The 71564-nt window shown below is 44.4% G+C and overlaps 2 protein-coding genes across 2 annotated transcripts; both read right to left on the reverse strand.

Moving 5' to 3' along the window:
* Nucleotides 1–27792: 27792 nt before the first annotated feature.
* LOC132326956 (homeobox protein HMX2-like) lies at nt 27793–30092 on the reverse strand. The gene is made up of 2 exons (XM_059845649.1): nt 29882–30092; nt 27793–29225 (listed from the first exon to the last, which is right to left on the reverse strand). The coding sequence occupies exons 1-2, from the start codon at nt 30090–30092 to the stop codon at nt 28642–28644; spliced, it is 795 nt and encodes a 264-aa protein (XP_059701632.1). The 3' UTR covers nt 27793–28641.
* Nucleotides 30093–38484: 8392 nt separating this feature from the next.
* HMX1 (H6 family homeobox 1) lies at nt 38485–41074 on the reverse strand. Its single transcript, XM_059845650.1, has 2 exons — nt 40798–41074; nt 38485–39190 (listed from the first exon to the last, which is right to left on the reverse strand). The coding sequence occupies exons 1-2, from the start codon at nt 41057–41059 to the stop codon at nt 38616–38618; spliced, it is 837 nt and encodes a 278-aa protein (XP_059701633.1). The 5' UTR covers nt 41060–41074; the 3' UTR covers nt 38485–38615.
* Nucleotides 41075–71564: the final 30490 nt, after the last annotated feature.

Here is a 71564-nt window from a genome sequence, read left to right on the forward strand (position 1 = left end):
TTTCTCTCACTGGCACAGTGCTCCTCTTTTTTAATAGCCTTCCTTAAGCTCCTAGAAAACAGCTCCTCAGCAAAATTTAAGAAACAAGCTCTGGCCTTGAGGCTCCTCCTTCAGCTTTGTCATTAGCCTGTGACAAGCAACTCATTAAGAAGTACCCTGCATTTTTTCTGTATGTTTCTGTCTTGGCACTTGTAAGATGACAGCATGTGACAGAGCAGATGGGCGTTAGCCTTTTCAGCCTGACAGCTACGAGCAGGGATTGCTGCTGGAGCCACAGGGCATCTTCCGAGAGAAATCACCCTCCCAGAGTGTGATGGACGGACAGAAACTTGAAACATCTGTGAAGGCTGTAAAAATCTTGTGATAGGAGCCCCTTCAGAGGGAGGAAATAATGCCTGTGAGACAGTGATCTATAGGGGCTGCCCTCTGCATGCTGCTCTGCCACAGTGACTGGGGTTCAGCTGTCCCTCTCCACACTGACTTGTTCCTTTTCATTAATGTGACTGAGACAAACTGGAAACTACAAGTGGGAGTTTATCCTGTCCTTTGCTGTAACCCAGGCAAATCCAAAATGCCAACTGATTTCAAGAGAGATTTTCCTTTTAGGGACTGGGCTTGCATATATTATATCTATTATTATTATTTTAAAAAAAATTGGTCACAGCTGTGGGTGCTTAATAGATGTCTGCCATGTAGATTTCTACTGCCCTTCCACATTTTTAGCGCTCTAAAATATGTTTGCCATCTGTTCCTGCCACAGCATTAAAAACAATCACAGTGACTCTTTACACAGAGGCCTTAGGATGGAAGTTGAATGGAGCCCACAAGATCACAAGTGACATGATGCCAAGTACAGTGAATATAATGAGTGTGTGGCCAGATTTTTAAAGAGCGCTGTTTGTAACCCCCTTCCCTCCAGTGCTAAGGGTCATTTATACACATGTGTCAGTACAAAAATGTGCCTCTGAGAACCAGTCTCAGAATCCAAATAGTTGAAGCAACTGGTGAAAAGGCCTGAAGTTCAATGCCATGTTTTATCCTGTTAGACACATCTCAATTTCTAACCAGTCAATAGGAGAAGCAATGGAAAACAGAGCAGAAAGAGAGGACTTGTATTATGGCAATGCAGAAATGAATTTGTATCCTGAGAGGAATGTCTCCTTTCCCCAGCTCCACAGAGGATAACAGCTGATAACTTGTTAAGTCTTTGCCAAAAGCACTACACTGAGCTAATATTGATGAAGTGGCTTTTTGTCTCCACCAAGCTAAATACCATACTCTGGGCCAAAATATTTCTTATTGTTCAAAGACAAGGTTCTCAATTTCCTTTGATTTTTAATATACAGGCAATCATCTGCTTCCATTTTTTAATTGCCCTCATTCCTCATTTTGTTGGAAAACTGGCTGTCAGCCAGATCCTTAAAAATCCCTCAATGATTACAAACAAGGAATAGTGAAGTGAAAGCAGATGATCTCTTTCCATGTCCTAAAAAGTACTAGATGACAGATGAATGCTATTTTCTTTGGTGGACTCTTTTGTTTTTCTAATGCTTGGCACAATTACATTTGCAGGTAGGTCAACAGCATGGAAGCAGCTTGTTTAATTCAGAGGGTACCTTTAGTCTGCACCCCTGTTTTTCTTCCCAGAGTTACAGGCTGTCATTTCCATCCATTTTATCTGCCTGTATTTTCAAATGTGCCACTCCCTCTCATAGTCTGGATGATGAAGCATGCAATCATGATGCTCAGTTCTGGTCACACCACAAAGAATTCCTCCCTAATTTGACATTAATGTCCATGTGGAGTGATTATAATCACAGCACTGAAGTTTTGTTTTGGGAACTCGACAAAGATGAATATAAGACTCAGAATCAAGGAATGTAAAGACAAAAACTACCCTCCCCCATTGTTTTTTCTGTTCCAAGAGGTGATAAACTTTTAAAAGTTCTGGGTCTGGGCTGCATTGTCCCTCACACTGCCCAGAAATGTTTTACACAAACATACAGGAACCCTGGGAAACAGACTCATTATTTTTATGGCACTTTTAACATCTGCTCACAGAAACCTCACACTGCAGAAAAACAGAAATAGCACATCTTACCATAACAATATAAGTACCATGATAAACGAGGCACTGGTGGCACAATTCTATCTCTGTTAAGACCAATGCAAAATCCAGTGTGAACAGGGCCATGAGGTTTTGCTACCAAGGGCCAGGAGACTCCAAGGACAGAACCCTCAGCTGATAGTGACAGAATTATGGAAATTATAGAATAGCTCTAGATTTTAACAGAGCTACATAATTTATGACACTTTTTTTCTTTTAGTCCTAATTCTTTTAGGTGCCTTTTTTAGACTGCACGTATTACAGCCACAAAATAGACAATATATCTACTCCAGCCATGATTTTTTGACATTTTATTACACTGTGGAAAGCATTCCCAAGGCCAGTTCCCTGTGCTTGAAGCCTTGCAAATGCCCATCCCATGTCATTAGATATCTTGATCTTGGCTCCACATTTCAAACATTTCAACTACAGTGACACTACACTGGAAGGCCTCTGGAAAGTTCCTTGATGGGAAATTCTCCATCTCAATCATCTCTTTTGATATGAGGTTTGAGGAATGCAAAAGTACTGAGCAAATCTGCTGCTTAAAGCTGCAGACCAAAGCATGCATTCGTCCTCCAAAATTCCCTGGCATGGAGTCAAATTTCATCACTCCTGACCAAAAACTCCACTTTGTTCTACCACAGCAGTGCATACAAAATCATTCCACAGGAAGCTTTCTCATGTAATGCCTGTATTTTTAAAATTTTTCAAGTTGTTCACAAGCTACTTCCTAATTTTCACCTTAATAGTTCCATCTTTAAAAAAAAAAAGTCTGGTGATGTTATCTTTCATGTTTTCCAACAGTCACAAAGTCCTTTAAAAGACAGCCTGGTGCTGTGGAAGTTGGCAGGTGAGCAGAGACCCTCTGTTTTCCTGTCTCACTTGCAGCACTGAGGTTTCATTTCTTTCTCTTGCCCCAGGACACTGCACAGATCTTGCTTCTCGTGGATGAGACAACCAGTGAACCCTTCTTAGGATAAAACTGAGTCATTCTGCTGCAATGTCACAGAATCACTAGGGGTTGGAAAAGACCTCCAAAATCAAGTCCATCCTTTGAGTGATTGCCCCCTTTTCAACTAGACCATAGCAGTAAGTGCCACCTCCAGTCATTTCTTGAACTCTTCCAGGGATGGTGATTCTGAGCCAAAGATGTTCAGCAAAGCAGCAATATTTGTGGGATGGTTTAGAGACTTCTTGCTTGAAGATAACTTTCTTAACATGTTCAGTGCCTCTCTTTCACTGAATGAACCTGCTCTAGAAGTGGGGCAGCCATTTGTTTTTAATGCTTTTTAGAGTAGTCTATTCCTGATGTTCAGCAGAGGGGAAGTGTGAGCAGTCCAAGTGATGAGCAATCATATCACTATTTAAGTACTGCCCTACATATGGGAACTGTGGTTGTGAAGGATTTTATTGGGGAAATGTGGACTCATTTATTCAGGAAGACACAGGGGGAAAAAAGTTTATGTTTCTGCAATGATTTACATTTTATTGAAATCGATTATATCAAAAGAGTTGCTTGATTTTCTTTAGACATTCCTTGATAAATTTTGTATGTTTGCAGGCAACAGTCTCTTCCAAATCTTTCCTATGCATTTTTCTTCTTTATGGAGTACACCTACGGAAACAATCAATCTTTTCATTGGCATTTGAAGATCTGTTTCCTGGGTTTGTCATTATTATATTAAAGGTTATTCAAATACATACTGGTAGCAAAGACTTATTGCTGCAAAGTTGCTCTTCTACCACCCAAAATCCTTTAAAGAATAGCAATGAAAACAACTCTGCTGTTATCCAGATGCAACTTTTACCCAAACAGCTCATCCAGCTGAGTGCTGCCTGCACTAAATTTCATTTTACAGGCCAGTGTCTGATAATTAATAAATCAAATCTTCACTAAATCTTTCAGCTGATTTTTCATCTTTTTCTGAAAATTAAGCTGTTTAACTTTGAAGCTCATTCAAGCCATTAAAAATAGAGATCTAGCCATTTCTGCTGCCTACTCCAGCAGGTTTTTAATCAGCCATGCATGGCAGCCAGGATCCAGGGATAGGAGCAGACTCTCTGCACAACATCCACATTCATTTTTGGATGGGGTCTTCTACAGATGCTCCAGAAGAGACTCCCCAGAGTCACATTAGAGGCAGCAGATTTACGGACATGGTTACTCTCTCACATCTGCCAAACACAGGGAGGGAAAAGGCACCTTCCATTTCTGCTCTCTCCCCAGGGATAGAGCACTGCAGCCTGCAAGGTGCATGCAGGCACTACAAGAGGATATGGCTTAAAATTAAAAGAGGAGAGCTTTAGATTACATGTCAGAAAGAAATTCTTTATTCAGAGCATGGTAAGGCACTCAGATATGTTGCCCAGAAAAGTTGTGGGTGCTCCATCCCTGAAAGTGTTCGAGGTTGGGTTGGATGGGGCCTTGAGCAAACTGCTCTAGAGGGTGGCATCCTGTCCATGGCAGGAGGGTTGGGGCTGGAAAATGCTCAGTGTCCCTTCTAACCCAAGTTTTCTATGGTTCTATATGATTCTATAAATAAAAAGCTGCTACACCAAAGTATTCCTTTCACTGGTTTGGAAGGACAGGGCTGTTCATATTCTGAAGCATTTTGAGGACATCCACTTGTTCCTGTTCCTCTGGGATATTGTTTCTGTTTTCCCCTGGTTTTGTACAGCAGCTCTCATAGTAGCACCTTCCAACTCTTTGCTGGCTCAGAAACTCACCCCCAGTGTCAGTGATAGGAATTCTGTCTATGATTACATGGATGCTGCCATTCCAAGCTTTCATGACAGATTTATCTAGATATTTTGTAACTTTAAACAGATATTAATGGATCAAACATGTTTTTTCTTGCTGTGGGTGATGGTCTGCTTTTCAGAAGATAAATGCATCTATCTGCAGGTCTTAACCTGATTTTGTGCTTAAATGCTTTGCTGAGCCACAATCTGATTAACCCTTGCAGAAGTTTCTTCTAAATGGCAGCAGGCAGAAACAATAATGTTAATTAATATCTTTTCAATGATATTACTTTTTTTTTCCTTTTGAACTGATTCTAACATAACCAGTTGGTTTCATCTTCTTAGGCTTAACCAGGAAAAATTTATATTTTCACCTGGTATATTGAAGTATATATGAAGTGCAAAATCCGTGCTTGCTGAAAATACCCCATGCTTCAGTAATTTTTCCTTTACCACTGACATGTATTTCCACGGCCAGGACTCATCTAATTACTTGTCAGGCTGGCTTCGAGCACCTACTCATACCAAGATGCAAGTAGACAGGTCAGTGACTGTGCTGCCAGCTCTGAAGCAGGAGCTGAACACAAGCAGAACAAAAATACAGAGGCAAACTAATAGGGATCTCCTCCATAACAACACTCTCCAGTGATGCAAAATGTACAGCTACTGCTAAAAATAGCAGGCGAGCACAAAGAGATGAGACATGAATAAAATCATAGATTTAAACAGATTTCTCCACTGGACATTGGGAAACTAACCAATATAACAACAGATGAAGCTATGAAAAGATAACTGCAATGTATACTTTGCAACAGTATTTCAACCATTTCAAAGGGAGGTGGTTCAAACAGAGTCTTTGAAAGCTTCTGTGTAAGGAGGAGGGTGGGAAAGAAAGCACCTGGAGATTGCAGATGGGAAATCTGATGCTCAACCTTAAAACTGAATAGTGTCTGTAAGAGCTACAAATGAAGGCAATCAATACTATGTACAAAATGCCACTGTAATGCTCTCTAGTCTTAGATATTGCTAAATGAATACAGATGGCATGAGGTACTTTGATCAGATGGAATATAACATAGATTTTTGTCCCTAACAAAGCTCGACTCAACACAAGATGCAAATTGGAATGGGCCAGAAGGTCGTGTTAACCTTGTGGTTTTATAGCAAAGTGCAGTGGGAGACAAAAATGGCCCAATGTTTGGAAGTTTTGCACATGGGTAGAGCCAGAAAGTCTGGCTGCTATCTGTTATCCTCACATTAGCAGGCAAGGGAAGAAGCGTTAATGGGGGTTCAAGGCAAAGATTGGTAACCTAATATTAGTGAACCAATGTGTCTGTCACTTTTGTGTTCATTAGTTTGATCAAGCTGTCAAAACTTTAGGAGACTGAATGATGGAAATAGATCTAGCTATTCCCATTTAATAGCCAGCACTGTTTCTGCCTGTATACAGTGTGCTTCAGCATTCTCCACCAGTGTGGGACCATGGCAGAGTCAGATGCTGCAACACTTCACATACAGGCCACGACAAGCTGTTGAATGCTTTGGAAACAGCAGAAAAAAGACTGATTGATAAGTTATATGTCATGTAGAGAAAATACTGAGAACTTATCTTCTGAAAATATCAGTCAGTTTCACAGAAGCATTTCTATTCAATGCAAACTGTAGCTGCTTCAGTTCAGTAATATCAGTTTACAAACACCACTGGATGCACTTTCCCAGCAGCCTTTTGAGATAAATTGGACATAAGCTCAGCTCTTTGGCAAGCAGAAGCAGAGGGATCCATTTTTCCAAAGACAGCAGTCTGCATTTGAGCTTATGGCCCACCCTGTTTTTATACAGTCAGAGACTCAAGTGCCTGGCAAAGCCATCTGTCAGCTTGTAGGCACAACCTGAGACTCTGGAGACTCCTCAGTTCCTAACATTCATTTCCAAATCAGGATAGCTACAAATGGAAATGATTCTTCAAAATGAGAGACCAGCCTTCACCAGAAGATATCTGTACCACTACCTATGGCCTTGATGCTCAGGACTACCATGTGTTTGAGACACTATTCCTATCCTTAAATGTCATAGAGTAAGGGATTTCTCTAGAAATACCATCATTACTCTCTTATAGAAATCAATCCCTTGCCCTTCATAACTTCATGACTTTTGAAAATACTTTTTCCCTGTTGTGTGTGGAAACCCATAGATTACAAAAAGCATTGCTGCTTCCACAGCATCATTATCTTCACTATAACAAACAGTCTTTATTGCCTCAAGCTAAATGCAATATTTCAGAGTTAAAGAGCCCAAATCAATATTTTCATTATCTGCACTATAAATTATCCGTTAATGGAAGCTCATTAGGAAAGGCACCATCTTTGTCTCCCTCTGAGCGTTGCTCTGGGCTCACAGCTGGCACTGCAGCCTGTGCAGCTTTGTGGAGAATGTTTCCCCTGGAAACCACAGGGAAGCCTGCTGGTTCAGGGCTTCAGAAAGGAAGAAGGTAAGAAAATAAGGCACAGCCAGAGCTCTTTTCCTCTTTCCTGTAGGCACAGCAGGAAGGTAAGAAACAGATCATGAATACTCACCTGCCTTGCAAGCTTTGAGCAGGAATGAAGCTGGTGGGAAGGATTCTCTTTTGAAAGGTGAGAGTGCATCAGGACCACATTCTCCACCCAGGTTCAGACAGTATGTATTTAAACCAGTTGCCTCCAAGAAGCAGAATATGCAGCTTGAATTCCACAGAGTGGTCACCACAGCTAGATTAAAATACCAAAGGATATTTAATTCTGCTGATTTCACTGAATCCTTTCTCAGATCTCTGAGGTGCCCACTAATTCCACCAGAAAAGTAAATAATAGCCAGAGTTGGCAGATTTGAGTATCAGATGACTTTTCATGCACATTTAGCTAATTAAGGTAAAAGGGGAAATAGATTGACTTAATCAGCTATTTTCCTAACATGAAGAACCCAAATATTCCATCCATGTGAAAAATGTATCTGAATTTTTGTTTTTTTTAAGTCTAGATTATATTTTATTGGATTTAAACTACTTTATTTAGAAAAGAAAGACAAATGCAGTATATAGGGATGTTAGTTCAAACCACAGTGTTGAAGGCAGCCATTGCTTCCTGAAGCTCTCTCTTGGGGCACCCACTGGCAGGGTAGTTTAAAAGTTCAAACCCTTCATAGCTCTGACACATTCAAGAAATCTGGAAACTGGTAATATCATGCAACCATATAACTGGATGTTTTGCATTGCCTTCTCCAGTGCTTGAATCCATCCAGCCTGACCATGTACCAGCTACACAGAAAAAAAAAACCACGTGTAAAAGAAAAAACAGCAGATAACACAGAGCTGGGGAAGTGATGGGAAACTTCATTTGTTTAACCAGGCAAATTATGTTGCCTGGTTAAGACATAGTGACAAAACATGGGAGCAAGTCCACATTTTTTGCCATTCATGTTCTGACCAGACCACTCAAAAAATGTGCAAGTTCATGTTCTGTAAAAATGTTCCTAACAGGCAGTTGTATTTCTTCTGGGGCTTTCTCCAAGTTGCTCTCCATGAATGCCTTTGAACATTCCTGCTGAAGGAGAAACCTGAGAAAGTAGCTGCAATACAGTATGAAAGACTTCTTTAATCCCAGAACATCCCAAAGGACAGGTTTCTAGGACTGCTGAAAGAAGCAGAGCAGCAATGGACATTCCTCTGGAGCAGAGGTCCAGGCCCTTCCAGTGCTGCTGCAGGCTCCAGGGACAGGGTGGTGTGAGCTTCCAGAAAGACACAAGATCCAAAGGACTCCTAGAAGCACATCAAAGATATTTAAAATTGCTCAACATTTGGGTGCAAGGCAGACACCCAACATGTTTGTTTCAGCTGCTCCTCCTGAGCAAAGGGTGTGAGAGGTGTTCCCATCACCACATCCCCTTGGAGAGCTGCCCCAAGGACAGGCAGAACTGCAGCTACACGAGTACTTGTATTCTTTTCTCCTTTATGCCAAAAATAATTGCTGAAGGATCAACTTCTTTATCGTTTTCTTATGATATTGACAAAAAGTTTTCCTTTCTTAAACTGATGCATCATCCAAGGTGACTCAACCTTCTAAAGAGCCTCTTAATTCTCATCAAACCCCTCAGCTCAGACTTGATGCCAAACGACCCGAGTGCACCTATAAGTAGATTTTATAACTATGACATGATAAATCCATAATTCATTTCATTTATATTGTCAAAGTGCTTACAGCTATGCCTTGTGTGCCAAGTAAAGGAAGAAACCCAGGTGCAACAGATTTTAATTTGGATGAGGAAAATACAGCTGAGTCACCTTCTGAGTTTCTAAGACAAACATTTCTTGGTTTATGTCAGTGGTGCACCAAACTTTTGGTCTCAATTATTTTGACTGAAACAATCCTCTGGGGGAAAAAAAGTGCTATTTTACTTTAATTTTATTTTGCAGATATCCAGACTGAATGGAAAAATACTTTTCTTGTTCTTATTTAACCCAAACTTCCTCATTTTACTTGGATCAAAAATAAAAAGGAGTTACAGATCTCTCTCCTCATATTTATAGTGCAGAAAATTCAATTTTTTGAGGAGAAAATACAAGGAATAACAGTTTCAAACTGTCTAATATTTCCACCTGGACAGCACCATGTCATTGAAAAGAATCTATTTCTTTCTTCTCCATTCAACACTGTGACCTCACTTGCTAATCTCCAGGTTGCCCATGTGCTCCTGCCTTTTCTTTCCCCCATGCAGCTCCATAGCTTCTCCCCACATCCTGAATCTGTTTGTGTGGGTGGCCATGGAGACACAGCTGAGCACTGGGGTTACCTCATCCTTCACTCAGGAACAAACACTCTGCTGCTGTTGCTGCAACCAACCAAAATATGTGACATTTGCTCCATCCCAGCTCTTCAAATCTGCCTTTTTGGTTCCTCTCTCTAATCTGTTTGCTGTAATGGACTCCAACTTAAGTTAGATTAAAGGCAATTTGAGGCAAGCATATTTCCTTTGTGATACATTTGTGCAATTGCACAATGCATATGAGGGGTATTTCACACCAGGCATTCAGGCTGAAGTGAGGAGGGTGGGATGAACAGAGGTCCAGGTTCTTTAGAAAGCTTCAGAGGATTGCTATGGGGAGCCTGCTCACCTGTGGACAGACAGGTGAGGATCCAAGCAATTCATCCTCTTTCCCCCAGCAAGCAGAGAGTCATGAGCAAAACCAGCTCTTGCCTCCAGCCTCCCATCTCCAGAGCTCTCTGACATCTGCCAAGTCATACCTTTCTAGGGGCACAGAAAATCTTCCAAATATTCAGTGTTTGTATTTAGCATGGATAAAAATAATCAGCTGGAAAGAAAACCCCTTACATCCAAACTTGCTATTAGTTCTGCTGTCTGTACCTCTGCTGCAGACCTGACAATGAGTTGAGCTTGGACATTGTGGGAATCTGAGGCAGTGAATCTGTAAATCCCCCTAGGACAGTTTGAATAAGTCAATAGCTAAGAGTGCTCAGCACCTTGGCAGGGGTCTTAGCAGGCTGCAAAATTTAATATTCTCATTTTTAATTTCCACCTTCAGATATTTCAAATTATTCTTAGCAGCACCCATGCTTCACACCACAGCTTTACAGTTATTTGCAGAATGTTTCATATTCTGGGTAAGAGTGTGCTGATTTGCTAGCTTCCTTGCTACTGAATTTTATATTTCCTTTCCTTGGTGGTGACATTTCAGCACTTTTCCTACTCTTGTTTCCTTGGGTTCTGAGCAAGCCTTAAGTCCAGAGTATGATCACAAGATTTTTGTCTAGTTATCATCTCTCCAGCAGCAGTGTTTCCCCTGCAGCTGACCATCCAAGGCAAACCTCCACTGTTGTTCTGTGACTCCAGCCACTGCACTGATTCACTTGTACTGCAGGAAACTCATACATGTTTATATCCAGATGTTTCAGAATTGATCTATGCCTTCAGGTTTCATAAGCACAGACACTGTGGAAAAAAACAAGTACTGAGACTCACCATGAGGGCTGGCAGGAGCCACGTTCCCTGTTTGCATTCATAAATCTTCACTGGCATACACAGCCAAGGGCTCAATAATACATTCTTTACCTGAGCAATTACCACTGATCAATAACTCCCATGGAGAATTCTTGAGTGGAGAACTCTTGTGTGTGTGTGGGCTGAACACTATGCATGAACTGAAAAGCTCCAAACACTGTTTATTTAGATGGGAATAGCTGATTTCTCACCATGAATATTGGGGCAATCACAGTCTGTTTCTAGACATTCTTATAGAGAAGATGGCAAACTCTCATGAGTAATTTGTGAATTGCTCTCTGCTACAACTGGAAGTACACAGAGAAGACATTGTGGTAAATGTACATTACAACTCCATCCCATAACTCAAACCTGCAGAAACAGTCAGATGGGAAAAAATTTCTATCATGCTCTGCTTAATAATATAGACTTGATAATAATCACAATAAAAGAGAATGCTATAGGAGGAAAGGCAACAATGGCAGCTACATCTTGCATCAACTCACAAGCCTTATCTATTTTATCACTTCCTTAGAATAACAGAATAAGGAGTATATATTTCAATCACTGCTGCTGTTGCCATTCCAGTCAGCATTACAGATGGGATGTCTGTCATTGAGAGAAGCTGGTGAAGGTTGTAAAACAACTGTTTTAGCTGGCAAACATGAGAAAAAACAGCACTAGGAAAAGCTTCTAGGAGTATAAGGAAATGATAGTATGGGACATAGATTGCACCTTTTGAGTAAGGGATAAATTGTTTTGTGTTTCCTCCTGCCCTTATCTGCTCCCTGACACGAAGGGTGACATAATGAGATGTCACAACAGCATCAGCTTGTCACATGGTTCATGGGCCCTCACAGCCTCTCAGCTTTCTGGTGAATAATAAATCACAGAAAAAGGGCAGTAAGTCCAGATGGGAATCCAAATTAAGAGCCTATTCCTGCAGTCATGAAAAGCAAAAAGTTACCTACAAGCGACAATCATGAGGATGAGGGTGGGCTGGGGATTAAGACACAACTTTTTATTCACTTGGCTTGTTTCAGCTCTTAGTTTTGATAGAAATTTGCTTTGTTTCCCATCCTTTTGCAGATTAGGGAAAACACACTCTTTTTCTCACTTGTTTAAATCAACAGTGATGAACAGTAAAATCTGTTTTAGACTGCCACCAAGCTATCACTTCATTGATATCGTCACAGATGACAAATTAGCCCAACAAAACACACTTGATTGTGGCAGGTTGAGTTTTGAATCAATTTTCCAGTTGAAACACTTGCATGGAAGCAACTACTGGCCTGTCTCAGAGCTCACAGTCCAGTTCACACAGAGGGAGAGTGAGCTCAAGACAGGGCTAACAAGGCTGCACTGAATAGTCTGAGAGCAAAATCAGGGAACCCTGCAAACTGCACTGCTCCCAGCACAGGAATACAATAGAACTGCTTCTAGAAAACTTGATTGATTGAGAGCATCCAATGGCTTTAAGACTTAAGAATGAGTAGAACAATACTAAACCAAAGACTTGGTGGATAAATGCATGAAGCAGATCGGATAGAAAGAAAAAGAAGGGGAAATAAACATTTAAGTCACAGAAAGATCTCTAGGGAGTCTGCACAACCTCTGGAGCATCATGGGTTTTCCAGACTGCATACAAACTGGGATTTTCAGGATTTGTCTAATTAACTACCACCAAGTTATGACCATTAAAATGAGGCCAGAAATTATTCCAAGACTGATTACGGAGGAGTGTGGCAAAACGGCACAAAAGGGTCTCGATGTCAGTCAAAGATAAAAATTATCTGAATGGAAGCTTTTTAGTATTTTGTCCCAACCTTTGCAGCTTAATATAGAAAGGAAAACTTTTGCATACAGTGTTTCTGATATCTGTTATGAGGCAACAGGGCTTTAAGTCCTGAATGGACAACACTGATGTGGCATCACGTTTCTCATTCAGCTTTAACCTAAGACACATGGAAGTTATTTTTATTTGTATTGGGCTGGCAGATGCATCCTTTTGAAAAAACCTGCAATGGGAAGCTTGCTAGACAGTGATGCAACACAATGTGCAGTGCCAAAGCAAACTTTGAGTCTGTTTCTTTTCACAATGACATTAAATGAATTGGAAATAAATCCACTGAAGTGACTGGAATTATGCTCATCTAGAAACCAAGCTCAAGTGAGACTCCCACATTGTTTCCTTGCATAAGCAAGGGAGCCAAGAGGTCCTTGTTCTGCAGATCTCCTTCTCCCCTGCTCCTTTAGGGTGTTTGGGCAGTGCTGTGACACTAAGAACAGTCAAAGCTTCAAATGAAGTTTCATCCCCTCTCCTGCCTTTAAGCACTCTGAATTTCATTGGAAGGAGAGGATAGGATTCATTATTGTCTCAGAGTGATTTTACTCAAAGCTATGTACAATAAAACAATATAGAACACAATCTGCAAATTTTCCAAGTTGTCTGCAAAAACCTAAGGAATTAAAGAACATTTAGACTCCTTGATTTCAAACTTTCTCTCACAAACTTTCTCTCTTTAGCTATTCCCATGTAACAACTACCAATATCAACCTCCAGCTGAAAGATGGGAAGACCTCATACTGTAAGTGACCCTAAGAAAGAATCTCCATCAGCAAACTCCCCATCATCCAGGACTTGGTGTGCTTACCTTCAAAAACAAGGAGGCTGAGCAGTCCTGTGCTTCCAACCCAGGAAGTTTCCCTACAGACATCCCCTTGCCAACACAGGCTGTTATATGTTCCTAAAAAGCACACAACAGCCTTTTCCTCTCTCTAAATCTTGTAACAGGTGGTTTTATCTGTGCCTGCTACAAAGGAAACTCAGTTCCTGTACAGGTACTTCATGTAGGTGGATAACCCAGCTGAGGAGCTTTGCCTTTCTAGCATTTAGCGACTATGGTTGGCATTTAGCCACTATGGTTCCTGCTCCTTTTGGGCAGCATGCTTACAAACCCATATGGAGCTTTATCTTGTGCAGTTTGAGCTTTTTTTGCTCAAAAAAATTTGTCAGTCAGAGCACTGATCCAGAGCTAGAGAGGCATGGTCAGAGCTGAGCTTTTTCATAGGGCAGTGGTTGGATCTATTCATGCACTCTATGAATCTCTTGGATGAATTTCGTTTATAAAATATGTAAAAATGTTCTTGTAGACTTTTCCAAGCCAATTTCAGGCTTTAAATCTAAACCCATTTATTCATATATTTAACTTGTTACACATGACCAGTTCTATTGATTTCTCTTTATATTGAGTTCAGTGGAGCTACTCACGTGTGTCAGGGTAAGCAAAAGCGTAAGTGTTTGTGGGACAGTGATTTAATTGCTCTCATCTCTGTTTTTTTTTTTAGCTATTCTCCATGAAGGATTGACTGTTAGAAACACCAAAGGGGACAGTAAAGGTTCAGTCTCTGGTATTTTCAACTTAAGTTTGCAAACATCTCCTGGAAATATGCATCACCAGTCCAAGGCAACTTAAATGAGAGTTCACTGGGTGAAATTTAACAGCCTGAAACAGGCAGAAAATCAGGATAAAGTTTACTTTTTCATCTTAAATGTAGTGATCCTCTGGAAAAAGTCTTCAACACTAAATATTTGACTCTAGCATCCTTTTTAATCTTTCTAATATTTTCATGTTTTTATACTTATATGTGTACACATATGCAGTATATAGTGAAACATAGGATGTGATCACACATATTTCTATATTTAAATTCTATTCATGTATACATCATATTTCTATGTTGCATACCTACTAAATACGTGGTTTTTGGACTCAAGGCAGTAGATAGAATATTATGCATACTATAGAATAATCTGGCAAATACTTATTCCTATCATTTTATTTCCTGTTTCAAAGCAATCACATATTTGTTGTCCCAAAATACTGATAATCCTGCGCAAAGTCCTACCTTGTTCTCATTCCTTTTCAAAGTTTAAGACCACTGTTGGCTTTTCCTGCCCAATCACTAGCTGGAAGATTAAGAGAAAAGACTGCACACTGAACCTATTTCTCAGTGTACACCAGCCTACCCTCGTGCTGACCATGTTCAAGAAACTGCACTAGGAATTTTCTTTTTCCTGCTGAGGAGAGGATGAAGGACGAAAGAATGACCAATTATAAACTCTGTTGTCTTTAGATGAAAGAACCTTTTTGTGGTGTTCTTCAATCTCTTGTTTGGGCTGTCAACAGCAATTTGATAAAGAATGTTCCTATGTCTGACCTGTTTTTTCAAGATAGTAACCTATATTGTGTATCATCTAAAGCCAGGGGATAAGCATCCATTATACTCTGTACCACTGTTCCTGCAAGCTGAGCACAGCCTTTAAAACCCAGATAAGTTGATTGATAGTTGTGTTGAGAAAGCTGCTACTAACGATATTTTAGTTAAAGGGGGAAAAATTAAAGTTTCTTTAATCTGATTCTCCCCCACCCCCAACACCACACTTCAGAGGCCAAAGCTCATGATAACTGTTTTGTGGTGAATGGTCAATTGTTACAAAATTCTAATTGGTTCTGGGTCAGTCCCTTTGAAATGGCTGCTGTGCTCTAGTAATTTTTTCAATTAATTCTTAACAACTGACAAAACTTTGGATCTTGTCAAAAATCGTTCAGATTTTTATAGTAGGCAAGAACACGGAACAAGATTAGCCTGGATTAAGAAAGATTCCTACATACATTATCACCAAGGTTATAATTATAGTTTAGCTCTCCCTTTTTCTTTGCTCTCAAAATAATGATTAACTAGCTCAGCAGGGTTTTCTTCCCTGCAAGTACCTACTGAATACTTTTATAAGGATAGATTGTAAAAACACATATGTGGATTCCTTGGTTGACTTATGAATAAATTGGGCAGATGCTATGTTCAGCCAGGAATCTTATTAGATATATTTTAACAGAAATAGATTTTTGGACATGTCCAGTAGAGAACAGAACCTGTGTTAGTCAATCTTATGTCCTCACTAAGTCAAGATGTGGCCAAGCACCAGTTCTCTAGCACTGTTGCTTAAAGAAACCTCAGGATTGTTTTTTCTATTGAGTTCAGACTTCAAACAGGTAGAGCACATTGAAGGGCAAAGCCAGACCATGTCTTCTTTCACCAGAAACTCTTCAGACAGACAGTGAAAGTACCTTTAATGTCTCTTCTCCATAGAAAAAAAAATCTGAGTATAGTGGCTGATTATATTAATTGTTTGTCTGTAAAATAAACACATAAGTATGAACAACAGTGTGAATTTTTATTGGTCCCTCCTTCAGCACAATTCTTATAAATACTCAGCCAGGCGTGTCAGATAACAAGAGATGTTAAATCAAGAGTTCATTAGTAAATCAGATTAGATTATAGACACTAAATTATCTATAACTAATGTCACAAATGTTCTAATCACTTAATTATTTACATAGGATCTAGTTCATAGCTCTGCCATTTGCTCATGAAGCCTGAAGAAATGAAGTTTGAATCCTCTGCAACTCCAGACTGTGGTATGAATCCTCCTGTCATAACTCAGGAACAGAAACATTGCTAAACTAAAGTTACCACAGCTTTAAATCCTGGCACCTGATCAGAAGTGGCCATCCACTACACTGAGATCAACTTTAATCCACATCACACGTTTTCAGTTTGACCTGCTCTACATTTTCTATACAAACATCTACTTTGATGGTGGTTTAATGAACTCAGTTTGATCACATTAATTTAAAACCAGACTATCACCACTGCTAATATCCAACATATAAGTTGTAATATAAATTAAACATGTTTTAATCTAGCAGGAAAGAAGTGTCACTAGTGCTTATACAGACTGATAACTTTCACTGAATCTTTCTCCAAATGTTGCAACAATGTTCTGTTCCTTTCCCCTCCATTAGAGCTCTCTTTCCATTCAAACAAAGCCAATTAAAACTGTGAATTTCTGACTTCTTTTTCAGGACTCGTTTATTTGGTTCCTGGCATAACAACTACTTTACTAATGGTAGTTGATTTCCATGCCATTGGTACTTATTTTGCTTTACAGGCAAGTGGGGTCCCAATTCTGGAATATTTTTCTCAGAATTACTCCAACAGGAGTTTTTTCCACCTGGGGAGCTTGCAGAATTGAGCCTTTAACTATTAAAGAAACATGATTTCCAATGACGTGTTTTCCTCTCAGGATCTACAATTTGAATTTTGATGACACTAAATCTGATATTTATAGATTTTTAAATATTTTGAAACAGGTTTCAGTCTCCTCCCCAGGAATGTGAAAACTTCTGTTTAGCTTCTGCATTCCAAGTTCTCTAGAGTTTACATTATTTCAGCTGTTCATAAAAAATGTGAGTGTGTGCTACTACTTCAGCAGGGTTGCTTGAGTCATGGAGAAAGAGCCTGACTCTCACTTCCTTCAGGGAACAATAACCAAAGAATGGTGAGACATCTACACTCCTAACAGATTTGTAGTCACACTTAAGACCTTTGTTTCATGCTCCAGAGAGTGGTGAAGAAGCTCTTTCAAAGTGCACAAAGCTGGGCAAGCAGAGCCATTTCTCACTGCTTGTGTCAGACTCCATTTCTTACACTTGTACATGTAATGTTGAACTCCTCCTCAATTTATTTCTTGTGAGCTAATCCATGGAGTACTTCCAAAGCATAATTAAAATCAACATAGATGTCACCATACTGCCATTGGAAATACTGCTTGAACAGTCTTCATGCCTTAACCTGTGCAGTAAAATGTGCCTGTGGGGTCTGGATTTTGTGGGTATCCAGACCCCTTGAGAACCCAAAGCTATGCTTTTGGGTTGGCCCCTAACATGACAAGAAGACAGCCTTAAATACCAGAACCAAACACAGTTTTGAATGGTGAAATTAGAGATAAATGCTCAGAAGGATCTGAATTTTGCTCCTCTTTAATCCATATTGATTTTTTTAAATCTGTTTATGAAATCCTTTTACATGTCCATCTTTTTTAAAATTTGTCTTCCAAATAAATCTGTCAGAAATGGAAAAATAATCACAAATATTTGAAAAGTCAAAACAAAATGTTGACCAATTAGAGAAACTAGTTTGAAATTTCATTCAGTTGACCTGTAATTCTCTTTCCTCTTTCAGAAAACAAGCATTGTTTCAAATCCCAAAGTTAACCCTTGTCATTTTGAAAACCTTGCATCTAAAAACTTTGATCATTTTGCCGTGTTTCCAGAATGACAAAAAGCCAATAATTTTAGCCAAATACTTCCTTTCCCATGACGGATTTAAGATGAATCAGCACTTACATTTAAAGAAATATTTTGGTGAAAGAATTCTCGCCAGATCTATAGCCAGTATTCCTTGTCTGAGGGGAAATAATAATAAAAAGGAAACATGAACTTTGATATTCTAGACGTTAAGATTGTCTTCCACCTGTCAGGATATGAAATTTCTGTAAGCCTGGGATCTCATCTTCACCCTGCCACAGATTTCCCACATAACCCTGAGCAGCTTGGTAAGTTATCCCTCTTTAATTCTCCCCCCCAGTTTTTTCATCCCTGATTAAATATTGCCCACTAAATGCATGGCAAGGCAATATGTATTACATAAGGCCAAATTAACCCCTGAAGTGCCCTGACATCCTGACAGAATGAGATCACCTGGTCAGAAGCAGTGGGAGGGCACCAGCACCAGCCCTGAGTGGTGAACAGGTTGTGCACTTCACATTTATCAGCCCTGTTCTCCCACATCAGGGATACAAGGAAATTGGCCCAAATCTGAGTCCACAGTGCCCCTCTCCTAGAGATCAGCCAGCCCTTCTGGTGTGTACCCTCCCCTGACACCTCTCTTCCACCTTCTGCCCTAAGGAATCATGCTGCTCTTCATACATTCTCATCTGTCCCCAGGTAACTACAGCAAATGGCTCAGGAGTGTTTTACAAGCAGATGTCATGGAGACTATTGCATGTATGCAACCATGGAAATCTTGGAAATCTCCAGGGATAGAAAGTTCTGGTTTGCATATCTGTGTGTGGTGACATGCAGACCTCCCTAACTGGGCTTTGTTCTCCAGCACACATGGTGAGAAATCTGCAGTAGATTCCAAGTTACTTCTTGCTTTCTCAGAAGAGGATCCCTAACCACACCATCAGCATCCTTGCTGATGTGTGATACATTTGTGTTTGTCAGCATTAAGATCATAGCCAAGATGGGTCCCATTTTGCTATGCTAAACTCATAATAAACCATATTTCTTCTTTAGCATTTTCCCTTGGACATAATATTTGGGGCAGTGGCGTCACTGGCAGATGCTCTTGAGAGAAGTGCTGCTTACTTGAAATTAAGGGTAGGAGCCATAGATCTGCTTCTGTGAGCAAAATCTGTGGTGATGTCGATACACTGTGGAGGGATTGCCCAGCAGGAGTGGGAGTGAGAGTGAGATAGATATATTGGAACCCAGACAAGAGGGGGTAGGTGTACAGGTAGCTGAATAGGTGGCTTGATAAAAATAAATCTCTACAAATAAATCTAACCAACATATTAAAACACAGACCTTGAACAAAAATAATGGAATTTTCATCATGTTGCAGCATATTGTGTCACTGAAACATGAAGAAAAGGGGATATAGGAAATTTTTTAAACTAGTACATCACCAGCTTAGGTACTACTTCCCTGCAGTATGAGCATTTCTGTCTGTGCATTTGGGAAGACAACAAGGCAGAACACAAACAGTAAATACTTCAGGAAAGGTAAGGAAAATCCACATCAATGGTAGAAGGATTGGATAGGATCCCAGCTCATAAGCTTGAGGATGGAAGAAACTACACAAGTCCTGATGACACTGTAAACCTTTTCAAAGTGGGGGTTCTAAGAATGTGAAAGCAATCAAACCAAGAAATAGAGCCTAAAACCACACATGACACAATGGGAGCCATTCAGTGTGGGGCAGGAGGGAATCATGTCAGACAGAGCGTCAAGCCTGGGGAGAGAGGTAATGGAGGTAATTGAGGCACCAGCACCAGAACTACTCAATAATAGATTAGATAAGTAGTAGAAATAATGCAGGGGAATATCCTTCATGGCACAGGGAGTTGAACTAAATCACCCAGGAGGAGAATAATTGCAATTATAGATCTGTTCCACCACCACTAGAAAAGAGTGGTACCAGGTGCAAGTATTAATTTTATTAAAAACTAAGCTGAAATGTACACACTCTCAAATATAGCCAAAACCCATATATAATCTATTTAGGAATGAAACTCAACCCTGTTTCACAGATCTGTATATTATTGTGTTAATTTTAATTTTTTGCAAAGCTGATGCCGTGTGACACTGGAAAAGGATTTGATCTGCAAAGTCTGTTGAAGATAAGCCTCTGCTCCTTCATTTCACTCATGTTGGAAGTGTGTTGTGTTTGATTTGTGAACGTGACATTTTGTTGTAGTTTTTTTATGTTCATAAAAGATGGTTTGGAATAGTTTGAATATATAAAACTGTCTGAAAATACAAACTGTGTATTCCTCTGATCCTTGCAGCAGAAAGCAGGAAAAACCCTGGAAAATTAGCACACACAACCTTTCACATGATGCAATAGCTTCTCCTTTAACCGTTTCTAAGAGCCTGGTGCATCACACATCCCAGGTCCTGCACCCAGCAAATTAAACCATGCATTTCTCAGCGTTTTTATAGAGAGAAGGGCTCATTTTATTTTTAGGGGGAAAAAATCAAAAGAAGCTCATTCCAAGCCACTTGACTTACTTTGGTATCAATACCCCAATGAGTTTGCTAGATGTGTTACTCAGCCTCCAAGCAGATCTGTGAGGATCAGAATAATCTAGCCTAGCCTGACAATAGCTCTTCTTCAAAATGCAGCTGTGGAGTGAAAAGCCACATGTTTACATATGCATTCCTTTCAGAAGCTGCCAGAGTCTCTCCCCAAATTGCTTTCACTTCCATGTTCCTGGGTTTGCTTACAGCAATCTCCAGCCAGATTTACTGTGCAAGATGCTTTCAGTTCAAGTGCTGTCCCCTGCCACTGCTGTCACCACCCTAAGTAACCCCTTCCACACTCAACTCAGAGAATTCAACAGAAAACATGAGGATTCATTGATCCTGGCTGCTGACCCAGGGCAAAAGATTTTTCAATAAAGGGACAAGTAGGCATATGAGGGGACATTTCCCCATTGATTTGGATCAGAGTCCAGTGACCTGACAAAGGGCACTGATGTCTTACCTGGATCAGTCATCTGCTATTTCTGATTGCAATGCTTATAGACTCTCTGTCTCCCTTGACACATACAAGTGACTGAGAGACTGAGTTTCATTAAAGGTGGCATTTGTCTTAATAAATGTGTTGCTAGTTTTAATACCTATTTTCAAAAGATTTTGCATTTCTAAATCATATTTTTTAAAAAATCATTATTTTATTATAATATTCTAACAAAATAACATCATGTAAATGCTAATAAACAGTCTGAAAACAGCCTGTTGCTTGCTATGTTTTTAATTCTGTGAGCTTCTTTATATGAAAATATAACTGAATTTTCCAGCTTTTTTTTCCACAGGTTTTATGATGCAATCTGTAAGATTACAATGCTAAGCATACTTATTTTTTCATACTTATGTTTTCACCTGTTTTGTCTGCATCCCAATTTTACAACTTTACCACATGGTTATTAAAAGCTTGTTAACACGAGGCTATATAAACCAGTGCCATTCTCCTTACCCACTTAAATGTCAGGTTTGGTAGTCTAGGGAAGCAAGCACACATGTGAAGTAATTATTTAATAATGGAAATTGAATACAGATATTTAGTTACAAATCCACAAATTGCAGCTTGTTTTAAAAACACATGCACATCCTACCACATAACATTTCCTACCAAGTAATTAGGGTTCTTTGCATCTGTAATTTCACATTGATGACTCTCTAAGCAAACACCGAAATTGCACAGTAATATACCATAACAGCTCCAGACTGCTTCCCTTGTGCTGCACAAAAAGGCAGAGTTGTGTCACTGTATGGGACACAGAAGTCATCAAACAAACCAACATGTACAAAACATGGGAGACAGCTAAAACCAAAACTTTTTCAACCATGCAGATTTTTTCAGTGCTTTATTATATGCTAAAGTATATATAAACATACCTGAAAATACAGGAGCACCAGGTATTTACTCAGCTGATAATTGGGAATCGGTGCAAAGATATTCTAAATCTGTTTTCATGACAGAACATGGGATGTTCAGATCTTTATTCACACAAAGGATTCACTCAAACTCAGTAAGACAGTGAAAGATTCTGTAGACACTGCTACCATTGCAAGGAAAGAGTGAAAGACATTTATCTATGGGTCCCAGATACTTATTTGCAAAACATATCTAAACTTGTCATTTATTTACAAAAAAAAAAAAAAAAAAAAAGGAGAAAAATGGAATAATTATATTGTCAGGAGTAACTTAAGGAAGTGTATATATCTCACAGTGAGTAGAGTCTATACATGTGTAGGCTGATCTGCATCTCCCAAAGGACTGGAATGCAGACAACATTCTGATTAACTGGCAGACAAATCTCCTTTCTGAATTGAACATTGGTGTCAATTTTAGAAAGGTATAATAACTGCATACAGGGATTATTTTTTAGTAAAATATTTTTGTTCATGATGTTTAGAAAGAGCTAGGGGTTCACACCAGTCTCACAGTCATGTTGGCTCTGTGTGTAACTTTGCTTTTCTCATTAGTGTCACAAATAAAACTTTGAGTGTTCCCAGATACAATCTACAGGCAGAACTGAGGTTCTTCCAGCTGCCCCATACCTGGTTGTTAAAAGAAATGAGGAGATGGATCTGGCAGATTTGGGGAGAACAGCCAGGATGAAAGCTAATCCAGATTCAATCAAGTTTTGATCTTCATCAATTATTAAATGACATCCCCACTTGATAAGAGCCATGTTGGTTCAATAATTTAATTCAAAATAGAAGACAGCCATGAAAAAGAACTTCCCCAGATGATTTCTCATATGATGCATCCTCTATAAAGGTTATAGTTCTGATCTCTAGATCTAAGTGTGAAAGTAATGAAAAAACAAAACTGTGGGAGAGGATGTGCTGTTTAATAAAGTGTCACTTCTTACTGTGTAACAATTCACAAACTGATGAAAAACCTTTGAGCAGGCTAGGCTGGCCTCTGCTCCAACCAGAACAGCTCAGAAATCACTGTCCCAAAGGACACATATGACTGCAGCAGACCGAGGAACCAAAATCCAAAGATGGGTCTGTACAATGAGGTTTAAAGAGTGTTCACAATGAGCTTTTACACAGTGATTTAAACAGGCATCACTGCCACTACACTTGTCCTCAGAGTCCCCCATCATTTCTGGTCAGGCACAATACCCAATTGTCCTGGTAGACCATGATTTGTAACTGGTTTATTGGGTTGCTGACTCCAGCTACACCTCCTGTTACTCTGACCACACAGCTGCTCTTAAAAGCTGCCTCCATTGCCCACCAGGGCCTAAACTTCTCACAGCTGAGCACAACAAATTTTTGCTTGAAAATCTCTTACCTGCTGCTGTGCTTCTGCCCTCCTTAGAGCCACCTTCAGGCATGTCCATGCCTTTCTCTCCTCCTTCTTCTAATTAACTGCAGATTTTCTGATCTTGCAGACTTTCTCTGCTTGCATATTCTCAACTGCTTGCTATGCTATATAACTTGATTTTGATGATACAGCTGGGAATGTTGTGCTGTGTTCACAGTGGACAATCCTTTAAGTTTTTTTTCTAGAATGTCTGGTAATGTTTTCTGGTATCCATTGCATTTTACATAAAGATCATCACCAATGTAAGTGATGTGTGGAGAGAAGAGGCAGATATGATTGTTCCCTCTGTGCACTGATTACATTGCAATCACCATTTCCCACTCCAGATCTCACTGTTTTCCTCTAGAGTTAAATTCTTCTCTGAAATAAAAGACTTTCTACTTTTAGGAACAGAGCACTTCCCAGGTACTGCAACACAGAATAGGACGAAAGATAAATATTCCTGAATTTATGCTCCTTGATGGACCCTATTTTTAGTAATAAACACTTCACAGATTTTTATTTTAAGTTATTCATATGATCTCTAAAGTGACAGATGAACTGGTTGACAGCCACATCTCAGGATGCAAGAGCATGTTCAACATCAGTGTTGAGACAAATGTAAATGCACATTTAGGTTCAGGCACTTCCAAGCTTCTCCAGGAAATCCATAAATTATTTTTTCAATATGGTTACTATTTTACCTTGTAGCTATGAGGATAATATAACTTCAGATTCTTCAAAAATGAAAAATCTTAAGGACTCAATCTGAAAAATTCTGCTCTGAGTCAGACATATTCTAGAGGTCTCATCCTTGCCTTCTCACCATGTGTCTGTAAGGGAAAGCAGAACCAGGCCAAGCCCAAGTTTAACCTGTAAAAAGAGCCCACTGCTTATATTCACAAGAATAGCAAAGGGAAATAAGGTCATTTTTACTGTGTGCCTCTCCAAAATGATTTCTTCCTGTTCATAATGATTTTGGATCAACCATGTTGTTCTTCCTCTGGGATTCTGCAATGAATTTTTATCTTCCTTAAGTTTTATTAATCTGCCTAGATTCAAGTTAATCTCTCCTGGGAGATAAAGCTATGACTCCTGTTTCTTTGTATAATTCCTCTGTTGTCAACCGTTGGTGGCTTTCTTGTAGAACATGAAATATTACTACTTTTGGGGGTAACACTGCAAGCCTTCCTCTAGGCAGATGAAACTCTTCTTTAGCATACAAACATATAAAATGTGTAGTAAGTTCAATTCTTTCCTTAAAAATGGAAGAAAAGACAACTTATGTCAAGTTAGCAAAACAAAACAAAACAAAAAAATACAAAAACAAACAAACAAACAAAAAGCCCCAAATCCATGAAAAGGGGAGAAGAAGCAGGAAAGTTTTCATATTCTAGATCAACACCTAGTGAAGCCACGGAGCTGTGCTGGGTAACTCTTCTCTCTCTGGTCTGTAGCACACCTTCCCTCACCTGGTACAGGTGAGCCCCAGCCTGGTCAGGAGCAGAAATCTGAGCAGCACGGGGAGGACAAGGCTGGCACAGTGTCCTTGTGCTGGCCCATCAAGGTGTTTGTGTATGTGATGATTAGAGCACAACAGAGCAAAACAAAACAAAATGATACCAAGTGTCTGGTCCAGCCTCCTGATCACAAGACTCCAGTGGGAAACCAGTCCTAGGGGAGCTTGCTAAAACCTTCCAACAGAGCAGAGAAGGGAGAAGGTTTGCTCTCCAGCAGAAAAAATTGAATTTTCTAATTCTCAGCATGCTTTCATACAAGAAAAGTAATGTGATTGATCATCCTAAGCTTTGGGAATTTTACAGCATAACAGGTTTCCAGAAAACTTAGAATGAGCCTTGTGAGACTTTTATGAATCGTCGGAGGAGAGGAGAGAGATTGAGCAGATTTTCTAAGCCCTTTTATTGCACTCTTTCAATGAGCAGTGCATTTGTGTATGTATCCAACACATTTGTGTATGTACCCAACTGATTTTTAAATATATTTTCCTGTTGATAAATGTCATATTTAATTACCATCTTTTCTTTTTTTTTTTTTTTTTTGGAAGATTCAGGTGCCTGGTCTTACCCATATCTCTCTTTCCTATTCAGTTTATAGAGAATTCCAAGTGAGCCTGCTGGTACATATGTGCCATGCCTAACACTGGGGATCTCCCAGCACAGGCAGGACTTCTCGTTATTCTAATAATCATTAAAAAAAAAAATCAGTTTAAATTAGCTTTTGATAGATTATATCAAAAAAACACACTTCTCAAGCACTTGCACCACCTCTCTTCATTGCATCAAACCTTTAAACCTCAGTTCCAGCAACTAATCAGCTCTGGCACTGTTTGGAGTTGGGAATGATGGTTTGGTTTGGTTTGGTTTGGTTTGGTTTGGTTTGGTTTGGTTTGGTTTGATTTGTTTTGTTGGTTGTAATTTTTCCTTTTTTTCTCAAACTCCTTGCTAGCTCTGTTAGAGTTTTTTGGGGATTTGAGGGTTTAGGGTTTTGTTTTGGGTTTTGTTTGTTTGTTTGTTTGTTCGGTTTTTAATGAGGTTTGGAGTTTTTTGGTTGATTAGCTGGTCTGGGGGTTGTTTGGGATTTCTTTGCCTGTTTTCTTGTTTAGTTCTGCTGTGGTCTGTTTCATTCCTTGAAGTCTCTCATCAACAGGTTAGCCGTACAGTGGCTTGTAGCAATCTCCTGTTGTAGTAAGGAGCAATTAGTAATTGCAAACACAATTGTTTCGAGCTGTAAAAGAAATGTCAGCAATATTCAGTGTGATCAGCATTGACTGCTTGGCTGGGAATCCCGATGTATCCGAAACTTGGTTTTCTTCAGAGAAAGCCCCTATGCCCCTGGCCGTGTTACCCTGAGTAGCAACAGTTTGGGTAATACTTCTGGCCAGTACTCTCAGAACCAGCACTTTTACCTTGATGGGAAACGAATATTTTGGGGGAGTTATTTACTTCGCCTGGCTCCACGGCTGTTTCGGGCGTTCGTTGCTCACTAACTCCTGACGAGCGGGTCCGAGAGCTACAAGCTGCGAAACCTGACCCGTGCTAACTCCTCTTGCCTGCAGAATTACCCTGCCCGTTGTTTCTGTTGAAAAAAAACCAAACCTCACCCCGTTTCCGTGGGTTCGTATTTTCCTTCATTTTGCTTCTGTAACTCCAGCAACAATTTGAAAGGGAAAATGGTAAAGCAGGGAGAAGACTGAAAATGGTTCGATAAATGTAGTGAAAAGTAGATTAATTACAGAATAACGATTTCTTATATGGTTATTTTTCACCACGGAGACGTGGGAGGCTGCAGTCATGTGGAAGGACAGTGTCTTTAAATAAAGTTTAGTTTCATGTTAAAGAACTAAAGGAAGGGACCCTAGTGTATAGCTGTTGCATCTGATTAAACTTCCATTGGTAGGGATTTAGAAAAAGGTGGATTTGCTTCATTTGGTGTTAATTAATCTGGTAACAGTAGTCAAGTAATGAGGTATAGACATGGAAAACATTAGAACAAACAACCAAAGGAAAGTTCCGGAACAGATCACAAGTTATGAAATACAGACAAACGGGAACCATAGATCATCATTCTGGGAAATGTGTTATTTAGCCACGGAGCAACTCGCAGACTCAGACGATTTCAATTTCTTTGACTATCACTATAAATTCAGACGAGAAGAGAAGCGTGAGTCCTGCGGTCCAGACCGTCAGTTCGTCGCCTGCACCTTCCCAGGAGCAGCAGTTTGGGGAAACCTGAGCTATGAAGTGCCCCCGGCAGGTCCCCTTAAGCCTCTCCACTTGCTGACACCACCTTCACCACAGCCTCGACCTTTTTATTCTTTTTTTTCTTCCCAGAGCAAGGGGACCCTGTGAGACACCTCTTGCTGCTTGACACTGATTCAAAACGGATTTTAAAGCGAGAGGAGAGGTCAAACAACACTTCTAGATCACCGCAGCGGCCAGAAAACTTCAGAGAGCCGAGGAAAGCGTTTCCCCGAGCTCGGCTGGAGCCAGGCTGGGCTCCGGCTGCGGCACCTCCCCGGCTGGGAGCGGACCCCGGCAGCCGCCCCGAGCCGGCGGGATCCGCCTGCGCCGGGGTCCCTCTCTGGGCTGGGGCATCCTTGTGCATCTGCATCAATTGCCCACGGAAAGACAAACGGAAGAGTGAGAAAATGAAAGAAAACCCCTTCTTATCTAGCTGAAACAACTATCGTGCTTTTTTCCCCACTGGGAAAAATCGATGAGTTGCCATTCGCCAAGCAAGGGTGAATTTCGTAATGTCACGATTGTGTTTTTATTTTTAAATTGTGCTCATTATTTGTAGAATAAAAACCATCGATGCACTCTAGGTAATATCTTTCATTTGATACTACCTAGTAGTGACTATTGAAAAGGCAGAAGTTTCAACTTTCTGAAAAGGTTTATTTCCAACCTTGGGATATAAAGCGTGTTAACTTAGAAACCAAAGGACGACAAAAAGCGTTTGCAAATTTATATGTAGATAGATATAAAAAAATTTAAAACCCCACTTCTTTACCCTAGGATAGCAGGTAAAACCGTCCCACGAGATTTTGGGGCGGGATTAGCACAAGAGACAGCTTGTCTTGCTCTGTAAAAACATCACACGACCCCCCGTCTGAGAACCAGTTAGCACAAAACATGTGAGAGAGATCTTGGGGTGTTGCTTCCGAAGGGGAAAAAAAGCAGGAAAGTCACAGTTTAAGAACCGGATCTGAGGAAAGGTGTCTACATTTTGATAATGTAAAAGATGGGGAGAAGCTACTCGGAGGGATATTAGAGGAGGAGAGTTTGAGAGATAGAGAAGCACAGAGCGGCCTTCGCCATTACCAATCTGAATGAAACGTGACTCGGTTCACGGTAAAGCGACCGCCACGGCGCTTAGGACAGACACGGGGACACGGTCCCCACGGACTGAGGCAGAGCACCGGCCCTCCTGCAATACCGGAACGGGATAATTTGGAAGGGAGGCAGGCAGAGCACGTCCCCGTTTCTTTGGTGGCTCCGTGTTATCTCCTCCGTCCTGACCACCGAAAAAGCGCTGCAGGAGGGAGAGCGGCTTGGCAGCGCCCTTCCGAGCTTTGGCAGCGTGTCGGACACGCGTGGGGTGAGCCCGGGCGGCCCCTCCGTGGGCCTGGTGGTGGCTGTGGCGAAGAAGGACTCTCCACCTGCACAGCGGGGTCATAAATAAAATCGGGGCAGCCTCCGGCAAGGGAAGGTCGGAGGCCAGGGCTATACATCCCCATCCACCAGGCTGAAGTGTTTGCCCGGCCCGGGGAGGCAGAGGTAGGGGATGGCGCTGCCCGGGCAGAGCAGGGGGAAAGGCAGCGGCAGCAGGCAGCGACTGAGCAGGGGGCTGTCCTTGTAGAGGGCCGGGAAGGAGAGAGCCGAGGCTGCAGTGGGGGGCTGCGGCTCCCCGAGGGGCTCGGCCGGCCCCGGCCCCTGGCCCTCGGGCTCGGATGACATTTGTCTCTTGAGCTTGTTGCGGCGGTTCTGGAACCAGATCTTCACCTGGGTCTCGGTGAGGTGCAGCGCGGCGGCCAGCCCGGCCCTCTCGGAGCTACTCAGATAGCGCTTCACATCGAAGGTGGACTCCAGCTGGAACACCTGGCTCTTGGAGAAGATGGTCCGTGTCTTCTTCCTGCCGCCCGCCGCCGGTGATCTGCCGTTCTCGGCGCCGGAGCCCGCGGGCTCTCGCGGCGGAGGCTGCCGGGGACCGCGTAGCCCCTCCGTGGGGAGCGGGGACCCCGCATCGCCGCCCTCGGGGCGGAGGCCGCGGCTCGTCCCTTCTGCCCGGAGCCGGGGGGGCTCGCTGCCTGCAAGGGCAAAGCACAGCATCAGTCCCGGCCGCAGCCCGCGCCCCCGCCCCGCATGCACGCACGGCCCGGCGGAGCGCAGGGAGAGGCTGGGGGACGGGATGGGGAGGGGGCTGCCGAGGGCTGGCCGCGGTCCCACACCCTCCAGAGGGGAGAAGAAGAGTGAGGCTCTTCCTAAGGATCCAAAGGAATCCCTCTGCCAACTGTATGACAGGAAAGTGAGGGGCTCCTGTGCACGGGACAGACAGCCGCAGGAGGCCGGGAGGGGGGCACAAGACCCTGGAAGCAGGTGGGTGCGTGTGCGGCATCTCCCCGCGTCTGCCCGCGGAGCCTCCCCTCCACCTGCGTGTGCGTGTGCGGCATCTCCCCGCGTCTGCCCGCGGAGCCTCCCCTCCTCCTGCGTGTGCGTGTCTGTCGGTGTCTGCGTGTGCATGTCCGCGTCTGTATCCGTGTGTGTGTCTGTCTGACTGTGGTTTTGCGTGTGTCGGTGTCTGTGTCTGTCTGCGTCTGTGTCGGTGTCGGTGTCTGTGTGTGCGTGTGCGCTGGCCCGGCCCGGCCGGGCCCGGCGGCACTGGGGGTGCCCAGGTACCGCCTGGGTGGGGGCAGGACTGCGACCCGACGTGCGGGTCAGCCTGAGGCGGCAGCTAGCTCCGTACCCGAGTCGCTGGAGCCTTTACTGGGGTCTTGCTCCTCAGGCCCCTCTCCCTCCTCTTCCTCCTCCTCCTCTTCCTCCGGCAGCGCGCAGCGGGCTCTGCCCTGCTCCCTGGCCGGGCGGCGGGGGCCGCGCTGCAGGATGCTGTCGATGCTGAAGGCCGGCGGCGCGGCCGGGGCCGGAGGAGCTCGGCGGTCGCCCCCGAGCTGCACCATGGCGCGGCGAGCCGGGCGGGTCCGGGCCGAGGGTGTCCGAACCGAGCGTGTTCGGGCCGAGGGTGTCCGGGCCGGGCGTGTCCGGGCCGAACCGCGCGGAGCCGAGCCGAGCCGCGGCACTGGCGGCGGCGGCGGGAGAGCGGCAGCGGCAGCCGGGGCGGAGGGAAGGATGGGTCCGCAGGAGGAGGGGTCGGGGTGACGGAGGGAGGGGATGGAGCTAGAGGGAGCCAAAGGACTGAGGACGGGGGGAGCGGTGCAGGGGAGGGAAGACTGCAGATAGGAGAGGGAGAAGGAAAAGGAGCAGGGATTAGAGGGAAGAGGGGAGGAAGGGAGGGGCGGGGAGCACGCCGAGGTGTCCCGAAAGATGGCCTGGGCAGCCGAGCTGGGCAGGGCCGCCTGCCCTCCTGCCTAGGCCCTTCACTGTAAGGGGGCGGAGGGAAGACAGAGCCAGAGCCCACGGCAAAGGCGAAGAGGAGATGGGATGGCAGAAGGGAGATCTCTGGACTGAAGCAGAAAAATGGAGGGAGAAAATTGGAAAGAGGGAAATGACGAGGAGTCCGGCAAAGAAAAGCAGTGATAGAAATCAGAGAGGGAAGGAAGGAGGGAGGGAGAGAAGGAGGGAAGGAGGGAAGGAAGGGAGGAAGGAAGGGAGGAAGGAAGCTGGGAGCTGCAAACCCCTTCCCTGTGATTGTACAGAACCTGACACGACCCCAGGCAGTCTGTGGAGGGCATTTGCTGCAGACTGTCCGTGCTGCTGCTGCTCTACAGTGGTGGAGACTGTGGGAGAGTAGTTCATACAGCCAGAGTCTCTTCCCTGAGGTCCCTTCACCTGCAGACTCTCAGACTGAATACACATGGTTACCCTGGGGGAAAAGGGACCCTTTTTATCTCCCAAGGAGCCTCGTGGAGTCAGGCCACCCCAAAATCCACACATAACTTCCACCCTCACCTCACCCTCCCCTCTACATCCCCAGCTCTCCCCGCGGGTCAGCAGAGCTCTTCTGTGGCTTTCAAATGAGAAAGTGCCGGCCGGCTGCGTGGGTGGGTGAGTTCCCCAAGGTGTGCCTTTGGGAGATGGAGAAGCGTTTACCTGAGCTGTGCAACTTGGAGAAGGATCGATGTGTTTCTGTACTATCTTGAGAACTTTTGCTTCTCACCCCTCCCTGCAGCACTGCAGCGCTTAAAACCCGTTTGCACTGCTCAAGGCCGGACGTACAGCGATTTTAGAGCCGCCATCCGTTGTGCATCCCAGGGAAACCTCTCCCTCTCTGCTTCCTCCTGTAAAGCCAGGAAAATGCTTCCAACGGCTTTTAGTGCGAGTCTCGAGGTTTCCACCACGAAAACTGCTAAGGGAAAGCGAGAAGTCCTTGAAAAAGAGTTGACAATAGAAGTGCTGACAGGCTTTTAGAAGTTGTGATGCTAGAGATTCCATGAGCTAAAATCAGGGGCATCTCAAGGCTTTAGACTGCGTTAATCTTTAACGCACTGGTACTTGAGAGAGCGGGTTTCAGCTCTTTTTCACGAACTTTTTTTTCACTTTATGAATGCACTCAAATTTTAATGCAGCCTTCTGCTGGAGACCTGCACATTTTCCACCAGCAGAAAAAGAAATGTGTCCATCTTCATCAATACCATTATTGGCCAAATACCCGAACTTGTTGCATTTGTCTTGCAGTCTCCTATACGAACTGGGCGTTTTATCAGAGCAAAATATGCATTTGAGAGAGAGAGAGGGAAGGGATTAGGGAATGACCCAGGAAAGAGAGTTACAAAATGCGAAGAAGCAGCTGAAAATATAATTTAAGAAATTGGTCTGAGATGGTAAAACTAGGAGCATGGGAGACTTGGATGCCAGGTCGGGTCGCTCTTTGAACTCCTGTCTCTGCCTCCCTTCGTGCTGTCTGTGGGTGAGGCACGTCCCAGGTGCTCACATCTGTTCTTGCTGCAAACCATTTCCCTTCTAGCACCAAAAAGAAAAAAAAAAAAAAAATCCGTCCTAAAAAAGCGAATGCCTTGACTCAGTGTATTTTCCTAGAAGACATTTTCTTGGAAGAAAAAAGGAAAGTTGAAAAAGACAGAAATAAGAAGGAAAGTGATGAAGGAGACATAAGTTTTACTACCCAATCTTTTTTTCACCTCAGCGCCCTCAACTCTCCGCGCAGTCCAAGCCCAGCCCTGGGGGATGCGGTCCGATAACACCCTGCTGGGAAAGGTCTGTCATCCATTCCCAGCTCCACTTTTCAAGCCCGGGGTTTTGTTTTTTGCATTTTTAGTTTCGTTTGGGTTCTTTTCGCGGTTTGTCTATTTTTCTGATTGTTTGTTGGTTTGTTTGGGGGATGTTTTGGTTTGGGTTGGGTTTGGATTTGGTTTTGTTTGTTTTTCCCCGAAAAACTTCGTGAAGAGGGAGAACGCTACAGAGCTGGATGTCTTCAGCCCCTGGGACAAGTTGGAATCAATTCACTGGACACAAGAGGATGCGCGGGGGGTCCAGGGTCCCCCGGCAGCGAGTTCTACAAGCGACGTCTATATCGGCCTCCTCATGTCCTCTGCTAGGTCCCTCTTACCCTCGGGGGAAACTAAACACCAGCAGGTAGAGCGTATCCTGCACAACCCAAACAACCACCTCCGGAGAGTCCTCCCACGGAGGGAGCGGGGATGGGAAGGCTGCAGAAACCCCCGGGCCCACTGCGGACCGGGAGTCCGACCCTCACCCCCGCACTTGACCCAGAGTTAATGCGGGGAACAGCGTCCGACCGGGCGGAGGGGAGAGAGTCTTTCCCAAAATTCAGGAGTTTTTTTCCAGTGAATGGTGCCCGGGACGCGTGGAGCAGCCGCGGGAAGAGATTCGTGTGGGCAGGAGCAACTTCGGCCGCACCTTCGCATTCTGCAGGGATCAGAGCGAGCAAGGAGGGTCTGGGCTCAGAGAGGCCAGAGAGAGGATCCCTCACCGCCATCCCCACCCAGCACCGCCGTTCCCTCCCGGGCTCCCAAGGGCTGTCGGTCACAAGCAGCAGCTTTTCCTGCAGTAGGTGGAGGTTTCCCGACGCTGGTACTCTTTCAGCCCACGTTTAATTTGCATTTTTGTTTGTGAAGAACCTCGTTGTCTGGGACGTGTGAGGACACGGAGGCCGGTACCGCACAGCGGCAGGGCAGGAAGAGCCAACCTTTTCCTTTTAGTAATACAATCCTGTAGTAGAAGCGAACATCGCATCGCACGGAGTGGAAACCTTTCACCTGGGAAAGCTTTTTACCAGAAATCACTTGTCATACATGTCTATATTTCCATTTTAGCTCAGAGCACAAAAAGTCTCTTGCTCTGAACCTGATGGAAATGAAATCTGATTAGACGGTACAGAAACGCCAAAGAGTCTGGTTTTGCTTGGTTTACAGATCGAGTTTGGTTTATCCCCCGAGGTACTCGAGGGTAAAAGTCCCTCCCTGGATTTCACATCCCCTTGCAAGTAAGACCCTGGCGATTGCGGACACAGCGGCACCTCGCAGCACTCTTTGAACCATCTCCGATGCTCTCCCGGGACACAGCCCGGGCGAGCGCGTCTTGAGCAGAAGCGCTGTCCGAAAAGCTCCTTAAAAGCACTAGGCGGGTTCGGGCACTTCGGCGCTGCTGGTCCCTGAATAAAACACTCTTTAGTGGCTCAGCAGTGGCTGGACATGAATTGCGGGTTGCTCTTGTGGTCTCCCATCACCCCTGGAGCAGGCAGAGGTTCGGGCAGCGGAACATCCCGTGCCTGCGCCGGGCATCCCGGGGAGGAAGCGGGGAAGGGAGGGCAGAAAACGGCATCAGTAAGGGTAAAGTAACTCTCCCAAGAGCTCCCCAGGAAGGCAGCTACAGGCGTCACACAGCCACAGGCTTTTCTGGGGAGCTGGGCACGCTCAGAGGATGCTACGGCCCAGGAGGTGTCGGGCACGGGCAGATCGGGCCATGCTGTGCCCCGGGACGGAGCAACCCTTTTGAAAATTCTGTTTCACTTTGAAGTCAATTCAGAGTCCTCTGCTAAATCGCCTCCCTCCAAAAACCGTTCTTGATACCTGCTGAAAAATCAGGAGGGGGATTCCGAATAAAACCACTAATATCCAACTGTTTAGGAGGCTGGAATTGCTAAAGGGGAAAGGGAAAGGGAAAGGGAAAGGGAAAGGGAAAGGGAAAGGGAAAGGGAAAGGGAAAGGGAAAGGGAAAGGGAAAGGGAAAGGGAAAGGGAAAGGGAAAGGGAAGAAAGGAGGAGAAAGGAGGAGAAAGGAGGAGAAAGGAGGAGAAAGGAGGAGAAAAGAAAAGAGAAGAAAAGAAAAGAGGAGAAAAGAGAAGAGAAGAGAAGAGAAGAGAAGAGAAGAGAAGAGAAGAGAAGAGAAGAGAAGAGAAGAGAAGAGAAGAGAAGAGAAGAGAAGAGAAGAGAAGAGAAAAGAAAAGAAAGAAAAGAAAAGAAAAGAAAAGAAAAGAAAAGAAAAGAAAAGAAAAGAAAAGAAAAGAAAAGAAAAGAAAAGAAAAGAAAAGAAAAGAAAAGAAAAGAAAACTTTAAATTTTAGGTGGACATCTAAATTTTCATTTCTATCTTTTTTGAATATGCCTTCGTGTATCTCACTACATAGAAAGTAAATCGTAAGCAGAGTTGAGAAACTCAGGATAGTTAAAGGAAGCATTAAGACATCCACCATACAGTTACATTAATCTGGAATGGGAAGGGAAATGTAGGAATAGTGCCTGGATCTAATTTAAGGCTGACAGCACTGGACACTGTGGGTCTGCCGGAGTCTGGAGCGAGTCTCCCTCCGATCGATGCTGAGCGCGGGGCACATTGGCAGGGGGCACACAGACTATTCCAAGATAATGCAGTGGAAAAGGAAAAAAAAAAAAAAAATCGATCCAAATATATTGTTGAACAGTGGAGCCAGCACGCACCTATGAGATTTATCACGTATTGATTTGCATGAATATTTTAGACTCGTGCCTACGAGAAAAGTTATGGGCCATCTTAAACCGGTGAGCAATGTACCATTTGCAAAGTAGCCATTTAACAAGGTGCTTTCCAGCATATCGATCATTTTCATTTAAAGTGTAATTAATAATAACGTCTTACTGAGCTACGCTAGGAATTTATTTCAAAAGGGCAGTTCAGACTCTATTTTGATTGTCGTTTGCTTCGCTCAAAAAATAAAAATCTTCTCACTGATTATTTTTATTAGTGTCCAATAAACACAAGTTGTCTTTGTGAGTAATCTGGCAAGGTTCTCCTTTGCCTCGCCTCTGGAGTGCCATCTAGCTAAGCTGTTGTAGCAACATTCATTAAATAAATGTCAACAGACAAGGATTTATGCTGCATAATAATATTACAGCTGTATTATAACTGGATTTATTTTAAAGCTATTCTGAGGTTGCTTTGATCTATAAAGCAGCAACGTATGTCTCTATATGTCATAAAAAGCCTTTGCAAAAGTACTTCGAGCTTTACAGTGCATCAACATTTTTCTTAGGGCTTTCTGTTTGCAGGAACAGCACAAAGCGTGTGACTCTTACCTTTTTATTTGTTTAATAAAAAAATACACACAAGGAAGAAAATTGTGAGGAATTTGCTGTCCTGATTTAAGGGATGGGCTTGGGTGTTCAGGTGTGGGGGTTTTACCTATTTTGAAATAGTCAATGCACATACCTCAGAGACTGCATCTGGTGCGAGGTGTTTCTCTGCATCCAGCAGGAATTTCTTGCCATTAGATACAGGGAAAAGTATCGTTACAAAAGCTACGAGGTAAAGAAACCTGAGGTGTAGATGTTCCTACTTTCAGCACATACTTTTAATAAGCCACTATAAGTCATTTTCTGCATGTACAGAATAAGGCATAAGTAAGCACTTTTCCTTAGATGACTTCACGTCTTGCACCTTTTAATATTTTACCATGATCATAAGTTACAAATACAGTGTATGAAAAAAATCTGTTTATTGATATAATCAGCACATCTTTAAAAAACAAACATACTAATGTCAAAACACATTTTAAAAATCCGATTGATCATTTAGCCCTGCCAGTTCCTTAACTTCAAGGAAAGAATATTTAGCAGAATCAGAAGTATAATAATCTCATATGTTACTCCAAAGAAAAGGCATGTGGAGAGCGGCAGGCATGTTAAATTTCTCATTGGATTACAATCTACTCTGATATGACTGTAGTGAGTCAGGATTTTACTCCAGTAGGTAACACTGGGAGATCCGGGGAGCTGGATATGACGGGAAAAAAGTTTAGCCGCTCTCTTCCAGGGGCAGCCAGGCTTTGAACGGCAACAAAATCAAGTGCTTGCGCCCTGAGGAAGAAACATCGCCCCAAGTCACCTCCTCTGGCACGAAAAGGCTGAAGTCCAGCCCAGCGTCTTCCCCGCGGCCGGGGCACCGATGTCCCCAACTTCGCCTTTTCCCGGTCCTTCTTACACCGCTCGGGGACCAGGCTTTAGAAGTTTTCATCTCAAATTCGGGTGTTTGACGGATATGCCAAGAAAACGGCTGGCGAACATGTCCGGAGATTTCTGGGTGAGATCAGCATCATTTGAAAAAAAAAAAAAAAAAAAAAAGATAAAAAATTAAAAAAAAAATAAAGAGAGAAGAAAAGAAAACTGGGAAAAAAAAAAAAAAAAAAAAACACTTCAAAAGAAAAGAGCTTCCAGAAACGGGGCTTATGTCGAAACCAGTATCCCAGCAATTTAGTACTTTTCGCAGGAACCTATAAATATATATATATGGATACACGTATATGCAATTCTCGAGTGGTTTTGAGGCAACATCCTGACTTCAACTGCGCAGGCTGGTGCTCAGAGCCATATTTCAGGCCAAAGCAGAGGGAAGAAAAAAAAAAAAAAAAAAAAAAAAAGGAAAAGAAAAGAATAAAAAAGAAAGGGAAAAGAAAAAAAGAAAAAAAAAAGGGGGGGGAAGTCCAAAATTGTATCGAGGTTATAATCCACCCCTGACCCTTCTTCTAGGTTATTGTATCAAAGCTGAAGCTCCACCACATCTTTTTGATCGATTTCATAACCAGAAAAAGATTGCTCCAATTATAATGAAAAGCGTAGGAAAGAGTAAGAATTAAATCGCCCTTCCTCACAGGAGACAGGTCCGCATGCACATTCCCCAGCAGATCCAGGACCTGGCCTTGCCTGCAGGGACAGCGAGTGCTCCGAGCTGGTTGGTTCAATTGCAGCTGATTATGCCCTGGAACTTACGATCAAAGCTTGACTTTCCACCAAGGCCGAGTTTCATAAGGTCATTTCCCCCTCAATATTTAAAAAAAGAAATTCAAACTTTTAGAAATAATGATAGTCCAGAAATTCATTTTAGGCGTGGGTAGGAGAGGGGAAACAAAACAGTTATTAAAGAAAAACAATAACTTGGCATGCATAATACTTCATATAATATCACGTTACAGGTTCGCTTGCATAATCAGACATACAGCTCCCCAGTCTGTTCCCATCTGATTATTTTTTTCCTTCCTTTTTAATTGCCAGTGAATTATTAATCGATTACACAAACCGATCCTGTAAGAGACAGACAAGTCGAGGTGCGCTTTCCTCAACTTCTTTAGGAGACTAAAAAAAGTGGCAAATCCACTTGTAAAATACAGTATGCAGAATTACATATATATGTATACATAAAACCTTGTATTTTAGCCGATAATTTGCCAGGGAAATAAAACGAAAACAAAGAAACCAAATCCTCACAGCTCGGATTTCAGCAGGGCGAATTCTTTCCAACACTTTGTCTTCAAGTTGTTTCAAATCAAAACTTCTGCATCGAGAAGGACCGGGGCCACCAACACACGCTTGGGTGTCGGCAGTATGGAAATGAGAGTAACGACGGGTGGGGATATGTACGGATTAAGTGGATAAAACAAAGGGCCCTGGAGAAGCTGCTGGAGGCCGGGATCAGCAGGGTCCCCCGCTCTGCACGGAAAGCTGCTGGGGCAGCGGGAAGGCTTAAAGGCTTCCCCGGTAGGAGCGCTGCCCCGGGCCCCCGAGTTCCCGGGGAGGGTCTCTTGGCCGCGGCGGGGCCCCGAGGCTGGGCCGCCCGTGGGGCGGGGGCGGCGCGGCCGGAGAGCGCCGGCTGTTCCGTACATTCGTGTCACGCTCGGCAGCTCTGCGGGTTGCAGGAGGAAGGGTCGGGGGAGTCTGTTCCCCCCCGGAAAACGCCGGTCTGCGCCAGCCCAGGGCCGGGGCGGCCGTGAGGGTTTTGCCGCTGCCGCAGGGCTGGGTTTTCTTTGGATGCGCGGCGGTGAGAGCCCCGCCGACCTGATCCCTGTGCATGGCTGGGGTCTTTCAAGTCCTTTTGGCTCCCTCCGGGCTGCCGCACGACGCTCCGAGTAAACCCCAAGAGTAAGTTTATTGCACGTTAAAAAAAAAAAAAAAAAAAAAGTCAAAAAGCAGAAAATCAAGAAACGTGTAAATTGAAAATAAAAAGTCCGTGGAGGAAGGGGGGTGGAGCTGGAAGCCGAGGGAGGGGGCGAGGGGGCCGCTGTCCCGGCAGAGGTGGGCGCTCAGACGAGTCCTGTCATCTGCGACCGTAGGAAAGGGAGGGAGGCGGCGGGGAAGGTGCCCAGGGGGTAGCTGACGCCGCTGGAGAAGCCCACCAAGGGGGGCGACATGTGCGGCAGGGTGAAGCCCAAGGCGCTCGCCGGCGAGTTCTCGTGGTACAAAATGGGGACCCGCACTATCCTTTGGGCGGCGTGGGAGAGGTTGGCCGCTTCCAGGTCTGCGGCCAGCTGCCGCTTCCACTTGTTGCGGCGGTTCTGGAACCAGATCTTCACCTGGGTCTCGGTGAGGTGCAGCGAGGCGGCCAGCCCGGCCCGCTCGGAGCTGCTCAGGTAGCGCTTCACGTCGAAGGTGGACTCCAGCTGGAACACCTGGCTGCGGCTGAACACCGTGCGCGTCTTCTTCTTGCGGCCGGCGGCGCGCTGCTCCGGTTCTCCCGGCTCCTCGCCGCGCTCCTCCTCCTCCTCGCGGCCGCCCGGCCCCGGCCTCCCGCCCGCCGGGGCTCTCGCCGCCGCCCGCCCGCCGCCGCCCGCCCGCTCCGCCGGCTCCTCGGGCAGCTCGGGCGAGTCCCGGTCGCTGGCTGCAAAGAGAGGCAGAGGGCTGCTGCAGGGACCGAGGGGCATCGCACAGCCCGCCCGCCCCGCTCACAGGGAGGGGAAACCAGCGCGGCTGGGGGGAGAGCAAGGCCGGGCAGCTAGGGGCCCGGGCAAAGGCTCCTGCCGCTTTTCTGCCTCCTCCGATAAACTCCCAAATATTTCCGAGTGCATACGTACACATGCACGCATGCTTGTATGGAAACATAAGCCCTGTATTTTATGTATATAAATATACTGATCTACGGACATGCTCCTGGTTGTGCATATGCATACACACACATAAACGCACTCCTGTGTATGCACATAACACGCACATGGGCTGTTTTCGAATCATAAAACGCATTCGTGTGTGTAAACACACACGTGGATATGCACAGAAGTACGTTGTAATTTCTATATACGTATGTACACACAAAAATACGCGTGACCTCTTATTTATATGCACACGTCTGTATTTACACACGCATGCACGTATACACACTTAAAAGTACATTTGTGAGTAAGCATATTGTGTCAGAGGGGTAAGCATAATAGTGCGTCCGTGTGTATATAGAGAGGGGCAAAAAGAAATAATTCACATTATTCTGGACTTCAAAAAGCTAATGGAGGGGGGCAACTATTCTAGTATCGGGACATACCTCCATGGAGTCTCCAACAATGTGCATTTCAATTACAATTTTAAAGGGGAAAAACATTCCCTACTCTTTATAAAACAGAGGGAACACAGAATTTAAAAAAAAAAAAGGAAAAAAAGCGCAATTGTTTCTGGTGTACTTTGCTGTCTCTATATGTACTCCTGAGAGAAATTTAAAATATTAATAAGTCCATTAATCTAAAAAGAAACTATTTGGATTTACAAATCACGCCTCTTTTCCTTATTGAGCAATCATGAGATTTCTGAAGGCTTGTATACGGTCACAGAGATGCTCCGAGGCGCAATGCTTTTTCTATCAGAAGATAGAAAATAACCACTAATGGCAGCCCATTCACTCTGTCGTATGCTAATTTCTGCCCCGAACCCCAGCTTCTGCTCCAACACCCTCTCCATTGGGATGTCTGCAGCGAGAGGCCGCGCTGCGGGCGGAGGGCAGCGGGGCTGGCTCTGCAGGAAGGGGCGGCCGGGGCAGCCGGGACTGATCCCTGCTGCTCCGCCGGCTTCTCAAAGTCTCCACTGCGCTGCTGGGGGACGATGCTAGTTTTCCGGTTTGATGGCGACTCAAAAAAAAAAAAAAAAAAAAGTAAAAAAAAAAAAAAAAACAGACATGCCTCTTAAAAAAATTTTAAAAAGAGATGGGGGAGGGAAAGGGAAAGAACAAAAAAAATCCCCAAGCAAGCCAAGAATCCCTGTTTACACTTTGGGCTGCGGGGCGGAGGCTCCAGGTGCCTGACACATAGGGAGCATTTCCGGAGATTTGCCCCGAGCGGACGAAAACGGGGAAGCAGGGCGGGGGCTGCGGGGGCGCTCCGTGCATCCCTCTCCGGCCTGCTCCGGGACCCGGACCCCCCCACCCCGGGGGGAGCAGGAACACCCCCAGCCCCATCCCCAGCCCCGGCCGGGCCCGACGGTGAAGGGTGGGGAAAGGCGACTTACTGTCGGGGCTGGCGCAGCCCAGGAAGGCGGCGTGCGCCCGGCGGTACCAGCCCACGGCGGCGTCGCGGAGCGGGCAGCCCGGGGCTCCGATGCGCAGCGGGGAGTGCGGCCCGCAGCGCGGCCCCCCGCGCCCGCCGCCCGCCGCCGCCGCCCGCCGCGCCCCGCCGCCCGCCGTGCCCTCGGTGCCCAGCAGGTCCTCGATGAAGAAGGACGAGACGCGGGCGGAGGTGGAGCCGGCGTTTTCCGTGGCTTCGTCCGGCATCGTCGGAGAGAACTGCGGGAAGGGGTCCCGGCTCCGCCGGCGGCTGGCTCCTCGGCTCCCCGCTGCCCCGCGGCCGCCTCTCGCCTCTGCCTAGCCCCGTGGATGCTCTCCTGGTATAAAAGCGTTTTTTTCCGGAGTAATCATTTCAGATCGCGGTTTGCCATCATTTCCTGCAAGCTAGGAGGGGAGGGGGGAGGGGGAGGAGGGGAAGGGAACGGGGAAGGAAAAAAAAAAAAAGGCAGCCCGACAACCCATCGGAGGCGCCAGATTCTGCGCGAAAACGCTAATAACGAAATAAAAATGTCATGCGAGTTAAACGGCGGGCAGGAGCTGGGGATCCTGCGGTGGGCGGAGCGCCGCGCCGAATGGGATCTGCGCGGGGAAAGCGGCGGGCGCCGGGCGCTGCCGGGCGTGTGCGTGTGTCCGTGTGTGTGTCTGTGTGTCCGTCTGTGTGTCCCTGTGTGTGCGCGCCGCCCCGGGGCCGCCGTTCACGAGCTCCTTATTTAGGTCAATTAGGGAGCAAATCCCGGTGCGGGGGGGCGGCGGCGGCGGCCTCGGCACACGGGCCGCAGCCGGGGGGGCTTGGCGGCTCCACATCCCGGGCCTTCCATTGGCTGCAGCGGGCTCAGCGGGCAGCCCCGGCAGCCAATCGGCTCCGCGGACATCGCGCTTATATTAATATCATTAATATCATTAATAATAATAACCCTCCGCCCACCCCCCGCCGAGCGCTTTCATGTGGCGGCGGCGGCGATGGACGGAGGAGATGCGCCCTCCGCCGCCCGGAGAGCCGGCTCCGGCCCCGCGGGCCCGGCCGCCGCCGCCGCGGGCTGTCGGCGGAGCGGTGAGGTTTTCCTCAGCCCGGAGCCCCCTGGATGAGGCGTTTGAGTCGGTTTTGGGAGAGTGGCGGAGGGGCGACTGCTCCCGTGAGCAGGCAGTGAGTGTCCTGCCGGTGGAGGGGACGGTGCGTGCTAGGGAGGGGAGAGGACCCTCCTCTAAGGGGTCTCCCGAGGTCCGTTTTGTTTACCTTATATATGTATATATACCTACACAGACCTATTTTACGGATGTCCATACGGTGTCTGTGTAGTTTATTTAGAAAGACACCCAGCCCCGCTCATGGGAGAAGAGGCCGTCCGGGACTTCCTGGCTGGGAGGCAGAGGCGATGCGCTGCCCCCTCCAGGACTCGGCGCGGGGTTCCTGGCGTTACCCCTCTTCAGCCCGACTTTTTTATCATTATCTTACTGTAATACCATTTCGTGGGAAGCTCTAAAGTCGTCCTCCCCCCGCCCCTTTTTCCCAGCTTCTGGAGACAGCCTTGGGACATGGACCCCGGCGACCCCACCAAAGTCCCCCTGGCTGCGGGGCGCCGCAGCAGGAGGGTTACCCTCTGCCTTTTCCCTTGGGACCGGGCGAGCCAGATTAGTGGAGAGGCAGCTCGGTCCAGAGCGCACGTCGGAGACCCGTGGAGGTTTGGGTGAGTACAGAGATGCCCCTGCGATGCGCATCTGCTGGTCAAGCCTCTCCTCCTCCGCCGGAGGATCCCTCCTTGTTCCCCTTTGCGGTACTCCTGAACGAGTTCCCCTTCCCCAGGCCCCGCCTCTCCCTCCCGCTGCGGAACGGGGGCACCGGTCGCTGCCCAGCGGGAGTGTCCGGCGGGGCAGGGGCGCAGCCGGGAGCCGAGCGGGCCTCCCCGCCACGGAGCGGTCTCGCTCCCTTTCCCGGAGAGACAGTGGGCACCTTTGAGATTAGGGCTTATTTTTGAAAATACACGTAAAAAAAAAAAAAAAAAAACAAACCAAAATTAAGATAAGGGAATAATTCCCTTTCCAACGGCTCCAGAAAGATGCAAACAGTCCGAGCTCTAAAATGGACTCTGGAAAAGTGGGAATGCTCTCTTACTTGGGCAGAGACCGAGGGCAGTCTAGTGAATTGTAAGCCGGGCGACAGAGCATTTGTCACTTGTTGCACAGAAGTGACGTTAATAAATATTATGACTTTGATGCTTTGCACATTTTGCTTGTTCCTGCATAGGAAATACAGGTTTGGCCCATCGTTCCTATGCATTCATAAACCGTGAACTCTATTTGACTGCCAGACTCAGAAAATGAGTTCTTTCCGGAATAAAGAAAAAAATGTGGCCCGTGATTGCTTCTGCACATTACATATGCAATCTGCATATCTATAAAAGGTATGCTTGTGTCCCATACCCATATTTTATGAAGTGTCTCTACAGTGTGATCATGCAACTTATGTAATATTTTCTGCTTTCTACTTATAAATAGTTTAATAAAATCACCACGATCAAATTTGCTCTTGCTTTCCCCACCCCTCATCCATATTTCTTTAGTATAATGTATAACTCTTTGGTGTGCAATAATGCTGAACTGTGCTTGTGAAAATCGTGTATACTGAGATGTATTCCTGAAACACCAAATCAGGATGAGTATAATTCTATACCTGCAAATGCAACACTTGTACATGCATGTCCGTGTTTATTTGGGATTTTTTTAAGCTTGTAATTATGTTTACACACTTTTTAAATTGCTATAGTGACATCACTAACATTTCAGGCTTCCTATCCTTACTGCTTAATATGATGATGAGAATAAAAAGGGCGTGTGTCTCCTGCAGCCATTCATCAGGGTAGGAAGCAAAAGAAGCATGCAACGACGGCGTTTTCTTAATTTAACGCTAGAAAGGCATCCTCGGCCGCTGCCCTTACGTCTTTCGGAGTCACCTACCCGGAGGCAGCGGTGGCGGAGGGGTCCCCTTGTGCCGAGGGCTTTGCCATCACCCCGGGCTGTCCCCGCTCCGGGCAGGGGCCGTGCCGCAGCTCCCGGGCCGTCCCCGCCGGGGTTCAGCGTGGCCACGGCGAAGCGAAACCTCTCCTTCTCCCGCTGCCTCCTCTTCCTCTGCCATCTCTTTGCGGCACATTAAATCTTTATTTTTTGCAGGCGGGAAAATGGAGAGACTTTGCCTGGGCAGGTCCTGATACCTCCCGTGAGTCAGGAGGGAGTAAAAACCACGTGTTTTCTACAGAGTTGGCTTTGAGACCGGGTTTAGACTAGAGCTGTTGGGGGCTCTTATTTTTTCCCATCCTTGGCTCTGTTTCTTTCCCAGGTACGTGTTTTTCTCCGAGGCGTCGGAGACTTCCAGGTCCAGAGCAGCTCCGCGCCGTGCGGGGCGGCCGCGGGCTGTGTCCCCCACCCCGCTGCCAGTGGGGTCTCTTCGGCTGAACAATTCTGGATTCCAGTTCGTGCCCACCACTGGCCGGGGATGGCCCGATGGCGTGGGGTGCCCGTGGGGTGTCCCCGTCACCATCTCCGACGGCTCCTGAGCTCGACAGCGGCTGCCGCGCAGAGGGCGGACAGAAATGGGGATTTAGGGCCGGGTTCCATGGGGAATTAGCAGACGGAGGGCTGGCTATATTTGGGGCCGAAAACGCGTATGTGAGTGTGACAAGAGCCTCCAGTGAGTCACGGTGCTGGCGGGCCGGCCGCTGCCGCCGCTGCCCGGCCGCCTCCCGCACGGAGCGGAGCGGCTTCCTGCAATGTGAATGCAATTACCCTGCCGGTGTTTGATGTCTCCCCTCGCTCTCCCTTCGCTGCCTCGATGTGTCGTAAAATAGAAGCGAAATGAAAGGCAGGCTTTATCGCTCGCACCCCTAACCTCTGCTCCTCTTTGCTTTTAAGGGCGGCGGTTTTTGGAGCCCGGATCTGTGCGGGACACTGTTGACCTCCAGCGCTGCGGGCAGAGATAGCTTTGGGCAGGAGCATCGGGCTCCTTTATTCGAGTCAAAAAAAGCCGTGCTGAACAGATCGCTCAACTCTTGACACCTTCCTGAGAGATCAGACGGCATCGCTGGGGGTAAGGGAATTCTTGGCCAATATCTGCCTCTGGTTTATATATATAATATCATACATATTTATAAGTTATAACTATATACATAAACCCGCGTATACATATATACATATATATATACATATATGTGTGTGTGTGTGTACTTAAAAATAGTGTTTCAGCCATATTCTGTTCAGGTATTTACGTATAAAAGTAAAACAAATCAAGGCTATATTAGCATCCTCAGTAACTAGTCGTGAGCCACCAAAAAGCAGAAACAGTTCCTAGAAAGCAGTGTTGCTTTTTTGTGTCCAAAACTCCTTCAGGGGGAGGGATGGTTGGAGCTACTTAGAAGCAATAATAAAACAAGAAAACAACAAAATAACAAACAAACAAACAACCCCCATAAAATAAAGGGAAGATGATTGGGCCCCCCTAAACCTCTGAGTATCGCCTTCCTCTTCCTGCTCCTTTTTGGGAGAGGTGGGGGCTCTCTCACCTTCCTGGGAGCCACCCAAAGTCTCCCTCTCAGATATCTCTCGTCCCTCTAGAGTTTGCCGGGTCTCTGCACAGGCTCTGCCTCCCCCAAAAAGTGGCAGGTGCGCAGCAGGATCCAGGAGTGGTGGGTTGTGTGCCGCTGAGGCTCGCAAGGACAAGCAGAGGGGACTTTTCAGAGTGGGGTCCCTGCCAGCCCCCACGCCTGGGTGGAGGTCCCATGAACATCTCACGGGGACAACCCTTTTATGGGCGGCCTCTGCGGCAAGGAAAGGAAAAAAAAGGAAAAGGACAAGGAAACGGCAGTGAGAAAGTTTTCCTTGCAGGTAGAAAACCCTAAAGCCCCTCAAATGTGAGTTAAATAGCACTTGAGTGCAGCAACACTTTGTGGATTTCTTCCTGAACCTGTTGTAAATTTTAACGGGTCCCTGAAGATGGGGAAACAGAGCAAATTATTTTTCTATCCAGCGTATTATCTTTATAAACCCAGTCCATCTGAATTCTTCACCATCAGTGAGACTGGAAGAGAACTTTTCCCCTCTCAAGAGCGCTGTATAAGCCATGCTGCATCCCATGAATGTGTTCATTATTCACAGATAGTCACTAAGTGCTTTGGATGGAAACTTCCAGCCCGTGGCATGTCCTGACTGCCCGTGATGTCTGTTTATTGCTCGTTAGAGATGCCATACAACTCGCAGCATGAATAGCATTGCTTAAGAGCTGGCTTCTTGCTAAGTGAGGGCTATTTTAACCCATGCTAAATTATCGAACTGGAGAATGTCCTTGGGTATCTGAATATATTAACTAAGAAAACAGTTCGAGAATGATTTTGGGGAATATCTATTCCCTTGTGTTAAAATCCCAGGGTCCTTTCAGAAATATTTAATTGTTTGACTGTAGATGCAGAGAGAGGGAGAAAATAAACCACCATCAAATTATATGAGATCTTAAAATAAAAGAGACTAGTCCCTGCAGAAAATTAGATAGCAATTATAAAACAATCCAGTTTTAAAGTGACTTTTCTAGAAAGGTCTTTGGCATTGATTTCCTTATACAACTTTTTTTTTTTTTTTTTTTTTTTTTTTTTTTTTAATGTACAGTGAGAAAATGCATGGTTTTATTGGTACTGGTTAGGGTCAGCCACAGGAGAATTATGGAGGTCATGTGAAATAGGTGCCAATAAAGCTTTTATTATTGTTATACAGACAAAAGAGCATTATGGAAAGAGATCCTTACCAGACCTAACCATGGATATTTTGTTCTGTTAACAATCACGCTGAAAATACAGAGACACTGTAAAAAAGAAAAAGCCCTGACTTTTCAAAGCTTTTCAGAACATTAACCTATTATCATGTAAGATTGTTGGAACCATTTTCCCCCAGAAAATTAAAGCGTCCTGAAATGAAGCACTGCACACAACTCATTATTTTATCTAAATCAAAAGAGCTAAGGAGCTAAAAACAAAAATCTTGCACTGTCACAAGAGAATATGACTCTCAGTTTTGAAATAACATTTAACACTTGATTTTTGTGTAATGCAACACTAAAAAACCCCCTAATTATTATTTGAATAACAAGGTACTCTTTAGTTTGTTTGTATGTATCCACTGTTTGAATCTGAAGATTTTCTTCCAAAACTTGAAGTTGAGGATTCTGAAGTAAAAATTAAAATGCTGTTCCCCTTCCTTTACCCAGTCTTGAATTATTTTAGCAGAGCACTAAACTTTGCCAAGGACTGTAGTGAATGTCCACATGTGTTGATAGATTGGATTCTCAGATCAAACTTCAAAAACTGTTGGAGCTTAGTGAATTTCGTAAAAACTCATACCTTCTTAAATCTGATTGACTCAGGAGTTTTAGATTAATTCCAGGACAGAGCCAATTTCAATCAAAGAAAGTATTAAGAAGAACAGTACAAAACATTCTTTGTACTTTTACAGTTGTGTAAAAGGAAAATGGATTCATGGATCAAAGTTAGTCCCCAAATATTGTTAACACTGGACTAAAAATCATACTAGCTTTTACTTTGACAGGAAAATATTTCAAAACATGTATATACTATGGGGATAGTCTAATGTTCAAGAAAACTTCTGAAAATTACATTAAACTCATGATATTAAAAATCACATATAAATATGATTTATATTAATAAGAAGCAAGTGTGCACTGCATAGATAGAAAACAGAAAGCATCTCCTTTCCACTGACTTTTGAGTCGTTCATCATAAAGGAGGACAACTATTCAACCCTTAAAACTGTCATTAGATCAAGGGAAATGTTTTCCCTTGTCATGTGAAAATTATGCTTCTCTAAATCATATTTGAGTAAAGCATACATATTCCACCCCCAAACAAAAACTCTTCCACCAGTGATATGTATGCAAATGTAAAGCCATAAGTTTTTGAGTAAGTCCAGAAATAATCTTTATAGAAATCCATCGTAGTTAGAGTTTATGTGAGTCATTAAATCTGGGGATGAATGTAGTTTTCAAATGGTTCTGCAATAGATTATAAATGGTTTTGCAATGCTCCAGCATGTGTGGAGATACATATCTGGAGATATATACAGTTACACACATATGAATATGTTTATTATGGTATACAAAAAATTACATTTTCATGCAGCATGAAAATAGTGTTGAAATGCTTTTAGAAAGGCTTGAACCAAGTCAAAATTAATATTGCAATGAAGTCAAATCCTAATGTAAATCCACGGAAACCCCAAATGCATTCACTTTCTTGTTCTGAATTATTTTGTTATCAATTCTGATTAGTCCTAGAAAACCCTGAAGCAGTAGGAAGGCTGGGTCAAGCACTGAGTGAACTCGGTGCTAAAGCTCTGTTTGCTTTCTCTCCTGGAGCAGCACTGGGAAGTGCTATCTTCCCCAGGATCTCAGTGGGGCTCAGCAGGAAACTCAACCATATCTGCTCCTTCTCATAAGATTCCCCTTTGACTTCCCAAGCTCTTTGAGTTGTGGTAGGATGGCCGAGCCAGTTCCCACAGCAATTCATTATGAAACCTGAGCACCTCAGCTCACATTCTGCCCTTGCCAGGACATGAGAAGTCAACCCAGAAATTTACACAAGCCTCTGGCTATGAATAATAAAATCTACACTGCAGTTAACTGAAATTGGAGCAATAAGTGGCCTTGCTGCAGGAAAATTTCCATATTAGGCTTTGTAAATGCATGTCTTGCCCAGAGGAAGCTGAAGTTCTATTTAAATGAAGACAGTACTGGAGAAGTGAGTGAGGAGAGCTGAAGGTGCAGCTTAGCTGTCTGCCACACTAAGTGGGAAGAGGTGCCACTGCTCTTTTTATGTCCTTCTCTGGTGCAAAATTCTCTCCCCACATCTGCTGGAGGGGACTAATCAAACTAAGTGGAGACTTCTATGTTTAAACTTTTTATCCTGTGCTCCTCTTAAATATAGAGCATATCTAGCCAACATTTTCCACATGATTAGGGGGCAAACATCATGCAGAAAAAGTCAGGTGAGTTGCTTTGTGGCCCCTTCCAGCTGTCTGTCTTGGGGAAGATTTCTTGGTGCTCCATGGCAATACATACCACAGTGCTGAGGAGTGAAGGCAGCTCTGCGAGAAGATGCAGTCAACTGCATTTAGTGAGGGGAAGAACTCAGCTGGAGGTGGCACTGCTCTCTATAGCCATCAGTGTGTGATGGTGTGGCCTCTCCACTCCAGGGCACAGATAACTTGGTTTTTGCCCTGCTCCAATGCTCCATATGGCTCGGCTTTCTTGTCTGAGTGTGCATAGGCAAGTTAAAAAGGATCATGGCACAGGTTTGGGCATATGTTCACAGTCTTGACTGCAAGCCTATTCCCTGGAGGTTTTTGGCCCTTTCAGTCTGTGTCAGGGCATTTAGAGGAGGATAACGCCCATAGACTGCTCCTGGTGGATATCAGACCCCCCTGTTTTGGTGGGAAGAATCAAGCCATGTCACACCATTTGCACTTAGGACCAGAGGATGGAACCAGCAAGGGTCCAACCTGAAGCCCCCAACCTCTGTGGTGCATGTGGCAAGGGAGCCCAGTTTCCTTAGTGGGAAGAAGTGCCCTTCTGTCATGGTGTGCAGTTGTGGCAGGTGATAAGTTTGTGCAGGTGGTAAGTACTTTGCAAAGGAGAGTACTCCCTGCCTACACTTCCTCATCTCCCCTGCCAGCTCCCTTGAAAAAGTCTGGCAAACACCAGCCCTTTAGCAGTATTTATAGCTATATCTCTATCTGATGAGCCACTCTAAAAGTAGGTTAACTCAAAACATACTGCTTTGCTGCCTGGAAATACAGATGTGAAGGGATATCTGGTTCTAATATACAGATCACCTTATGGTGTGGCAGGTTTCAGTTTCCACAATAGAGAGTGCATTTGTGCTAGGAGTGATTTAAGCCATTTGGGACCTTCAAAAGCAGAAACCCTTCATGAACCTTATTGGAAATGACTACACTTGGTGAAAAAAAAAGGAAGAGAAACTAGAGGGGTGATCCAAGATCACACACATCTAAAGAGTGGAAAGGAAACCTTTTCAAATGTTGCTTTCTCACTGAAAATGCCTAAGATAAGTGTTTGAGAAGCATGTCCATTCCTCTGTAGAGCTATGAATTCCTGTTAATGCTAATGGAACTATAATTTCATTGCACAAAGCCACCAGATTTAGTAAAGACTAGTCAGTTTATTAAATATTAGCACTCTCAATCATTATACTTTCTACTACATTTTCCATTTTGCATTTCCCCTTTTGCCAAGGGAAGCAATGAGGAGGACAACTAAGCAGGTTTTTCCTTTCAGATACACCTGGTGGATTTCAGCTCTGATATTTCTCTTTCCCTCAATATACGGAAATCCCCTAGGAAGAGCAAAATATCAGCATAAAGATCATCTGTACAGATTGGAAAGAAGGATTTTGCCCTTGGGTCCACAAGCTGGAATGTTTTCTGCAGATCATAGACTCCATAAAACATATGTACTTAATAAATAAGCAAACAAGCTTGTGGTAAAGTGAGGCTTCCATGAAGTAAAGGAGAACAACATTTGACAAGTTGGGGTTGAAGGGTTGACATTTACACCCCTTGTATCCCAGAGCCACTTTTTTCAAATATCCAGTTTTCAGGTTCACAGCAACTGTGCTTAGGAGGTGCACAAGAGGAACTTTTCAGAAGCTTCTACCAGGTGATCTGAAATGCTGCTTCTTCATAGGTCTGAGTGACCCCATGCAGAAAGCGTGTGGACTACCTCGCCAAATAGGGAATCTGCCTTGCCAAAGGGGGAACCAAATGAGCTGAGAAGCCCTTCCCTCATCCCATCTACCTCCTCACTGCCTGCACAGGTCAGCAGGGAAAAGAGCTGAGAGGAAGCAGCTGGAACAATGCCAGCACTTGGGGCTTTTGGCAGCACTTTGCAGCGGGAGCTTGGGGTCTTTTTGCATCTGTCTTCTGCAGAGCTGTCAGCAGGTAAAGCACTCTGCTGTGTCTCCAGAGCTGCTGAAACATGATGTGCTCTGTCTCCACCTTTGGCAGAGCTTGCCTGACCCTGCCTTGCTCCTTGCTTAGGGTGAGGCAGATTCAACCCCCGTGGCAGCCCTGACAGGTCACCCAGGCTTGGTCAGGCCCGAGGAGCTGTCCTCTTACATTTAGCAAGAGGGAAAAAAGACACCAGCTGCTTGCAATTGCTGAGACACTAAGCACAGATTTTGCTTTCACAACTGAACGCTTGACAGTCATGATAGCCAGATTTAGCAAGATCTTATCAGTACCTTTGGCTGTCAGGCCAAAGGCCTGAGCACCTCCAGGACTCCACACCAAGTCTCCACAGGGCTGGCTGGGATGGAGGATGTGTATGTTAAAAAAGGTGGCTCTCCTCAGCAGCAAGGACGCCATTCCAGAGTCTTGTGGTCCCCACTTGGGGCAGGAGCTAGACAGAAGTCAGGTGTCAAGCCTGATAGATTATCTTGACTTTTACTGTGCAGAGAGGCAAGAGGGACACCTGTAGAGGGTCATCAATTTCCCCTCTCTGTGCACCCCTACTTGGCAGGAATGATGGCTCCTGCAAGTGCTGCCAAAATCACTGTACAGGGCATTGACATTAAACCAAACACCTAACTTGATGTAGGTAGAAAAAAAGCCCACCTTCATGTCTTTATTTTCTAGATGTTTTTATCTTGTTTGGCCAGAATAACCCTTTCCCCTTCCTTCATTTGTGCCTCTTGGTAAAGAACAGCAGAAGCAGACCAAGAACCTGACTCATTATTCCATCTTTAGCTTATGTATGCACATAGCCTCAAAACTGTGTCAGTACAAAGCTGAGTGGCAGCCATTCCCTTTCATAAAAGGCAAGTTCTGTGAAATTTTGACCAAATTATTACATGACACTGTGAAGTCAAAGTAAAGTTCAGTTGAGGATAAGAAACACAGTAGATTATATTTGCTTAGGTTTGTTGTTCTTTTAGTCCACAGAGATAAAAAACAATGATTCATCTGGAACTCTTCATTTCCACCATAATTTAAATTGTTTTATTAAGTGCAGCAAACATACTATTCCAAGTTAACTACATTTGGCTATGTGTTCAATTCAGAAAAAAATAATGGTGTGACAATGAAATATTTCCTTGGACATTTTTTTGTGTTAATCCAGGAAGTCTTGTGGGCACCCATCTCTGAGATCAACAGAGAATTAAAAAGAGACTATGACTCAGAGTCAGAAAGAGCAAGCATCTTTTTGCCTGATGCTGGGTTTTCCTTCTATTTTGTGCTGAAATTTCCAGTGTTTTTACACACAGGCTTTCCCTTTTCATATACCTACTAATGCCAGTTTAAAAACAAAACAAAACCCCCAAATCCACTGTGATATGACTCAAAGAAGAGATACCTTAGCCTTATGAGATATAAATTCAAGTGCAGGTTATCCTTGAGAAATATGAGTCTGAGGAATCTGAACTACTTTTTTCCACAAGGACCAAATTTAATGATGGGTGGGAACGATTAATGAGGATTTTAGCAGTACTTGCATCTTGCTGATTCTAAGTAATACTCAGTATTTAGAGAGCTTTTGGAACCTTTCTGACACCTAACAAGGACTTGTAGATCCCTTAGTTTAAATTTAAATTCAGATTAATATTCTAGATTAGTCTGCTACTACCAATTTTGCAAACAAATTCCAGTTATTGTATCTGTACCTAATCAGATATTAATCAGGATGCAGATTATTTAAAATTCTACTACAATCAGCATTATTAAGAAAAGAATCATAAAAATCTCAAGGCTCTCTTTCACAGAGTCTGAATCTGCAGAAATTTTTGACTGGTATGTAAGTTTATATGGCTTCCATTTAACAAGAGTAGTTTGGATCTGAATGAAATCTGAGGAAATAAATTATAAAACTCTGTCTTTCCTTGAGCTGAAATCTTCTACATCTGACCTATTTCAAGGTAGTGATTTTGACCATAGGCCACATGTTCTCTGTTTTGAACTTATATCTGTTCTGCAGTCTTATCTGATGTTTCTCCCATGTGCACATTTAGCCAGCCTTCCTTGGTATGAAACACTACACTTGCAAGGCAATTCATAGGAAAGAACTTTTGCTAGCAGGAATCAGCATTTTGCATCTTTTCCTTGTGTAAATTAAGTCAGTAAGAAAAGTGTCTGGTCATTCTGCACTAATTTTAAAAGCATATAAAATACTTCCCTCCCCACTGCTTTAGTTTCCTCTTCTAATCTTCTTTCAAAATGTGTGCCTGTATTTACTTGAAGCTGCAATTAATGTAAGCAAAATGTAGGTGAAAATAAGATGATATAGAGGAACTTCTTTGCTAATCCTTGACTGGGGACATGATGTGCAGATACCTTTTAATTGCTTAAACACCAGGGCAGGGTTTGGTCGAACTGAAGACCAAATGGACCTTTTCACAGTGCACCTCAAGGCTACATCCCTCCCCTGACCAAGCACCAGACCTCTGCAAAGTGCTCCCAGCCTGACAGGTGCGTTTTCCTCATTTCTCACTAAAAATTTATTCAAAGCGAAACACAGGTGAGATCTGTGGTGTAAAACAACTCCAAAAGGGTTCTGGTGCTGCAGAACCCCTTGGGATGCTCCAGGTGTTGTGAGAGCACAATGCAGGTAACTCATCTCAGACAAAAGGCACTGCTGAGGTCCAGGTGGATTAAGAATTCCTTCTAGCAGTTCTGTATTGCACAATCCAAATGTACACTAAACTTAGGTCTGTACTTCTGCCAAGTAGCAATTTATAAATAAAAGGCTTCAGAGCAAGCCAATTTTCCTACTTAGTTTTAATAGCTGATACTCTGAAAACCTCAAGGCTAATTAAACTGTTCATTGTCCTGCTGCATTTAATTATTCAGATATTGATCTGACATCTTAATACACAAGACAAAATAGTGACACATTTTATATTTGGAAATGGAAAAAATAGGAAGCAGACCTGCTTTGAAAATCATTTAGCAGTTAAGAACTGAGCTCAGAAGTATTTCCAAGTGTTGATTTTTTTTCATGAACCACATAGACTTTTTGTCTACATTAAAAAAAAAAAAGGAAAAAAGAAGAAAAATAAGTTAAAAAAGATAGAAAGATCCCTAACAAGAGTCCCAAACAAACAAGCAAAACCCTACAGAACTGCCCATAAAGCAATTTCACACCTCAAATTTTACATCTAGCTGAAAAAATACCCTGCACAGTAAATTACCAAATCCACGTGTCTCTACAAAGATGGAGACAAGTCATTTGTAAAACCAGAACAGCAGAGAGTAATCCTGTGTTCAATTCTGACCCTACCTAAGACAGCCTCTGACCTTGGACTAATAAATATTTAGCTTGCCTTGTTCCTCCACAGCCTGATAACTGAGCCTCATATGTTTCCTTCTTTTACTCTTGTCTTAATTTAGGTCCCCATCTTTCTGATATGGGACTTGGTCTTGCTGGGTACTTAGCCTTGGGACTGAAATAGAACCCCACACAATACAGAAAAAGCTCCTCTATAAAGACAAACTTGTCAAGGTTCTTTTTTAGAAAGAATGAGTTTGTGCTCCTCCTTTTTTTTTTTTTTGTTTTTTTGTCTTTTGTTTTGTTGGCCTTTTCTTTTTTTTTTTTTTTTTTTTTTTTTGTCCCCCATTTTAATATCTTGGAAATATCATCTTGTTCCTAGGAAGCTTTCTCATGACTTTTTTGGAAAAGCTATTTTCTCCTTCCCAACCACAATACGTGAAGCTTTTGGAGAATGAGAAACACAGATGTTCTGTGTCCACCAGCGTCACTTCGACTTTTATAGTAACATAAACCAGAAAAAAGAATCTGGGTAATTCATAGTGGAAATAATCTATAATTTAGCCATTTACAGCTGACCTGGACACCCTAATGCGTACACAAACTCATGAATGTAGCACACAGTCTCATCCACAGGGCTCTCTTAGCAGAGGCACCGTGCCCTAATAGTGCCTAATAAGCTGCACTGACTGTGAGGACAGTTCATGCTGATGTGTCCCAAATATTGTTAGTTTGTAAAAAGGGAGTTTCTTAGTGTGTTTTGACAGTCTCAAAGATCCTAAATATTTACATAGGACCTCAATTATGACCCAGGACTTCTGAGAGACTCTCATGATGCTGGAGCAGGACCATTTAATGCTACATGGCTTGAGTGATACCAAACACATCACTGATTCCCACCTGCAAAGACCATGAGACAAATGGCACTATTAATGTCAAGGTTTGTGTGTTTCTTTTGTTGTTTCGGTTTTTTCCCCTAGAGGACACACTGAAAAAACAAAGTGATTTGCCAAACCATAGGCAACAATTCCTACTGAATTTGATTTGGTGTGCTGGATGCAAGCCCTGTGGTCAGAAGACCCCTTGGAGGAGAGCTGAATCTCCTGCTATGGAACAAGAAAAAGACAACAATCATAGAGGAACTCAGTTGCATTAGCTGTTCCTCCAGTGACACTAAGGCTGCCTTCAATTTGGTTCTGAGTAAATTAAAAAAGATAATGAAATTAGCAGAAAAAAATGGGGTGCTCTTGACACCTCTGAAATGGAGATTTGCAACAGAAATGCAGAGGGCTGATCCAGCTCTGGGGACCTCTTCATGCAAGGCAGCACAGACCAGACACTGTGATGGGAGGGGCAGAGACAAAGGGCTACAGTGAGGGAGCACAGGAGAGAGCACCAGGCTGCAGGAAAGGCTTCCTGTGCCTTCATCCATGCCAAGGTTGTGCTTCTACTCAAGACTTTGATCTTGCAAGCTGTTAAGGTCCTATGGCTGGTCATTAGATAGTTCTGGAACCATGTTTTTGTTGGAAAGAAGTAAATTTAATTTTTTTTAAAAGCATCCTGTATTTCAGTACAATGGCTCAGCAGGGGATTGACTTAAAGCTTGACAAATGGGAGATGTTTCATGCACAAATGCAGCCCGCTCTGCCTTGCATCAGGAGGAAACATGGACTTTCCCTTAATTGGATCTAACATCAGTTATAGGTAAAATATCCATACAGGAATAGCATATGGCATCTGGTCATTATTGCACAATTCACTGGCTGGTAACTCCTATGCTGTGTCTCCAACTCAGAGTAACTGACACCAGATAATGCAGTTGGGATTAATCCAGGCCTTATGAAGTGTTCCAAAAACTCGGAGCTAATTACTAGGCTTGAGATTCCCAGATTGGCATATGGTGTTAAAAAATGTTGTGAAATTGAAGGGAAAGCATAAATTTTGCAAGAGCTGTATTTTGCCAGAAAACTTGTTTCCCCTCTGATTATTTATTGCTAATTGCAGGGAAGTGTCTTACATGTGTCAGTGAGTTTCTTTTTGAATCTGTTAGTCCAGATCTTGGTGTCCTTTAAAAAAATTACCATATAAAAACCTTCAGAAAAAAAAAAAATCTAGTTTCCAGTCTGGCAAAGACAGTAGAATTGACTCTCATAAAACTATAGCAGATCACTCTGCAGTCACATTAAAATCAAGTTTAATAGCACTAAAGCTTGTACGTGATGGGAAATTCCCCTTTAAATTCCTTCACCATCTGTTGCTTAAAAGTCAGCCATGAGTATTTCCCTTCAATTTCACCTTTCCTCAGAATGGTTAATGCACAGACACAAGTTTTTAAAGGCTGTACTCAGGGTGGGGTGCTGAAAAGGGAGCACAAGGACCTTGGCTGTACTGGAGTGAGAGAGTGGCATCTGCTGATAGATACGAGGGACTGAAATTTCACTCACCAGAAACTGTTTTATTACAGTGAAATTGTTCAAGAACTATGTTCGTTGTTAAGCTTTTTCTCAATGAATCTCCCCTGCTCAGATTTTGAAATTATTGCTGGAATAACCTGTTGGAGAGTTACAGAAATTTAGGCGAACCATTTATTACTTATTTATTTATTTCACAGTATATCTCTTTACTGCAGCTGTCCGAGCCCTTCCCTCTGCCATCTAAACAGCACCATCTTCAGGCACATTTAAAACCTATCCATTACCCAGCGGTGACCTAGCTGTTCTGAACTGGGAATGCTCTTTTTCTGGTGCTGAAACTGCACATCTCCTCCTCTGGTTTTTCCCTGGGCATCGTCTTTAAATCTTGAGAGTTGTCAAAATTACTCTATCACCCCTAGATGTGACCACCAAACTCCTTCCAGTTGCACCCACTTTGTCTGTATGATTCAATCTTTTCTCAGCTGGACACTTGCATTTTCTTTAAAGAGTTTCACCATTTTATCTGTTTCATACTGTTTAGTTCTATCATTCACTGTGATTTTTTTTTTCCTGATCTGCTCTGTGGAAAAACCAAAACTATTTTCATTGGTATGTTCCAACAATGTTATGAACGAACAAGGCCAGATTTCAAAAAGGGACGAAAAAGGCTCTCGTTTACCTAAAAAAATTAAACCAGAAAGAACGGAGAGTCCGAGATAGGCTTGGACCTCCTCACAACAGCTCAAAAAGACAACGTGTACAGAACACGCTGGGTTCTCTCCCTCACGAAAAGACCACCCCACTGGCAGAACAGAAAAAGATCCCAACCCAACTGAAAACCCCTCCCTTTATAACACACCTTGGCTCGGGATTGGTGGGATTTGGATCCTTGCCCTGATTGGTGGAATTTCGGGGCCCCGATTGGCCCTTAACGGGGTTCATTCTGGGCCAATCGTTTCCTCAGGGCGTCGAATGATTGGTTGGTGTCTTTGTCCAATCACCCTTCACCCTGGTTTGCCCGTTTACCCCCACCAAATCCTGGACCTCCTCCCCATCCACAACAAACGCCCTCTTTCCCAAAGCTAACAGAACCAAGTCCATAATACATTTCCACTTTCTGTTTTCACCCTTGAAAGAGACAAAGCGATTTCTAGATCGACTCCATTTTGTTATCTCCTTGTCTTGAACATGTTTTTAACACAAGTAAAATCCAGTTAAGTCAAACACTTAAGTTATTAAGCTCTAGAAATTATGTTTGTTTCATATATAAACAAAACAAGTCTCAGCTTGGTGAGTATTAAAACCACAGGAGCATGCAACGAGAGATAATACCTTTATAATGCCATCATAACCACCTACTGTTATTTCTGCTCAACAAAATGTCATTTGCATGGTTTGTTTATTCCTCTCCTCTTTTTTTAATAGTCCAAAAGCAAACAAACAGAAAGAAAATCTACACAGCAGGTCTGTGTTCAGTCACTGCAGTTTTCTGGAGCTGTTGGAACAGGAAGCAGACAGGCAGAGCCTCATACCCTTCCATCCCAGCACCCACCCATGGTCTCTGTGCAAGGCGGAGTGTAAAGCGACTTAATGCAGTTCTTTATGGCGCGGTTTGGCCTCTAAGAAACACAGTAACTGCTTCTGCCCTTCGCTTGACAGCTAGTAAAAGACAGGGAGATGCAGTCCTTCCTTGCTGCCCTCTCCTTGCGAAGAGGAGGACAGTGCTTTACTTCAAGGAGGGTGTTCACATCCAGCGTTGCCTCCACTGAGTTTTCCCCGACTCCGTGGGATCTCTCCAGCTGTGGCTACTGCGTCTTGCAGCACTGATAGAGAAACCACAAGTTCTCCTGCCTTTGCTTCATTAGATAGACCAACCACGTGGTGATGCTTGAGGTTTTCGTTAGTCTTTATTTGGGAAAGAAAAATTCGTCAGTACTAAACCCGCTGGATTTGCCCCTTTTCAGTTTTACCGCGAGAAATAATTTTGTCGAAATTTCACGTGGTAACTACAGTTAGCGTCTGCAGAAAATGCTGTAGCAGGCAGCGCTCGCCACGTTCCAGTCGTGATCCCAAAGGAAAGGAGGGCACAGATGCGCCGGGGCCTGTTCCGATGTCCCGGTGTCCCAGTGCCCCGGGGGTCCCGATGTCCCGGCGTTCCGGTGTCCCTGTATCCCTGTGTCCCTGTGTCCGGGGGCCCCGGGGCCCGTAAGCGGCGGTGGGTGTGTGATCCAGACGTGCAGCTCCTGGGACACTGCATTTCCCTCGAGAAACAGGGGTTGTTGCTCGGCCCTGCTCGGGCCGGGCCGGGCCACACGGGGCTCGGGCGGGGCACGGCGTTTCCCCGGGAAGCGGGAGGGAGATGGGGAAGGAGCCTCGGCCCCCGGGAGCCGCAGGCCGTGCGGAGGTCCGAGGCTGGGTGAAGCATGCCCTGAAGGCCGGGTCCCGCCGTGTCTCATCCCCTCGGCCCCTGGGCCGAGGCTGGGGGAAGGAGCTGTGCGGAGGGATGAAACTCGGCGCTGAAGAGGGGCGGCAAGGTTGCCCCTCACCCTGGATAGGGACTAAGCTGTTCGTAATCAAGGGGCTTTGAGATGCTTTAAGCCAAATTCTTGTGTCCCACTTTTGGGCGAGAGATCGCCCTTGTGGGTTAATTTAAGGAGACGAAAGAAGCAGCGGTACCGGCCGGGAGAGAAGGGGAAGGGTGGGAAAGCACCGAGGCCAGGCTGGAGGAGCCGGCCGAGGGCAGGGGGACAACGCAGAGCCGCCCTCGGGCCCGGGCTGATGCTCAGCCCCTCTCCAGGGCCACCCGGGTCTGTCTCCGTCCCGCGGGTCCGGCCCGGTTCGGCAGCCGCAGGTTCCGCTGCTCCCGCAGTCCCGGGCCCGGGCCCGGGCCCAGCCCTGAGGGGAGAGCAGGGATCCATCCCCACGGCGGCGTCCCGACAGGCCGTGTCCTTCCCCACGAGGGCAGCTACCGTCCCCTGGGAGGGCAGGGCACATCCCCAAGGTCCCCCTGACAGAGTGGTCCCCGAACAGGCCCCGGAGCGCCTGCGGCTCCCCCTCACTGCTCCAGTGGCACCGGGGCTCGGGGAGCTGCGCCCGGGGCCCCTTTCCGCTCCTGAGAATAAACATAGGTTGAGGAAAGGCTTCCTTTTCTTTTCTTTTCTTTTCTTTTCTTTTCTTTTCTTTTCTTTTCTTTTCTTTTCTTTTCTTTTCTTTTCTTTTCTTTTCTTTTCTTTTCTTTTCTTTTCTTTTCTTTTCTTTTCTTTTCTTTTCTTTTCTTTTCTTTTCTTTTCTTTTTTCTTTTCTTCTTCATCTTCTTTTTCTTTGTTTGTTTTTTCCTCCCCTCTGCTCCCCTCCCCTCTCCCTTGTTTTTTTCTTTTTTTCTTTCTTTTTCCTTTTTTCTTTTCCTTTTTTCTTTTTCTTTTTCTTTTCCTTTTTCTTTTCCTTTTTCTTTCTTTTCTTTATTTAGCCCCCTTTTTTGGTCTGGTTTTGTCCCTTTTTAACTCTGATTCTTTTACTTTCTGAGATAAACGCGTATTTCAAGTTCATTTCGTTTTGCCAGACGGTCTCTGCCCGGGAGCCCAGGTTCACGGCCTCCCTTCGGAAGAAGCAGGGAGGGGCTCGCACCTTTCCCGACGCCTCTGCGGAGCCGAGCCCGGCCCGCCCCGCTGGACGAACGGGACCACCGCGGCCGCGTCCTCAGCGGAGAGGCGAGCAGGGATGGAAGACAGGGGACTAAATTTCTGTCTGCACAAAGCAGCTTCTCTTCACAGCTGGGAGGTGAATTCGATCCGTCCCCAGCCAGCCGGGCCCCCCCCTCCGCCCCAGGGACCCCAGAACCCTGCCGGGGTGAGGAGCGACCGAGTCCCGACCCGCCGGGGGCTCTTCATTCGATGGCTTTCCCTCGCCCCTCGATAAAATGATAATCGTCTTTACAGGAGAACACAGATGCGGAGTGAGGGTATCCTCACAGAGCCTTCCTGAAGGAAGGAATAATTTTTCTTCAGGCATCTGTCTCTTTCCTTCCTTTATCTTCATCCCAAAGCAGAGGGGTATGTTTTGTTTTGTTTTATTTTTTGTTTTGGTTTGCTTGTTTGTTTGCTCACCTATTTTTTTATTTAAAGTTTTTTTAGAGGTGTCTCTGTCTTTATTGGCTGTTCAAAAAAATTCCACAGTATTCAGTTTTGTTCAAATAAAAATCCTTTTTTTTTTTTTTTTTTTTTTTTTTTTTTTTTTTTTTTTTGTAACACTCCCAGGGACAGGACCAAGCACAGATTAGTCTTCAATTAAGTCACAAAAAATAAATGTCCATCCAAGATTAAATTCCCAGCTACACAGGTGTCATGTAGGAACGCCTTGCACCCAGGTGTTCCCTACTCTTTTCCAGGGTTGACTTTACAAAGGCAAAGGTATTTTAAAGTAAGTTTTGATCCTTCTCTAGTATGCACATCCTCTGTCGTTTTTCTGTTCTAGAGCCTTGCACAGATCCAAGAAACTTCTACCTGCTTTTGTTGTAGTTGTCGCTGTGTCAAAAATCAATAGCAGAACAAGTATATTTCTCTGAGAAAAGCCCCACAGAGGAGTGCCCTGCTCCCTGAGAGCCATGACACAGCATCTGAGCCTGGGCACTGAACTCTCCATGAAATGCCAATCACAGCCGAAGTGCTGCACTCAGTTTGCAGCAGGTTTTCTCCTCTCACTTCTGCACTTACACCTTTTTTCTCTTTCCCTCATCAACGGGACTCTGCAGAGCCCTTCTCCAGTTAAGCATGTTTGTTACTACCCTACATTTTGGGTTTACCTGATTTTACTCTGCTTTCACTTCCTTTCACATCACTCCTCTGAAATTTTGTTTTCCTCAAACCCAGAAGTGGTGGTGTCTGTGTCTGAACTCTGTTCTTTCACATAATATTGTCAACAGAAAAAATATTTTTAAAAAGAGACAGGTTTATATAAAATGTATAAAGGATAACCAGAACAAAACATACACCAGATCCTTCCATTCTTGAAGGTAGGGTGTCTTTTGCCCTTTTTGGAGTCTTCTGAAGTTTTCAAGATGTTATTCTGAGTTAGTTTTTATCAGGAATCTCAGATGTTATATCAGTATATTTTTTGACAGAATTTCCTGCTTCATAGAAAACAAGCACCTAACTATAATCTCTGCAGCAATGGAGAAGCTAATCTGACTCTTCTGTGCCAAATCTAGAATATAATTTTTGCCAAAGATTAACATTGTTTGTGCTTGTGCAGCTTTGTGAGATACATACTCTTCAGGTAGCCTGTAACCTCTGGCTGTTTCCTGGCAATGGGATAGGTTGTTAGTGGACCCTAATACTGGAGAGATGCAAATCTGTTCATACACTGAATATCTTGGAGTTTTGCCTTTCAGAGCTTTTCCAGTTCTGTAAGATATTTAAGCTTCTGAAATCAATTTTGGTCGCTTGGGAACTCATTCATATAATGTGAAATCTTACCTACAAAGTTCTTCAGCATGAGGAAATGCTGGAACTAACTTTGCAAATTTGTTCTCTATGATCCTGTTTTGGGAAAGTTAGACCTACAAGCAATTAGTATTAAGAACACATGAAAAAATTAAAGAATACTGAAAGTCATTGCCCAGACTTTGGTTCTCCAAAACACGAACCACATGTCTTCAGGGTCTAGGTTTGAACATCAAGCTGAGTTAATTCAGATCTGATCCAACATGCAATTATGGATAATTTACAGGACCAGTTCCATGCCCCACTAGTAGAACTGTATGTTTGTGGTATCTGCATCTTTTGGTGAGGAAAAGAAAATTAAGCGTAATGCAAAAACATTTGTATCTCTCATCTGGATGAAAGTATGATGTGTGTGGCAACATTATTTCTGTCATGAAATAATTTCTCTGTCTTTTAAGAGACTTTCTCACTGTTTTAAGAGATTTGGTATGCAGATGCTAAGCAGGGTTGGCCACACACTTGCTCTCAAACAGTCCAAGTGCCTCTCTCCTACCTTGGCCATATCACATCAGCCTTTGCTTGCCCGGGGGCTGCTGAATAATCCAAATTCCCCATATAGAGAAAACAAGGTGTCTTGAGCTGTGGTGTGATCACACTCACTGAGTCACTCTGGGGAATAGCTGCCCCAGATTTTCAGATTTTTGTAGGGATTCCATTTTTTCTTCATATCCATTGTTCACAGGAGCCACATCCTTTAGTGCTGCAATTCATTTCCAGAGCGCTGGTTCCCTCCCTGCTCATCTTTCCAAGGTACGTGCCTCACAGCTCCCAGCCTAATGGCATTTTGACATGCTGCTTGCAGAGTTGGGAAGCTTGGCTGCCCTCATAATGATCAACAGGAAAGAGTCTACAGGATAACGGAAATCTGGAAAACATGAGGGGTGAATGATGTGCCTTTGTTTAAACTGGAGAAAGAAGAGAAAAAAAAAGAGTAGAAAGACAGGGGACAACAGTGTTCTATATGTAAAATATGGCTACAAAGTTGCTGGTAACTTATGAGCAGCTGAAGAAGAATGAGAAATCACTTAAATTTGCAGCAAAGAAATCTAGGATAAATATTAGAAACAGTCTGTTACTTAAAAGGATATCCAAGAAAAGGATTTGATAAAAATCTCAGGATTTACAATACAGAAATGCAGATCAGAAGAAATATCTATCAGGGATTATCTAAAGTGATTTACTTAACTTTGATGCAGAGGGTGGAATGGTGGGAGAGTGGCCTGGATGATTGGATGACTTCTCTTTCAGAGCTTCACTGCTACAAAGCTATCTCACCCCCTGAGGCAAGGCAACTCTTCAGCTGGCTAACAGCTGATGCAGGATGGAGATTAAACTCAGCTGAAGATTGACTGTGGTGCTAGAAATATGTTGATTCATGTGGAATTCAGGCTCTTAATTCACACCCAAACCAGCAGAGCGACTGCTGGCTTCAGTAGCTCAGCACCGAGTTTTTATCTGGCAGGCACTAACATGTCCTTTTTGTTACATTTTGAAGAAGTATCACAAGATTTGCCTCTTACCAAATCCATTCCATCTCTGTGAAATATTATGGCTATTTCAGCGTGAGCTGTATGGGAGTCAGAGATCAGAGTGGCACAGAAGGTGATTAGGCTATTAAGTTCACTCGGTTATTAAATAAAACTATTAAGCTTTTCATTCTCTCCTTTGTGGTTTCATTTGAACAATTGTTACCCAGGTTTTGGATATTGAAATTGCTGCCTAAGAAATGGTCTCAGTGGAGAAAAAACTATGCAAAATGGACCAAATAATAGGAGGGAGACCTGCATTTTATTTTTTTTCCAGACAGAATTACTGGGATAAGAATTCAAAGAGGAAGCACAGTACTGTTTTTCTAAATTCTGGTCACAGAGGTCCTTTGCATGGAAACAGAGAGGAAGGCATCAGCTTCACTTTTTGGCTACATTTATTTTTTTTATTATGCTCTGGAATAGATTAGGAGGGCTCATACAGACAGTTATGGCACCTCTGATGGGATATGGCAATAAACTGGAGCGACCTGGTAACTTTTTCTATTTTCATATATGTCTGCAGTGTAAGGGGGAGAATGAAAACAAAGCAGAATGTGGTGGAACGGGTGGATGGTGAGGAAGAGAGCAGAAAAGAAAATTAGTGGATGTAATAAGGAGAGAAGGACAAAACAGTGGCAGGAATCGAATGGGCTTGGAGTCTGTGGAAAATCACTACTAAATTATCTTGTGGTGAGTAGAATGTAGCTGAAGAGGTGAGGGATGTAAGGATCTAAGTAAGAGAGGAAGCAGGCAGAGACATGGACCTGGCATGGGCATGGCTGGAATTGGCACAGGAAGGTGGCAGGGTTTGCTCATAACAGCCCTTGGGCCTTCCTTCAAATGTTGCTCCAGGAGTCACAGCCCATGTCTGTGTGTGGATTTTGGGCACTTCACAGCTAAGCCTTGGGGATGGAGGGTGGGGAAGCAGGATGCTTAATGGGGATAAGCAGGAAGGAGACAAGGGCCCAAGTTAACATATGACTCAGCTGAGCAGGGCAGGGGAGCCCTGAGGACAGGGAGAGCAGTGTCACAGGACCCTTGCTGCCCGACTCAGCTCTGCCCTTGCATCTTCCCACCCTTTCCTTGTAACACATCGGGCCAAGGAGCCTCAGTGCCATCTCCTCCTGCCTCCACCACTCACAAGAGCAGAAACAAAGCCACCCTTGGCAGCTGGCACTCTCCCTGGGAGGGGAGCAGAGCCAGTACTATTATTAATCTGCTCTATGAATAAAGCGTCAGGAGGAACCATCCCTGCCCTAGGGCATCTCCGAGAAGCTGCAGTTCAGATGTGTGCTGCGCTGGGTATGCACCTCAAAATGGGTCAGGAGAAGCTGAACTAAAGCCTGCCTGTCTGCAGGGATTTACCCACGAGGGATCCTCTCCCAGCAGAGTGCCAGACCTGCAGCCACAGCAGAGGGAAGGTGAAGGCTGCTATTACAAGGCTCCTCTGAAGACTGAGGTGCTTTTAATTTTAGTCTGGGAACTTCCCCTCATTACCCTTCTGACAGGATGGGTGCAGACAGCATTAGGGATGCTGGGCTAGACACTGGCCCCAGAGGAGAGGAATGTCCTCCTCCTCCTCCTCCTCCTCCTCCTCCTCCTCCTCCTCCTCCTCCTCCTCCTCCTCCTCTGCGGCAGCACCTCAGCACGGGGGGAGTCACAACAGCACTTGCAGTCAAACACCTTCCCTTGCAGAATTTCAGTTTCTCCAACCAAAGGCGGCTGCAGGAGGGTAGGAAGCCTCCACCCCATGCTCACCTCGGCTCCCACAGCCCTGTGAGTGAGTCTGGCTGGTGCCTTTTCCCAGGGCTAAAAGGGATCGCTGATTAAAGGGGTCTTCTGACCAGCTTTCCCCTAAAAGGAGCTTACAAAGCCCGTTTGTTTAACCTTTTCACAGCAGCTTGACCCTGTCATGAAGAACAAATCACTCCCAAACAATGTTGAAGTGTGGGACTGACGGAGTTGCTCCCAGCCTCTTCCTCCTCTGCCATTGCAGACGGGGATGAGTCCAGCCCTGGCGAGGAACAAGGAGCCTTTTCTGCCTCCCACCATCCCCACAGCTCCGAGCAGCAGCTGGGAAATGAGCGCTGGCTGTGGGTGCCTGTGCTGAGGGCACAGATGTGGCACTGCCAGGCCAGCCTGCTTCTCACCTCCCTGAGAACAGCACAGGTTCTTGTCTCCGTTTAGTTTTTTGTGTGTTTTGGTTTTTTTTTTTTCTGAATATCAGATGTACTTAGGGGATTGTTCATTTTTTTCCTGATTTTAAATCCTCTGTACAGCTTTTGGGTTTCTATTGCTTGTTTTACACATTTTGTGTACACCTTTTGTGTATTTCTCAGCAGTGAAACCTGAGCACAAATAGACTCACTGGTTAAGTTTAGAAGAAAATCTTTAAATTTTGTTACATTGCTTGTTTTATGGATAGGGAAGGAACTGTTCAGTTAGAAATAACAATTATATGCTTATTGAGATTCTCAGATTTTAAACAATAGTTCTCTTCTCCCTTAAAACAAATTATCAAAGCAAGAATGCATAAATTGGACAAAAGTTATTATATTCCAGTGTTTTCATGAAGTGATTTTCTACATGAACAGGAAAATGAATCTTAATTGCTTACCACAAAAATATCCTCAGGCGCTGGTAGTACAATTAAGAGTTTTTCTTTAAATAGCATGCAAGAAAATGCAGTACATATGGTGCCATTAGCAACTTCAAAACAGTATTTGGATATTCATTTAATTTAAAACAGCATGTGCTAACACAAAACTTAGCAGTAATAATAAATGTAAACTGGGGTAAGAAAGTAAACAATGCCATCTCTGTTGAGTGTGTAAGCCATTAGTCAAAACCAACAGAACCAGATTTTGATAGCAAGTATAAGCACAAAATATTTTATAATAGCTATTTTTAAAGTCTTGTTTTGTTTGGCTTTGATTTAAAAAAAATAATTGTACAGAATTGTGTTTTATTGTGCTCAGTAACTTTGCCTTTGTGAATACTGAAAAATGGACAGCACCAGAACAAACTAAATGTATGAAATGAGGAACTGGATAAAAGTTGGATAATTTTGCTTTTCTGTTGCAACTGTCTGTGTAAATTTAAACACCACACTGGTATTTTGTTTTTTTACCTAATGTTTACTTGATGTTCTGGGAAGAACACAACAGATTCAACCCAGGGTGCTGAGGGAGACATACCCAATTTAAAGGTCCCATGGAAATCTAAGCTGTGTTAGTGGCCAGGTGCTTAATAAAGATCCTTCCTGTAAAGCAGACTAACCTATTTAATCTCTGCCTTAATCCTGATGCTTTTAAAGAGTGAGATGCTACTGAAATTAAGATTGTTTGTTTGTCGAGGATAACACAACATAGGCCATTCCCACTTGCCCTTGGAGGAGAAAACATTCGTTTTCCATCTCAGTAAATTTTATAAAACATTGCCAGCTGAGAGAAAAAATAACTATAGCGGCACTGACCTAGGAGGTGTAAAATATCCACATTGAAACACTTCAGGAGAAGCAAACAGGATGGGAGTATTTTACAGGTCTCCTTCTTGTAGAGGAAGTTCCGTATTTTCACTGTCCCCTCACCACAGCAGCTCCTGTGAGCCCTGGAAAACCCTGCAGAAATTCGTGTTCCCTCCTCCCTCTCGGAGCCTGGCCCTCGCTGCAGCTGCTGGGCTTTCCTTCTCTGCACAGATGGGGAAGGTAGTCAAGGTTCCAGGGAGTGAGGCACAGCAAAAGGCTAATTCTTGACCCTGATGATAAATGAGTCACTGGTGGACGGGGGGCTGTGCCTCCCTCAGCCAGGAGCCCCCAGTGTGAGTCCTGCCATGGAGCACGGTGCCCAAGCCCAGATTTGGGGAGCAGGGTCAATAAATTAGCAAATTACAGTGCAAACAGGAAACATTTTCTTGGCAAGGAGAAAGCATGCATCAAGCCACCCCACCATTAAAAGGGAAGAGGTTTTGTGCAGCGCAGGAGAGAGCCATCAGTCTTGCTGGCATGTACGTCCTTCTTGCTGGAGCTGTTCCACTTTGTATGAATAATTAAATCATCTTTGGAGCAAGGGCTTAACCCTGCATCTCTCACATCCCAGGTGAGCACCCGAACAACTGGGCAATAGACTCAATCTCTTGCTCTTCTCTCCCTGGCCCAATGAATATTTAATTGCCTATACAAAGTGAAGCAGCTCCAGTGGGAGCGAGTGAAAGCCAGGCACCTCACAAAAACTCTGTAGCTCCGTGGCCCATCTTTTTTTCCACCAAAGTTTGAGTCCCACAGTCAAAAGCCCTCAGTATGTTGGAGTGAGGGCAGTGTTGACTGGATGGTCCCCTCTAGCAGAGTCAGAGATGGTGGGAAGGAGGTTCTGTCTTCTCACCTTTACACCCATAACACGTACCCACCTACATAACTTATTTTACAGCTGATGATCTTGATGGCCGCCCTTGATGTATTTGCCCAGCAATTTAAAGCAGTCACCTAGGCAGGAGAAGAGTCTGGCAGAGCCGGCACATCCCAGCAGATCTGCCAGGGCACACGCTCCTGCTTCTGCTCAGGTTGGTGACAAAGCCAAACAATGAAGTGTGATGGTGGCACAGACCACGTGCCCACTGGTGGGAGCTTAAGTCCTGAAAGGTTTAGTGTCTCACACGGCTACTGCTTTCATACTCAGTGCCTTACTGTATCCACTGAGGGATGCAGAGCACAATCCAACACATCCCAGCAGTAAAAAGCATAAGGAAGAGCTGCAGGGAATAAGAATGCAAAGAATGAGGTCATTCTGCCCAAGGCGCAATTTTGGTTTTTTTATAATTCCACAGGAAACTAGGCCATCCAGTAAGGTTTTTAAAGCTAATGCAGATTTTTAAAAGAAAGCACAGCTGATGTTTTTTTAAAAAATGTGCTGAGCCAGAAAAGATGCTACTCAGGTATTTCTGTAGCCTGTCAAGGTCAGAGTGGAATGAGAAGTGCCCTCTTATGAAGAATCACTCCTAGACTCACATGGTCCTGAATTGTCTCAGCAAACATTTTGTTAGATTTTTTTTTTGCTTTTAACAGGAATAAGAATTTAGAGAAAAACTTATTTGCAACTGCACCAGAAATTCAACACTGGAATTGCATAGGAAAAAGTGAGGAAGATATTTACTTGTTTAAAAAAGATAATTGCTTATAGCCTCCATTTTGCCAGGATATTGCATCATTTTTCCCAACAGATGTTCTTTTGGGAACATTTGGGTATCTATCATCATCTCAAAGCAATACAAATCAAAACACTGTTTATTTAAGAAAATAAATTAGATTTTTTTTTGTTTTATTTTCCTATTAAAACTTATTAAAACCACTCAAATCTAAGGGTAATAAAGAGGGGTATTCATGCTATGTCTGGGCTTTATAAGGAGGCATTTGGGTTGGAAGTGAGTCTCCCCACGGGTAGACAACAAGATTTAAGACCCTTGAGGCAGTGGTACTCCAGTTATCCTCTGGAAATGCCTGATTCTACAGCCTATAAAATATATCCCCTTGACATCATGCCTCAGGTGAGCTGTGAGCGTATGGCTCTCTACTCTCCAAATTTCCCTGTCCTGGCCACAGGCTGCAGACATGGAGCTGAGACACATCTGGTTCCCCACTCCTCCATTCCCAATTCAGATATTAGAAATTATTTTCTGTTGTTTAAAGTGTCTTGCCCAATTGTAAAATTAACTCCTTCCTGCTGCAGAAGGGAGATTAAATCTGGGGACTCATTGGGAAAGCACTATCACAGCAGGAATATCACCTCTCCATCAGCAGTACTGGCAGGTGGAGGAGAAAGCACAGGCTCAAGGAGTTTTCTGACTTCGGGAAGGGGCAATTTGCTAAGCACAGACTCGCATCGCTTGCAATGAATTAAATTATCACTTGATTTTACCATTCCAGACCAAACATGCTGAGCCATGGTTTTTTGCCTATTTTTCTGCAGTGAGACTCAGTCCTATCTTCCAGAGCTTGTCGACAGAGACGATGGCAGGAAAGCGATGAGTCAAGAGCAATCAGATCAAGAGGGTCATTTCACGGACACACCAACATGGCTGGGAGCATTTTCTGATCCTTTCCCTCTTCTAACTGCAGGATGAGTTATCTTTGCTGAGTGTGTTTAAACTAACCTTGGAGAAGGGCTGTGAAAGGGCCTGGAAACACAAATGGTGTTTCAGCTTCTGCTGGGGATGGGAGACATACAGACAAAGCATCACTGCAGCCACAAGCTCTTGTCACGGCCCCACAGCACCGCACCATGCAAATACTCACCCTTGTGAGACCTACCTGGCTGGTCAAGGACTCAGCTTTTCCCTGTCATCCCTGATTCCCACTGCACAATATTCCTCAGCCACACTCAGGACATGGATCTGGCACGCTGTGTCTGTGAAAAATTTGTTTATTTTATGTATTTGCCTGTGTGCTGTTTGCCTACTAAATTAGGAAGAAGGCTCTTTGAAATTGCCAAGTTTCACTCTCTGATCATATCTTCTGTTTCTGCACTCGTGGCTGCTGTCTGCCAGCTAAGGATTCCCTGCAAACAATTCCTTATTCTCCTGTTGCACTGATCTCTTGCTTGTGAAGGATTCACAGAGCAAACCTTCCTAATGCTGATGTTCAGCCAAGGACAAGAGCTAGTTACACTATGTAACCTAATTTACAGTGTGTTTCTTTGCCTTCAAAAGGAGCTTTAAGCTGTTGCCAGTGGCACCATCTCAGTTTTGTCCGGTCTGTGGGCAATGCAACCTTACTCTCCCTGTGCTCCAAAGCACCCTTCAAAAGGAGTATTTATGATGAGTTATCACAGACAACATCCTTCCAAAATGTAGTGCATTGCAAGTAGAACAGAGAGAGGATAACTGCCTTGAAAAATCAACAGTCAAACCATGCTTGTGCCCAGAGAAAGCTGACCTTCACAGGTGAAGATGAAGATGCACTCTGATGCTTGGAGGCAGGAGGGTGGTGAGCAGAGCATGAAGGGTAGGTTGCACTCATGTTTCCAGATCCTTTCCAAGGCAGAAGGACTGGGAACCTTAAGATCTGTGGGGGCACCAAGTAGCCTAACAGAGCTGGACAGGAGACTGAGAGGCAAACACAGCCAGGAAACAGTGCTGAATTAAATTTTCTCCTTATTAGTTCATTAATATTTCTCTGTCCTCTTGGTCTGTGCCCTACCCTGCTTTGGCTTTTTTCTTCACTTTTTCCTTTTGTTCTATATCCAGCTTTCCCTAATAAGAGTAACAGCCTAAACCTCTCTCTTTATGCTTCCTCTTCTCAGGGATGATACAGAACAATGTCAGCAGATGGTGGTTTGTGTGTTTTCATGTGTTTTTCATACATGCACAAATTGATTCAAAGAGATATATTGTGCACCCTTCGCTCTTCCCTCCTACCAGGGAAACACAGACTGAAAGCAAAGCTCCTGAGGAGTCTCCATTCCTGCTGTTCTCCATAAAATCACACATAGCAAAACCTTCTATAACTCACTGGATTGGGGCCATATGCCTGGTGTTAGGAAATATATGGAGGAAATACGTGCTTCTCAGTAATGTGAGGAAAAGCCACTCAGCAGTTCCCATATTTTATGTTTCTGTATATTACTTTGAGCAATGCAAATATATGTCTGTGTTCAGAAAAAAATCAGCCTCATTTCAGCTGCCAGTGCCAGGAGAGTACAGAACTGGGGAAGGGCTGCCCGTGTAAAAATGTGACTGGAAAGAAATTTTAATTTGTGATGCTGCTCTGGCACATAGGAGTGGGATCTTGGTGTGTAAATGGGTGGTATAACCTCTGGGTGGGGGGAATCACAGATAACACAGTTAGAGCTTGCCTTGTACCGTGTTTCAGATGAAGAGAAGGGAAGGACTAACATTCTCTCTGGCTGAAATGTCAATACATCACATCTCTGCTAAGATAATTTGTACAATTTT

Source organism: Haemorhous mexicanus, chromosome 4 (assembly GCF_027477595.1).
Source record: "Haemorhous mexicanus isolate bHaeMex1 chromosome 4, bHaeMex1.pri, whole genome shotgun sequence".
Taxonomy (NCBI): Eukaryota; Metazoa; Chordata; class Aves; order Passeriformes; family Fringillidae; genus Haemorhous; species Haemorhous mexicanus.

Bases quoted from the DNA above. Each gene is read 5' to 3' on its own strand.
- LOC132326956 (XM_059845649.1), bottom strand. From the start codon at position 30,092: ATGGTGCAGCTCGGGGGCGACCGCCGAGCTCCTCCGGCCCCGGCCGCG. The intron at 29,226-29,881 runs GTACGGAGCTAG...TTGCCCTTGCAG, and splicing joins TAAAGGCTCCAGCGACTCGG to GCAGCGAGCCCCCCCGGCTC.
- HMX1 (XM_059845650.1), bottom strand. From the start codon at position 41,059: ATGCCGGACGAAGCCACGGAAAACGCCGGCTCCACCTCCGCCCGCGTC. The intron at 39,191-40,797 runs GTAAGTCGCCTT...CTCTCTTTGCAG, and splicing joins GGGCTGCGCCAGCCCCGACA to CCAGCGACCGGGACTCGCCC.